The sequence below is a fragment of the Vidua macroura genome, chromosome 3 (genome assembly GCF_024509145.1).
Source record: "Vidua macroura isolate BioBank_ID:100142 chromosome 3, ASM2450914v1, whole genome shotgun sequence".
Lineage (NCBI taxonomy): Eukaryota > Metazoa > Chordata > Aves > Passeriformes > Viduidae > Vidua > Vidua macroura.
Window position 1 is genome coordinate 80407904 of NC_071573.1, and position 72089 is coordinate 80479992.

The 72089-nt window shown below is 42.1% G+C and overlaps 1 protein-coding gene across 1 annotated transcript; it reads left to right on the forward strand.

Annotated features, from left to right (window-relative positions):
• Positions 1-14873: 14873 nt before the first annotated feature.
• Positions 14874-35883, forward strand: TBX18 (T-box transcription factor 18). The gene is made up of 8 exons (XM_053973841.1): positions 14874-15150; positions 15890-16073; positions 17621-17722; positions 20694-20865; positions 27251-27418; positions 28606-28670; positions 32290-32384; positions 34892-35883. The coding sequence occupies exons 1-8, from the start codon at positions 14874-14876 to the stop codon at positions 35614-35616; spliced, it is 1788 nt and encodes a 595-aa protein (XP_053829816.1). The 3' UTR covers positions 35617-35883.
• Positions 35884-72089: the final 36206 nt, after the last annotated feature.

Here is a 72089-nt window from a genome sequence, read left to right on the forward strand (position 1 = left end):
CTGGCTGTTGAAGGAGGGCTGCACCCCCTCCGAGGCTGCAGGGATGCTCTGCCTTCTCCAGAGCTGGCATTCACCCAGCTCCCTGCACGTGCCTCAGCATCCTCTGCCTCATCCAAGGTTTTATTTCCCTTCTCAGCAGTGTTTAGGGAAGCAATATCAACTTTGTGCAACATCCAGTCTCTTTCCTGATGATGAAGAAATTTTCCTCCTCATATCTAGCCACTCATTCCAGGCTTCCAGTCAGTTGTACACTGGTATTGCCAGAGGAAAAAGTTAACAAATCAGGTAACAGAAAGACAGAGACACTGCCAGATACCTGGCATGTGGGATGACTTTGATCCTTCCTTTGAGCCTGAGTTCCTTTCACTTCCTCATCTCCAAAGGCTGTGGTGTGCATGGTGGTGCAAGGCTGCGTGCAGGTGGGTGAGAGCTGCACAGCCAGTTCCAATCCTAATCCCAATCCTGACATGAATAGTTGTCATGGGTCTTTGGGCATTAGATGTTGAAGGATTCTCCTGGCCTTTGCTTCTTCTGACGACCTGCATGCCTTGCACCAGTGCACTTCTCCATCTATCAACAAGAGATGCTGCTTCCTGCCCCTTTCCACCTGCCCCAGATCTGTCCCCTGCCTGCCCCTGCTGCCCAGCTCTATCTCATTTTGCATTTCCAGCCCCTAGGGGCTGCCTCTCTAGCTGCATTGTTGTTCCTTCCTCTCACATTCCCCTCACACATGCACAAATACACCGCTGGTACATCTGCTTCTGCAGGGATTTCCACTGCTCTCTGCCCATCCTCCTGCTCCCAGTTTTCCCGTTCACAGCATGGCAGCAGGGACTGGCCAGGAAGAAAGCCCGGGGATGTGCATCCACCTGAGCTGCTCCCTTCTCCTGAAGGTGTAGGGGCAAGGCACAAGGGGCCAGGCAAGGAGGGCTTCCTCCCAAAGGCAAAGCTGAAATTTATTAGAGAGCTGGAGTTCTGTCTTTAGATCTTTCCTGGCTCTGCTCCCGAGAAAATCATGTCAGTGAGAAGAGCTGGCAGCACTGCTGCCGGCTCCCCCGGCTCCTCAGCTCTGGAACACGGGCTCAGCACTCGGCCCTCCAGCTTCTGAATCGCGGCTGAGCCGCACGTGGAGCTGGCTGGCGCTCCCAGCCTTTCCTCTGCCTCTCCATGCGCCGCTTCTATGAATCACAGGTGTTGTGCATTTCCCTCCACGGACTGAAAGGAGTTTTCAAGAGCTCCAAAATCACTCCAAGTTAATGGGAGCTGGGAGCCCAAAGCGCCCCTGAGGAGCTGCACTTCCCCAGCACTGCTCAAGCCCTGGTGTGTGCTGGAACTGGCATTCCTAAGTCACAGGATGCTCTTAAAATGTGTTTCGCTCTCTCACACAAGTAGGAGCCAAGAGCTTGAGAGTTCTGGTCTTGCTTCTGCAATTAAACTGTTCTAAGTTTTTTTAGGCAAGTCACAATCCTACTGAGCCTCTTTCACCATCTGTAAACAGGAGATAACAATACTTAACATCCTTCCAAAGTAAATGTTAATGAGACTTCAGCAGCTTACATCTGCATTGGGTCTTGGAGATACAAGGCACTGGGAGAGCATTATGTGCTGTTGTCACTAATTGTGAATATCCTTCACTTTCGTTTGTTGTCAATTATTATTAAAAGTGAGAATTTGTGATCCAGTGTAATATTACTCAGAAAAGATTTAGTATCTTTCGCAGCCTGTAAATAACTTGGTTGCATTTGTCTGATGCAGAGATGGTAATAGGAAACAGATTTTAAAAGTGGTGCAAAAAGGAAAGTGTGGTTGTTCTGACAATATAGTTTTCTTAAATTTAAACCTGATAAATCAACTTTGGACTTATATTTTCTGTGAGGAGAATATTTTTAAGTGAGGCAACATAAATGAATTCCTTAACTGAAACATAAACATTAGCGCTATGTTCCTACCCTTCTGTTGAATTCTAATGAATAAACAGACACATGTTGGGGCATTAAACAACATTTGGCAAAGCAGTATAGAGAATTTGTTCACAAATTGCAGAAGGAATCTGAGGTGGGTCTTCCTTTTACCAACTTTTTAACCTCAAGAAGTGAAAAGTGATGCACTCATTGCAAGTCCAGACACATCAGTGTCGTGAAGGGCACTGGGACATTTCAGCTGTTTACCAATACTCTTTGTCTTTGTTACTATGAAATACCTATCTGAAGCCATCTAAAATTTTGCAAATTAAAGTTAATTAAGTGAAGATATTAGATCAACTAAGGCACTCACAGGGAAAATTACCCAGGCACAGGAGAGCTCTGCTCAGCTTCCTTCATCTTTTTCCTTTTCTTTATTCCCTCCGGAACCACAGGACACTAGATACATACACTCAAACTTTATATCTCCAGCATGAATGTCTGGTTTTCTTCTCCCATCCTGTTCATTCCTATGGATTCACATTACCATGGGCTTCCCTGAAGTGAGGGCTATCCCTAAAAATCAACCTTACTGTAAAGGGTGGAATAGCTTTTGCCTGTTGTGTCGCGAAGAAGTTAGTTTAGGAAATGCAGAATTTTTCCCAGGGATATGGGATTGCTTGTTAGGGTTTTCCTCTTAGAGACTTCCATCCCCAACTGACTGAGTCTACACTCCCTAACACCAAAGAGTTCCAGCCCTTCTGGGCCATGGTGCCCCAGCTGAAGGCTCACTGATGATGCTATACTTCTCCTTTGCACAGGAGCAAGTACGCACACAAGTACGGGTCACTGACGCGAAGCAGCCGATTCGTCTGCGGAAAATGAAGCCTGGGCTCTTTCTTTCATGGCTGAGGGGTTTTTTATGCTCTCAAGCCTCATAAAGCCACCGTGTAGCTCCAGGTGTATGCATGGTTTTGTGTGTTTTTAATTTGGCTTCTTAAATGCTTTAGATTAAAATCCATAATATTTTTCTAATATAATAGAAAGTTTGGAAGAGTCAGCTCTAATTAGTTTTATTATTGTTGGTAGCAGCTCTTGGCATATTTGGATCTTTAATGGAATCTTGACTTCTGTGGAGCTGGAGCAGATAGGAATTTCTTACAAGAACAGAAAGGAGTGAAAATTCTTGTCTTTTCCATATTTCTAAGCAGCCAGTTATTTTGGAATCTATTGCAGATGTATCCCATTAACTGTCAAGTTACTTAGTAAACCCACCAAATTACTGCACACTCACTCAATAAAAATGCTAGATGTATAAACTAGCAAGGAAGTTCTCAAAGTTTTGTTTAAACCTCAACAGGGAAAAAATTTTGTTTTGGTTTGGTGTTTTTTGTTTTGTTGTATTTTGGGGTGTTTTTTTGTTTTGGTTAGGATTTTTTTTTATTTTTTTTTTAAGCAAGGAGTACAGCCGGGGAAAATGAATGTTAGAAAACTAGCAGCACAAAATGAGGGCTTACATTTCCAAACCTCGACATACCACATGTGCCTATAAAATACAGGAAATGGGTACAAATGTGAAGCTGCACACAGGATTAGAGGCACATGAACACATTTAAAGCAGGTGGAAATAATGTCAGCTGCAGCTGTAATGTTAGGTTTGTACCAGGGGGCAAAGAGTGGATGTGGCTGTACTGCTATTAAAGTACTCTTGATACAATTTTCTGAGAAGAAAGCATAAACACAAAAAATTTCTGGCATCCTTAAACAAATGTACAGATGTTAGTTGCATCTCTTCCCATTGCTTTTAAAACAGGAAAGCCTCTAGGCCTTCAGTTCAACGGCAAAGAAATTCAGAGAGCTACTTTTTCAACAAAAGAAGCCTTGGGGAACAACACAAAAGTGATGTTTTTTTTGGTCAACTGGCATTACAATATCATGCAAGGCCAACACATGACATCAAGCTATTGGGAAATCTCGTGGTCTCGTACTAAGTTATCCTTGAATAGGTGTGTTATGCATTAAGACAAAGATGAGATATACAGAGAACAAGTAATAAGATGGCCTCTACTGCCCCCACAGATTCATCCCTACAAGATCATCATAGGCAGGGGTAATCCTCTGTAAAACTTCTGTTTTCCCTCACATTTACCAATTAGACACTTTGGGGTATTCTGTATCAGAAAGAGCCTGCCAGAATCAGTGTAAGGTCTACAGAGGAAACAAGCTTTTCATCTCTTTTCAGATAATCCTACCATCAGTGAGGGTGAAATTAATTTGTCATTAGCTATGCCCAGTGCTACAATCTCCTCCCTCAAGATCCTGGGGGCAGCTTGAGCTACGAACCCACCAGCCAGGTGCAAGGGCTACGAGATGGCACAGAGGCACAGCACAGGATGGCCCGAGCCCTGTCTGCGTCCTCTGGGATATGAGTTGTTCTGTGTGCACAGTTGGTAAAGTTTACTGCATCCTGTGCCTCTCCTGCCAAACTCTTGCTCACAGTGAGGATCCAAATCAAAGGCTCTTCTACTGCTGCAGCCCTGCCTCCTCATAGCAGCTTAGATTACACATTTTCCATGGACTAGAGGAGCACCCATATCCTACGGCTTAAAAGCAAAACCTGAAGAATTGCCCGGTCCAAAGAAATTTGTGTTTCCAAAAAAGACAAAATGCGAATGATTTCAGAGTCTGGAATCCCTTCAATCAGTGCCTTCCAAAAACAACCGTAGCCCTGCATCCAAAAGAGAGAGAAAACAAGCAAACCTTTCCCACTTCTGAAGATTCGGCATACTTGCTTCAGTGCCCGTTAAATGAGATAGTAAGTTTTCCTCCTCTTTGCCAGGTTAAACTACAGATATTCCTTTCCATTCTCTTCTACTGTGCTCTTCCAGAGCACAAATAAAGCACCATCTGGCCCTTCATTAACTCTATTTGATTTCTTTTGATCTCATGTAAACGATGAGAAAAAGATCTAAGACTCCCTTCTCCTCCTTAGACATGTGCATAACTCACATCAGTGTCAATGAGAGTTAAACATGCCTACAGAGAGGAAGAAATAGAAACCACTGTGTGTTTCACTGTAGCATCTTTGCATTTGCAAAATGGAAACAAAATGGTCCAAAACCTAATTCCCAGATCACATTCCTCCAAGTTTCAAAGTGAACCTCAGAGAGGATATAGCAATACCAGGATACTGTGACAGGACACAATGGAGTTGTTGATGTTCTTATTCATACAGAAAATCCTCTCGATTGTCATGAATTCAAGTGTCTGCAGCCCAAAGGAAGAGAAAAAGAATAAAATTTAAAATGCATTTTGAAGTTTTCCACAATATACTTAATCTTCTGTTTATATACAAGACAAAATTTGCCGTAAATTAAAGCCCAAGGTCACAGTGCTTTCCAAAGCTCCTCTTTTATTTGCCATCCACAACCCCCCTCCCTAAACAGCACCATCACTCTCCAGATGAATGGAGCACGTTCAGCATTATCTTTTCTCACTGCTGGTCAATGTGTATGGACAAAAGACGCTCTCTCTGTTTTCCATTGGGCAAAGAAGCCGTGGCTCTGGAGAGCTTGCATTCGCCAGTTAGTCCCTCACGCTTTCCAAGGCACCGGGGGAAGTTTGCGCCGATTGTAGCATCTCGGGCTGTAAAGGCCAGGGGTACCTACAGCCCCGGGAGAACCCCAGTCACCCACGTAGTTGTGGTCAGGCAGGGGGGAGGGATGTGGCGTAGCCCCTCACATCCCCTGGAGAGGGGTGCTTGTAGTGGGATGCTGAGCCGTTCACTCTGTCCTGCACCACACCCTGCCACCGAGGCTCCCGCTGTGCTCTCCTGCCGGTGGGTTTCTCAGCCTCCGCCCCACACCTCAGCATTCCCTTCAGCCCCTTCAGTGAAACTTTGCATGAAACAGGTAGTGGATTTCAGGGTACATGAGTGTGGTAAGAACACCTAAGCACGTCCAAGAGCCCATCGTTCTAAACACATGGCCTCTTGCAGCCAGCGGAAGCCCTCTCTGTGCGTGCGTGCGTATTCGTATCTACACACTGACACATCTCAGGCCTGTCTCTGCGGTCCCGTACTCCCAGGCTGAGCACCGGTGGCACGGTCGCGCTGCTGCAGGACATGACGGGTGCTTTGCTGCCGCACCTGGACGGGAGGAAACGGCGAGCGCGGGGCTGGCGAGAGCGGAGCAGCCGCGCGGGGTTCCGCGGGCGCGCAGGCGGGCACGGGCCGTGCCCAAGGGGCTTCGAGCCGTTCGGCTCGTCCCGTTCTCCGCGGATGCGGAGCGCGGCGGGGAGCGCGGCGGCCCCGGGAGCCGGGCCCTCACAGCCGGTCCGTTTCGTTCCCCTGGCGTTTAATGCGGGCTCTGATCTAGTGGAATAATCAATAATCATCCTTTAGCCTTTGAACACCAGGGGGCTGAGAGGACTTTTCAAGACAAATTCCTCTGGCGATGATGTATATTTCACACTTACTGTGCACTTTCCACTGAGAAAAGAGAAAGAAGGAGAAATGAAGGAAAAAAAAAAAGAGGAAAAAGAAGAAAAAAGAATAGAATGAAAGAAGAAAACGCTAAAGGAAATAATTAAATAATTTCATTTATCTACAGACATGAATGACTGAAAGAATCTGGACTGGAAGGCATGTCTACATTTAATATAGAATAGTGCAATCGATATACATGTATGTGTGTATATGTGTTTGGACATACATATAAATTTATATTACTATGTATGTGTGACTGGATATACACACAGGCATTTGTTTATTGCTAAAAAGGCGCCAAGGGACTTTACCCACGCAAACTTTAAAGGATAGCGATTTTAAAGCCCCGCTTTTCTTGAGTCCTCCGCTAGCGCCTCGTTCTCTCCCCGCTCTCCGGGTAATTACGAGCAGAGTGCTCGCACAGTCTTAATAACTGTCTCTTTCAGCTCATCATCGGAAAAAACAATATATTTAAAAGATATATCTTGTATGCAACACTAGATAGGTAACTCGGGGGAAATGATCTCCTGGGTGTTACTCTGAAAACATTTTGGTCTGGCTGATTGCGAAGGAATTTAATTTTGACGAGCCAAATCCCTTCGTTCAGGTGGCAGGGTGAATCGGGCCATGCTCAGGGGCTCGGCTGCTGCAGCGGGCGACGGGGGCGGCGTGGGGAGCCGGCTTGCGTGGGCTGCACGGCAGAGAAGCCTGTTTGATGCCTTCTTCAAAAATCGCTGCCCAGATGTAGCTCAGTTTTCCTACATCGATGCCTTTCTAACGCTACAGCCTACCCGCCTGCATCTTTCTCCGACAGCTCCCCGATAACGCGCTCGCCCGCTGCGTCTTTGGTGTCCCGGCCGGGCGCCGGGGCGCGACGGCCCCGTTCCCAAGCAGACTGCCCCCAAAAAAGCGAGCACATAGAACCGAGGGAGCGCGGCTGCGGGCCGTGGTGATGTTCCAGTACGGACACGAGGCTGCGGGGATCCGCGGCGGGTCCCGGAGGGTCCCGGAGTGCGTGGTGCCCCCCATCCCATCACCGTCCCAGACGTGGGCCGCCGCCAGCCCGCGGCTCGCCTGGGCTTCGGGGATGTTTGCAGGGGAGGAAAAAAAAAGCATAAAGCGAGTGCTGCCCCCAGAATGAGCGTGTTTGCCCCCCCTCGGCAGCGAGAGACGCGCAGGGCTGATCCGAAAATCCGGGCGTGAGGCTGCGGGGCGAAGCCTTCGGGCTCCCAGCGCCGCGTCCCACTGCTCGGGTAAAGAACAGTCGGCGAAGGTGCGCTTCAGTCAGCGAGACAGTGCAATTCCCTTCGCATATAAACACAGGAACGGCTTTTCATGAAATTCAGACAACTTTGTAAAACACCATCTACTCACACGTTCACACCGAGAAGAGCAGTAAAAGGATATGAGTGCAGGGTCTGGATTTTATATTTTCCTGTCCTCTGGGGTCTGGTTTTTAGACGGAGAGTATTGTGTCTTTTTATATTTTAAGGATTTTTTTTTTTTTCTGTGTGGAGAAAGATTAACCTTTCGAGCTGAGAAATACAGGTGCTTCCAGGAATTTCTCTCTCCCTGCCCGCCCCCCGACTCACACATCTAGGAGAGAAGGGCCAAACTGGGTTCTGCGGCACAGGGAAAGAGAGATTAAAACGTTGAAAGTTAAAACAAAGGGCTCTCGTGTTTTCCACCGAGCAGCAGTGGGCTAGTCATGGCAGGGGAAAAGTCGAGTCCTAAGCAAGTGAGGGAAGAAGGAAGAAAGCCAGTTCAAGACGGAGAGACAGGGACTTTCGTTCAGAAATTGGTCTACGCTTGGAGCAGGAAAAATTGACTCTTCCCTTCACATCTGTCCGATTATTTCGGTTTATTTATATCTAATGGAGCAAATATCTCCCCCCTCGCCTCCCTGGAAACAGGAAAAACACTAGGAGCTCTCTCCTGCGGGATAAGCTTTTCTGTCGCCGAGAACAAGCGCAGCCCGCGGGACCCGCAGGGTGGGGGCTGCTCCTCGCACCTCCTGCCCCTCCGCTGCCCCTCGCCCGTGTCCGACAGAGCCTTAGAGCAGCTCGCAGGTCAGGCTCGCCTTTCGGGGGAGCCCTGCGAGGCGTGGAGAAGGAGGCCCGATCCTGCAGTCACATCCGCATAGCGCTCGGACGGAGCAGAGACCGTAAGGTCAGCTTCCGAAGCAGCCTGCCCGGCCGTTTCGTGGCCGTAAAGTCCTTAGGTAACCTTCCATTAAAAACACAGGGGGAAACACAAGACAAGAAAAAAAAAAAAAAAAAAAAGCCTTCTCTGATACGGTTCAGTAATAAAGCAATCGAAAAAGTTAAATCTCTCATGTTCGGGCGCTGCAAGAAGGGAGCTCGCAATTAGCTGCAAAATCCCCTGTGAGTTAATGACCTAAATTGTGAGGTATAAATTCACGAACTGTCTTGCTTTCTTCCTTTTGTTTCTTCTTCTTCTTCTTCTTAATTTTTTTTTTAAATTCCCTGGACATCCGTGGACATGTCTTTATTTATTTGTTATAATACACGAAAGCTACAACTGGGACACTCCACACCATTGAAAGAACAGAAAATACTCGCTTGGGTACCCTTGGCTTTGTAAATAACTGCTTTGCCAATAGATGGCATAGTGTCCTTTCCATTGTGAGGAAGCTCTGCTTCCCCGTTTATTTACCTGTCTTGTTTGTTTTGCATGCAGCATTTTTTTTTAACGTGTAAATGTCGCTTTGCATTTCCTCCCCCAGAGTACAGAAAACATAGATATCTTTAAAAAGGTATATTGCAAAAATTAAAATTACAGATGTAATACATACTGTGAAACCTATAAAAATGCGTTTACAATGGTTACTTAAAAAAGAAATTTATAACTTTCATATGTACCTTACTCGTGCAATATGCAACTGCCATATGTTTCCTAGTTCCATAATTCAGTTTTTCCTGGACAGCTGGAGCAGGTAGTACTTCTTAAAGTACATTTCATGTAATATGAGAACTAGCCCTGACTAAAGACCGAGGGTTGCCATAAAAAGACACAAACCTTGCTTTAAAAATGTTGTTTAACTACACATCATTTCTTACAATGGTATGATATAAATGTTCTCGTAGACCCACGTTATGATAAAAGGGGATATACTGTATCTTTTTACTGCTGAAATCCCAGCTTCGCAAACCTAAATATTTCCAATTAGTGACTCTACGCCAAACTACAGTGATTTAAAGCTACCTGATTTAATTTTATTCCATGCACGTTTTCATTTTTTTTCCCTGAGACAATAATGAAAATATGAGTTAAATTTATAAGAAAGCAATAAAAAAGTAAAGCCAGAGGTTTCTTCTACCCTCATTTAGCGTTTACAAATGCTTATTTTGTGACTGAAGTACTGAAAAGGCTATTTTTAAAAATCGTTTGTCTGAAACGAACAATAAATATAAGTGGGAGCGGCATATTAAAGGCTGGAGATTTCCTTAAAAACTATTCATACCAGGCTGTGTAATTAGGAATTGAGATAGTAATATAAGCGCTATAAAACGCGGTCACCAGAATGTTTATAATTTTAACACGGATGCCTTAAAACTGTGCTTTGAATGCTCCAATGTACTTCCTCAGCATTTTCATCCGTCCGGAAAGCCGGTCGGTTGGCTGAGCGTTTATTTCCGTACGCTGATCTTATTTATACACCGCAGCAGGGGAGCGACTATTTTTTTCCCCCCTAAGTTTTAAAACGAGACCTGAGGCTGTGGGGGTAGCGCCCGGTGAGGATGACCGGGCCGAGGGGCTCGGCGGGCGCACGGGGACGGGCCGGTGCCCGCCGCTTGGGGGATGACCCGCGCCGACCGGCGGACCGCGCTCCCCGTCGGCGGCTACGGCGGGCTGGCCCGGAGCCGTTCGCCTCCTTCGGTGCGCGGCCGTCCCGCGGTGCTGAAGCGGGAACAAAACTTGCCACGGCGTATCGATGAGCCCTCCCCTAACCCCACTCGCGGCGGTTGTTTGAGGGCCGCCGTGGCCACGCTCCTGGCAGGTTGGGCTTGGCTTCGGCTCGACCGGCGACAACCGCAACGAGGCTCCCCGCGGTTCAGGCTAAAGCTGGGTCACTCCAGGCGACAAAGGGCTCTGTGCGCGCTGAAAGCGCGGGGGGCTTCCCCTCTCTTCCCTAGCCCTGTTCCCTTTTCTCGGCTCCTGAGCTAGGAGCACGGAACGGGATGCTGCATGCTCTGTGGTCCTGGAGGCTGGGTACAGAGAGGCCTCGTCATCCGCTTGTTTTGGGACCCGTCAGTCGAGTTACGTAGTTTGAACCCGGGGAGCCTCAAGCGTGGGGAAACCGACCCGGCTCCCTCTAGTTCCGGCTCGGCCGCAAAGCTAAAGCCCGGGCGGGCGCACGAGGCGGTGTGTTCGGGACAGACCCCGGCACCAATATCAGGGGGTTGCCCACGGCTGCCGGGGCACCGCGAGCCTGGGCCCGGTGTGGGATCAGCCGGGATCGCCTGCGCCCCGCGCTGGGAGCCGCGCTCGTTTTGCGCCCGAAGAAGGTGACACACACAAGTGGGAGCAGGGGCCGGGATGTTCTCATCGGAAACCAATAAAGAGCTCCCCGCCGCCGCTCAAGACGACCACTCCTGCCGGCTCCCTAGTGCCACCTCTTCCTTCGGGCTGCAGCCCACCTGGCAGCGGCGAAAGCAGCCCGGCCGGAGAATCTCCGGTAGAGCGGGACGTAAGCGCTCCAGGGGACTTTCCTGCCTCTTTTAAATTTAAGCCATGCTTAACCTTCTCTCAACCCTTTTGAGGGTCATCAGTATCGCTGGGACAGTCGTTCTAGTCTTGCTGTTCACCCTGTTATAGAAGAGCTGGAAGTGCTAATTGGCCCTCGACACACGCTCAGCCGCAAGCAAGGGCAAGGGAGAGGGACGAGGGCGAAGGTGCACTTGGGATGTACAGAAAAAGGGTTTACAGACTATCTAACCTGCTCCTATAATTTTTTCTGGGGTTGATAATGTTTGACTGACTAGGCGCCGTCAGCTTCTTGCTGTCAGTTTTACACGCCACGTCTCCTTAGTGAAGACGATTAGGCTCACTTTGGGGGGCGGAGGGAAGAAGAGGCTAATGATATAAATATGTTTTCCTTAGTGACCGCTTCTATGGATCCCTGCTGGGTAGTTACAGAAAATCATGTCTTTGAAGGGAAAAGGACCCTATGGATATTTTACTCTCTGGTGGCGTCCGGCTTCAATGTTCGAAAAGATTTGCAAAAATCACACTGTGAATGGCAGAACATGGCCATAACCTTCCTGTAAGTGCCCCTCAAGATTTTGGAAGGGAGGATAGGAAAATACCTTTCTAGTGGAAAACAATATATTTTTTCCCCTGAAGTCTAAATATGTTACTCTCCTACATCAAATAAGCACTGCCTCACCAATTGCCTAAAAACCCAGACTGCATTTTAAAGTTCGGAAATAAAAGTAAACCCAGAAAGGTGTTTTGGATATATATATATTATTCCATTAGCAGATCACTATATATAGAGATTTTTCTCTCTTTCATCATCCCATAAAAAAATTAATCGGACAGACATATGGATAACAGGTTGTTCGATAAATTTAAATCCAAATAGTTATTTCAAAAAGTCAAGAAATGAAAACAACATGCCACATAGCAACCTACAGAAATCTAGGGTGGAGTAAAAAAAATCAACAGCAAGGGGCATTCCTCTAAAAATAAAAACAATCCGGGCGATCTGTCCATCCGCCGTAGAGCGGGCAGGCTGCGCGCACCCCGCTGTGCGGCGCGGAGAGATGCGGAGCGGTGCGGAGCAAGGGGTCAGGGTCTCCTCGGCGGGAACGCGCGGCGACTGGCTCTAGAGGGAAGGAAAAAAATAAAAAACGGGCAGGATCAATAACCCCGTGCCCAGAGGCTTCTGCGGGACCTCCGCGGCATCACCGCCGCTTCGTCCCCGTCCCTGCCTGCGCGCTGCAGCCGCCCTCCGCCGGCGCTGCGCCGCGGAGAGCCCGGCAGAGGAGCGGAGCAACTCGCCTCTACGCCGGCAGGTCCCGGCGGCCGCTCGGGACCGGCCCCGCACTCCGCGTCCGCGCCGAGCTTCTCCAGTAGCTCAGCCTCGCCCTGAAGCCCCCGCGCCCCGCGTCGCTCGCACCCGGGCCCCGCCGCCGCGGAGCTCGCCCTCCTCCTCCCGCACTCCTCCGCGCTCCTCCCGGGCCGCGGCGGCGGGGGTCGGTACCTGCTCCCGCGGGCCTCGCCGGAGCCGTCGCACCGGTGGCAGTGGTGTGTGTGGCCCGGCGGCCGCGGGCGGCGGGAGCGGCGAGAGGGGTGGCGGAAGGTACCGTCGGAGATGGGCGGGCGGGAGAGGAGGCTGCGGGAGCGCCCTCGAACAGATAGCATCCATTTCCTTCCTTCCTCTCCTCTATCGATCTCATCTCCACCGCGACGGCGTTTAAACTCCTGCAAGATCCTCTATCTTAGCACGTTTCGATCACTCCCGCACATCTGATTTCCTTCAGATTCAATCAAGGCTGGAAAGGCAGAGCAGACAGACTTTAGACCACGGAACAGCTAATATGTCCCAGATTTAATGTAAAGATAAACTAACTCCACAGTACTGTTCGTCGGTGACAGGCACTAAGCATTTTCTCCTATCAATTCAGAGCGGCAGCAACTGCAGGGCAATTTTTTCGTAGTGACGAATTTTTCTCAGACAAGTTGCCATCTCTTCCAATGTGGAAAGAGTTAGTGTTCCTACGGCGGTTTCGTTTCTGTTTTATTTTTTTTTTTTCTTTAATTAATTATCTTTCTGTCACATACCTAATTTTTCACGTCTGGAAAGTACTTTTACAATTTTAACGCTGATAACCTTATTCGAAGGGATAATTTATCTCTAGGGTATATTTATTAATCAGCCCATTCCTCACAGTCTCTGACGAAACAGCTATTGAAATTAGCGATAAATTTGCATTTTACGGGTAGGTAACATGCGATAGTGGAAACGGTTACGTCTCCTAAATGGCAGCTATTTCCGTTTCAGATTACGATCAGAAATCTCAGCTGTGCCACTCGACGGCCCGAACAGGACCTCCAAGACTGTGACACAGGCAAACCACGTCACTTCTCTCCGTTGCCCAAAACAGTATGAGATCCTAGTCCCCTAAACAGTGAAATTTGCCCCATTGATTTTTTTTACAGTTGGAGGGCTTCTATTCTATTTCTTTCAAGGGAGCACAACACTCCATTTTAATCTGAGGATTAAAAAAAAAAAAAAAAAAAAAAAAAAGGAAAAATGTCCCAGCGAGAGAAGGAAAAAAAAAAAAAAAAACACAACAAAAATATCACTTGCTTTTTCATTTCCCTGGATATGCAAAGAAAAGAATATCTGGTTCCAAAACTTTAGCAATTTTACTCACTGGAAAGATACGAAAGAGGATTTTCCCTGTGACTATTTTATGCACCTGAATATGATTATTACTAAAGTTGCTGCGGCTGGATGCATCGATGTTCATACAAGGTTCGGTTTAGTTCTCGTTTTATTGCAGCCTCAGCGCTAATGGGTTGGGTTTAGCCGAGGTTGCGGATGCTACGCTGGAACCTCACTGCAGCCAGAGCTTGAATACAACGCGATGAATCTCCAAACGCAACAGTAACAGCAATAATTCCTAATTCCTTACAGCAAAACAGGGCACAACGTCATTTTTTAACGTCCGAACGGTTTTCCCGGCCAAAACGCTGCGCTCCAGGGCAGCCCCCCCCTTCCCTCTGCGTTTTGGGGGGAGGTACGGCTGGGGGCGGGGGTGTCCCTTTAGCGTTCATTGCGGGTGCATCTGCCGCGGGCCGGGGCTCGGGGCTGTTGGGGCCTGGGCGGAGGCGGGCGCGGGGACGGCGGGGCGCTCCCCCCGGCCGCGGCGGCGGGGCCCCCTGGAAGGGCGGCGGGGCCGGGGCGGCGGGGCCGGGGCGGCGCTGATTGGGCTGCGGGCGGCCGAGCCGCACCGCCCCCGCCCCGCGGCTCCGCCCGGCCCCCGCCGCCGCAGTGACACTAATGAGCGAGTTCTTCCCACAGGTCTCCTGCCTGGAAGTGCTGACAGATCAAGGCAACAAATTTCAATTACAAGCCCTAATTTGTGTCCGCAGAGCGTTTGTTACCCATGTCAGCCCTGCCTGGCCCATCAGACGGGGCAGAACGTGGAGGAGGAGGAGGAGGAGGAGGAGGAGGAGGAGGGGGAGAGAAGGAACGCATCTGCAGAAAGGAATAGAATTTTTTTTTCACTTTAAAAAAACTCAAAACAATCCCCCCCCCCCAAAAAAAAAAAAAAAAAAAAAAAACCAACTTGGCTGATAACTCGGATTTAAAAAGAAAGGCGAGGAAAAGCCCCAGCCCCTTGCCTGCGCGGTCGGGAGGACGGGAGGGCGGCCGGCGCGGCGGGCCGGGCGCGGGTGCCGGTGCCGGCGGCCGCGGGGCGCCTGGATGCGCGGGCTGTAGGGTGGCGGGCATGGCCGACAAGCGGCGGTCCTCGCCAGGCACCACCATGAGCCTCAAGGCTCACGCCTTCTCCGTGGAGGCTCTCATCGGGGCCGAGAAGCAGCAGCAGCAGCAGCAGCAGCCGCCGCCGCCGCCGCGGCTGCCCAAGCGGAGGAAGCTGGGCGGCGAGGACGAAGCGGCGGAGGACGAAGGCGGCAGCGGCTGCTGCGCCAAGAGCTCTCCCGCCGCCGCCGCCGGCAGGACCTGCGGCGACATGGACCTGGGCTGCGCCGCCCGCGCCCCCGCCGGTGAGTGCCGCCCCGCGCCCCGCCGCTGCCCCCGGCCCCGCTCCTCGGCTGGGCTCGGCATCTCCTTTCCCCGCCGCGACCGGCGCTTTGATTCCCCGTTATCCCTTCTGCCTTCCACGCTGCGTGGGCACCCACCACCCTTCCCGCTGGCCTGGCGGTGAGGACCCGCGGCGCCCCTCGGACGCCGGCACGGGGCAGGGCGGCTGCCGGCGGGGCTGTCGGTGCTGCAGCGCGGTGGGGCGGCGGCGGGGGGCTGTCCCGAGCCCTGTTTCGGAGGAAAGGCAAAAGCGCTTATATGACACATATGCGTATGTGTGCTGCTGAAAGTGCATGTGCAACTATGTATATAATTATGCGTGCATATTATACATATACACGCACACAACACCTACATATAGGTGTGTGTGCAATTTGCTGTGTGTGGAGGGGAGCGCAGTTTCACGCTGCGGGGCAGAACGTCGTGGCCAAACGAAATGCGCCGCCGTCCTCGCACCCCGGACGGGCTGCCGCCCGCCTCGGCCCGGGCGCAGCACGGCGATGGGGGCAGCTGGTCCCTGGCAGCCCGGCCGTGCTGCCGCGGTCGGGTTGCCCCGTCCCGGGAGCCAAGGCTGCGGGCCGGGCCGGGCCGGCGCAGGCCGTCGCTGCCGCCGGGCTGGCTGGTCGGCCGGGGCTGAGGTAGCCCTCGATCGCGAAGTCCGCGCTGCCCCGGCCGCTATCGCTCCCTCCGCTCTCTCCGCAGGCGGCTGCGAGGAGGGCTTCCTGGCGGGCTCCCCGCCCGCCTCCCCCGGCGGCTCCCCCAAGGGCTCGCGGCCCGGCTCGCCGCTGCCCACGCCGCAGGCGCCGCGGGTGGACCTGCAGGGCGCCGAGCTCTGGAAGCGCTTCCACGAGATCGGCACGGAGATGATCATCACCAAGGCGGGAAGGTAACGGGCACGGCGGGGCCGCCACCCGCGCGCTCCCGGGGCGGGCGGGCACATCAAAGCGGGCCAAAACCGGGGGAACCCTCCAGATTTACGAGGCAGGTAGATGGCGATAATGTTAGATGGGCACGGGAGCATGTGGCGTTTCGGGTTTCCTGTTCATTAGGGCGAGGTCTGGGAGCCCCGTGCCCTTCTGGGGGGAAGCTTTTCCCCTTTTCAGGGGGATACACATGGTAAAAAGCTGGGAAGTATAAAACTATTTGAACTTATTAGAAATTACAAAAACATATTTTATTGAATCCATATGCTACCGTCTGCATTTTCAGAGAGGCTTTATTAATGATTGAAACGCAGTCTTAAACAGCACAAAGCTGCATTTGTCTTAAAGGAGTCCAGTCGGGGAATTTCTGTTTTATCTTACAGGTGCACTGAAATAACAGCAAAAACTAGTTAGCCACAGTCAAGTTTTTACCTTCCTGTTTATTCAGAAATGGCAGAGATAGGATTTTTCTTCCCAGTAACTACTTTTAACAGATTGGTTTTTAATATATATATATTTTTTTTGCACAGCAGCAAATACTAAGTAAACTGGAATAACTTTCAGGTTTATAAAATACAGAAGAGTATTTTATTAGCTTGCAGTCAGGACTTGTCTTTTTTTTTTTTTTTTTTCTTGGTTTTTTTTTTTTTTTTTTTTTTTTGTGCTTCGTAAGTGAAGTTTTCTGACAAAAAGCATGCCAAGCTAAGAGCTAAGGGCAGTTTTATGTTCAAACCACCTATTGGTTAATTAATCCGTTTCTCCACAGAAGGATCTAGATTTTGAACGTTTGGTTTTTCGTCGTTTTTGTTTTATTTTTCTTTCAGAAATTTGCTCATAGATTCGTTTCTGCTTTCAATAAAGAAGTTTTACTGTACCTTTCAGAGACAGAGTAGCTCTCGCACTTCACCTTTAGTAAGTTGCAGACAGGAAGTCCCGTGTCAATAAAGACCATATTGTTGGGTTAGAGCATGGCACATTGGCTTTTATAACTGCATCCTTGCGGTGTTACAATTGTATCACCGTAGATTTAGCTTTCTCATTCGCTGCTACAGCAATGATACACCATTTTTCTGCTGTCACTTGAAACTTTAGTGGCAATTTGCCTTTCTGTAAGCCTTGGGCTTCCTGGGTGGAGGTGATGTTTGCACATCTCCAGGAATACATTTCTTCCTAATATCTCAAATGGGTTTTAAATGTGTGTACTGCTAAAGTAAAGTCTCAAACCAAATGATTTACTGTCTAACAATAAAGTTGAAATGATGTGGTAATAGCTGTACTCCCAAAGCGTATCCCCAAACATACAAAGCATTGTTCGAGTAAATGCACTTTAGAAATCTGTTTTGACATATTGAATGGGCTATTTCATGGCTATGTAACTATAATCGTCCAAAAGGACTCTGTAGGCTAAAAGGAAGAACTAGAAAAATCCCACGAAGCGGTTACTTTTCCTAAACAACCATTCCCGAGTCTGTTTCGTATTAAAAATGACCTCTCTCTTTCCAATGTTCAGGCGGATGTTTCCTGCAATGAGAGTGAAGATCTCAGGTTTAGACCCACATCAGCAGTATTACATTGCTATGGATATTGTGCCAGTGGATAACAAAAGATACAGGTATGGTGACTTTAAGGCAAAAAACATATGATGTAAGCTATAAGGTGCTTGGCTGTTGGAAGAAAATATTAACACAACATAAATTAGCAGAAGATCGTATTTAACTCTCCTTGAAGGTTCTTATTTTCATCCCAGTGTATTTTAAAAGACCATATTGTACCAAGTATGCAAAGGCAACTAAAACTTGTGTTGAAGCTCTTTATGATACATTTGCCTCACACTGTGTTTGTACTGTGGGCAGATGCTTAGGTTTGGCTTTCAGAGTGCAGCTCTAGTGCGGTCAGGAAATGTTATTACATTTTATTCCTCCTCCTGTCAGTGGGAATTATTTCCTATTTACAAATAAATATGAAAATGTACATTTTTTGGTGCCAAATGGTATTAACATTAATTAATAACATTAATAGCATGGATATCTGATTTAAATACTTACAAGCTATCTTATAAGTAAGTCATGCTTCAAATTGCTTATAGAATTTAATTTAGAAACTGTTTATCACTGAGATATTTGGTTGCTTAAACTAAAAGAATGGAATGTTTCTAATAACTGTTATTTAAAGAATTAATGGCATTGTTGTTTGGAGAACGATGTGAGGAACAAAAGAGGTTGTTCTTTGAATATTTAGGAGTAGAAATTTTGTGCTGAAGCTCTCACTGTTTTGAGAGTAGCTGTATTTTGAGGGAGCTGGTTGGGCTCAGAAGAAGCCACTTGTCCTGTAGAAATGATTGCAAGACTGAGAGACTGAGCCCGCAGCAGTTCCTGTTGTGAGTTGAAGCCGTTTCCAAGGTCGTGCTTTACAGATGCAATCCCATGCTCCAGAGTAGCCAGGGGGGAAGCCTGGCCAGAGTAGTTCAGAGGAGACAGGATCAAGTCTTTACCAATTGCGGGTTTGATTGTTTTAACCTGTACTTAGCATAATGTAGGGCAAACCGCTGCAGAATTAATTCTAGAGCTAGGAATATTTCAGCCCATGATTAAAAGGTTGGTTCTGCAGGAATGCTGCCTTGTTTCCTAAGCAAATGCTGCCCTGTGTTTTTCCTGTACTTACCTCATTGACTGCTATTTTGCCATTTTCTTGTGTGGTGTATAAGACCTTTTTTAGGACCATTTTAGATTTTGAGTTTTTCAACGAGAGGCACCAGATACCAGGGCTGACAATGCCCAGCATATACGGTCAGGGGAGTCTTTTCTGTTTCTACCATAGTGGAAAAAATGCTCCTTTTTCCTGGTACCCATGCAGTGCAGTTGGAATGGAAGCTTTTTTTTTTTTTTTTTTTTTTTTTTTTTTTTTTTTTTTTTTTGTGTTGTTGTGTGTATTTATTTAACAATCTAAACATCTAATTCCTAGAAGGTCTGAACAATTCATAGAAAAAGCAAGGTAATAATTCCAAATTAATTAAAATGTTAATACTAAAAATTAAAAGCGGCTATACTGAGTATGAATTGTTTAAACCTCATTTCATTTAAAATAATTACAGTCATACTGACCTGCACTGTCTTCACAGTGTGGTACATGGTGCCCAGATAACTGAAGTAACTTAACAAGTGTTTGATGAAAAGCAGTATTTTCTTAGTTGGCAAACAAGATTTTTTTTGTATTCATGTATTAGTAACTATACCTTTAGGCTTTCCATTAAATCTTAAATGTTTTACATGTTTCACCTGGTGTCTCTTCTCATTCTATTCTGTACATCTTTTTGTTGATGTCTGTTATTTCAACTCTGGCTGTTTGTGCAGCTTCACACACTGTCTTGCAGATCTTTATATTTCATAGAAATGAGAGTAGTCACAGGCAGCCTAGTCTTTAGCTGACAGAGCAGATAGCAAAACTAATGCAAACGAAGAAAATTACATCTAGGTCTGGATTTCTAGCAAAATTTGACCTTACAAATATATGGAAACTTAAGCTGTAGCAGTTTATTACTAAATTTGTGTTTATGTGTATTTATAACTTTATTTACTTTTCTAGGGAAAGCATTTATTTAGTAAAAACCAAGAAATATAAAATAAATAAAAAATGTTCCAACACTGATCTGAGGTGGAGAATTTGTCTCCAGGAGAGAATTTCACCAGCATTCTAAATCTTAGCTATGCAGCTTGATCTGAATTGTATGGAGCAATTCCTGCATTGGATCATTTTGTTTTCTGTTTTGTGTTGCTTGTCTTTTTCTAATAAGGAACTGAATTGTGCAAAGATATGATTTGATAAAGTCTTTCTTGTTTTCATTTAAAAATACAGCTGAATTACTGGATTTTTACTGTACTTGAAAAAAAACCCTTTCAATTAATATTTTTAAATTGCTTTGTGAAATGCCTGCCTTCAAAATAGGCTTTTAACCAAAGCAGGCACAATTTTTGTTATAAAATCATCTTGTCAGCATTGGCCTATCAAATGAAATACAGACTCCATGTTTTCATTTTTTAACTTTTTTGCAATACTATTCAAGCCTATTAATGTGGTCTACTGAAATATCAAGAGCATAGTTTCACACACTTTCATTGTTTTTCTCAATCATAATGTTCTTTCCCTTCAATAGCTTTATTTATAGAGTCTTATATTAGATTCAAGATGATAAATCTTCCAAATATGGAATTACTACTCAATTTGATAAAAGAAGGACCAGATTCTTCCCTATTTGCTGATGCCTTTTCAGAGCAGAGCGGTAGCAGTCAATGAAGTGATACCACCTTAAAGCTCATTTTGAAACCTGGTGTTGAGACTGTGACTGATTTGAGGAAGAGTAAAGTTGGGTCAGAGCATGGATTTTAACCTTATTTTTGCAGGTGCCAGGATGATGTTTTGAAACAAACAAAAAGGAATTATTTTTATTTATGCAAAATTGTGTCCTTTCATGTTTTGTTAATTGATGGGTTTTTGCTGTATGCATGGACCCTAATTTATTAATGCTGAATGAGTCTAATAAGTTGTTCTGGTGCTTGTGGTTAAAGGTATTTGTTTTCTTTTTACAGATATGTTTATCATAGTTCCAAGTGGATGGTGGCTGGTAATGCTGACTCCCCCGTGCCACCTCGTGTTTATATTCATCCTGATTCACCCGCCTCGGGGGAGACGTGGATGAGACAAGTGATCAGCTTTGACAAACTGAAGCTTACCAATAACGAGCTGGATGATCAAGGGCATGTGAGTACTTGCTCTTTCTTTGGTGGCATCATGTGTAGGCGCATTGCTCAACGCTGAGAGGCTCTGACGTACAGCTTCGGGGTGCCAGAAATAGGCTTGACTTTTCAGAGTTGTTTTGGAACTTTGCTGTCCACATCTAAAAGCTTCTTGCTTTCTGCTCCGATAATTAACTGCTTATTAGAGCCTGCTGTTTTACTCCCCCCTCAAATAGAGAGCTCCTTCTGCAAAGGAAATCTTTACAAGGCTAAATTGCCTAATAGAAGAGGGGCAGAATTGCCCTCAGTATTTCCCACCGAGCGTGTTGCTCGCAACTTCTCCTACAATCGAAAAGGACCCTTAAATTCACAAGTGGCTAGGAGAAACATTAATAGTGTGTAATAACTTCATGTGAATAAAAATACACTTAAGTATTTTCTTAACCTAAACGTTTGTGTGAAATCCCGTGAGGTGTTAATAATTGCAGTCAAAAACGAACAACATGGGAGCTGGGTTTGCTCCGATGATGATTTATTGCATACCTTATGAAGCAAGACCCTTTCACAGCTGAGGCTCATTACTTCTGGAAAAGCTGGCGAAGACGTATGCAGTATGAGTGTTCTGTTTGCAAGTTCTAAATTGTTTAGTTATGACATTATCTAATGTGACAAAATGTGTTATGTTAATATTTCCTTTTCTCTTCAAAACTGTTGAAACATGACAGATGTAAGCCAGTATCATTCCAGCAATCCCTAAAATAGTTTTACTTGACACCTTAAGAAATAATTAAAAAATGAGGATTGTTTTTAGTCAGGGTGAAGTCTTTGATTTTACAAACCCCTGTAATAAATGACAAATGTTGGCATCCTTTCAGAAGGAGCATCAAGTTCCAAGTGGTAGAGTTTTAAGATGTCAGAGGAAAGTTTTGAGAAAGGATGTGGATTCCATTGTCCTTAGTTTAACCCAATTTATTAACCAGGATACTTTCTTCTTCAAGGAAAGGAGTGAAAGAAAATATACTTGGCACAGAGCACAAAGATACCACACTCATCTTTCAGTATGGTTGTAACTCTGTGGCATTGAGCCAGGTATTTTGCTAATAGGTAGTCTGAGATTTTTCCTCCTTCTTTGTGTTTGCAAATGCAATGAACAGAGGCAGGAATACAGGAGCGTGGCTGACCTAACAAATGTGATAACAAGGATAAAAATACTTCCATTTTTGCAATAATTTTCCTTATTTTATTTTGTTCTTCCTTAAAAGAAATGTGGGGGTATTCACGCCTCTTAAGTTAGCAGTGCTTTTCTTAGGATAGTACAAAAGAGGTTTTATATTGCTTCTTTCCAGAATTACAGTTATGGAGTCTTATTTGGCAGTGTCCATTTGAGTTAAGGCTAGCACATGAAGTTCCCTTAGTTCCCCCCCGTGTTCATGTATTTGTGATTCCTCTCAAGTGGGACTTGTTTTCCATGAATCCTGAGTCTATTGTAAGGGCTCTGGAAGTGAAGCAGATGCAAATGGATGAAATGTTGCTTTTCCAGCAGTGAGTTGGTTTTTGTACTCGGTGGGTGCAGAGGGAAGATCTGTGGGTATTGTCCACCGTGCACTTGCAGTTGCAAATTGCCCTCTGATAAAATCTCAGCTATGCAGAGAATTGTGTTATTCTATTTTTCCATCCCAGATTTTAGCTTTGTGTTTATTCTGAACTGAAACCTGTATAGTGTAACACAGCACATCATTATTTGTAATATGGGGGGATATAAATTTTCTGGTCTTTAGTTAAGTATTTTAGCTTGGAAATGAGTGAAGCAAAGCTCAAGTACAGTGATTTGAGACACATTGAACTGATTCAGAGCTATGGCAGTGCCCCTCCTCCCCAAAATGGAAATTTAAGTATTAAAATAAAAGGACAAAAGAAGGATGACTGTAAAATAATTTCATATTTCTCAAATCTGGAAAATTGCAAACATGTCATTCATAATTACCAGAAAAGGCAAAAGCAGAAAGCAGAAAAGTATCTCTTCCAATGGGTACATTTTTTCTTTTAAAGCTATGGTAGTGTGGAATGCTGTATTGAAAAAGCTATGTAGCCTCTGAATGCCTCTAGCAATAATGGAAACCGAATAATCATATTTTGTGATGAATATAAAAAAAAACAATTGTTTCTCATAAGCAGGAAGAAACCATTTTTCTCAGGAGGGTACCAGGGGACGGATGGCAAATTAGAAGAGCTAGGAGTCAAGGGTGTAGAAATCCTCCAATATTTGTTCTTATATCAGAAGTTCTGACTCTCCCACCCCTGTATGGACATGGGGTATATTTAGGTTATTAGAAAGTAGGTTATTTTCCTCTTGTGTGTAGGCAGAGTGGTTCAGAGAAACCTCAGTGGGGTTTCCACTAAGCAGCACTGACCTTTAGCTGTTGTTCTTTGGGAATGCTTTCCCTGCTTTCTGCTTCTGGCAATTTAATCCCTGTTGAAATCGTTCCTTCATGCTTCCTGTGCTGTTCGAAGGTGTAAGCTTTTGCAGAGTTTTTGTGTTAAAATCCTGTGGGTAGGTTTTGATCTTCTTGAAGGCTTTGAGGTAAGGAGCTTGCATGATGTCAGTCTAGAGCTCTTGTACCTATTCTAGAGTATTAACTCTCAGAATCTCTGAGAGAAGTGGTCCATGTTCATGGGAATAGAGACAGTATTTGCAAGTAGGCACGAAGGTAGAATTCCTCCACAGGATGTATGTTGTGACAGTAGCTGGTGGCAGCCAGTTTATTCCCCTTGCATCGTGTTGCCCTGGGATTAACATTCTGTGAAAGGAGAGCGGCCATCTCTAAGAGACTCACTGCTCGAGCACTTTCCAGATTCCGTGCTGCCTGCTGCTATTTTCATCTGCATTTCAAGCTGGACTTTGTGACCGTGCAATTTTATAATGCTGCTCAGCTCAGAGATTTTTGAAGTATATATCTGCACATAGGACACTCTCTGATACGTGGGTTCCACTTGCAGTCTGTGGAGATGAAGCAAAATTTGTACAAACATGTTTTTCCTTGTGTGTTTCTGATCTCAAAAGGAGATCTCAAAAAGAGTGAATTCCCTGCTTTGGAAATACTGTGCTCCTATAGAGTCATTAAAGATACACACTGTGGCTTCTGTGTGTTTCATCTAAGTTGTGATGCTAAGGAAAAGTAAACCTGGATTTTGCAATTGTCACTGAAAAGTTCATGGTCTGGATGTTCTTTGTTAATGCCTCTCATCCCTCTCTCATCTGTGGGGTGAGTGCTGCATTGTAAAAGCAGTCTCTCCCTCTGGCTGGTTAGAGCTGGCTAATTTTTCTATTTCAATGCAGTTTTTAAACTGAATTTCAGTGGAGGGGAAAAGTCAACATTTTTTATGCTATTTTCCATGCTTTTCAACTGAGTATTTTTTGATGCAGAGGAACATCTTTTAACTTTTAGTGAAAATGAGGCTGTTAGTGTGTTAATTGTTCCTTGGTGGTTGGGGTGGGTTTTTTTCCCCATTTGAAAGTGGGGCGAGGCTGGAAGCAGAGGCGGATTGTAACTCTGCCCAGACTTGGCTCCAAGTAGCGAGCTCTGCTTACAGTCAATGGGCATTTATATGTTCTTGTCACAAAGAAAAGCTGTGAAACATCAGTATTTGCACTTGTAGTTTTCATCTTAGTACAGAGGGAATCCGTGCTCCTCAGCCCCACACATTTCCCTAACTGCAGAGAGCCCGAGTGTTTGTGCTTTGGAGGGAGGATAAAGGAGGATTTTTGGCAAAAACAGCAGCAAAGACTGTGTTGGTAGTGGGGAGGTGACTGTGTAGCCAAGTTGCTGGAGGATTGGCGTCTCCCCTGTGAAGGAGTATCTGGCTCTCATTTGCTCTGGATGAGATGGTTGTGCCGTGGTGGTGCTCATGCTCAGGGCCAGCTCTGAGGCCTTATTGTGGCAGCAGCTCTCAAAAGCCATTGCAAAGGTAATCCCAGCTTTGTATGGCTGCAGGCATTCTGGTGGCCTTTGCTCTGCCTCCTACCTGTGGGCTCCCTGCTGTGGTGTCTTCCGTCTGATCATGATTTCTTGACAACTGCTGTGGCCAAAGTTTAATTTTACTTTTTGTGAGAGAGGTTTATTCCCGCATGAAATGTTTTCATCTTGTTCTGTGAGGACTTTGGAGAGAGAGGCAGGCTCTTCGGCTGTGAGTTGAATGCAATGCCAGTTCATATTTGGGAACACAGTGGGATTTCTGTTTGGGGTTTTTTGGTGTTGGATTTTAAAGGCATGAAGGGAAAGTTGCTGTTACTGCAGATAAACTGTTAGATCCCATTGGTGCTTTTAAATGTGCAAGCGCTGTGAAATGAAAAGCTGGAATCTCCTTTTCCTTAGCTTTTTCTTCACAGTAGCTTTAGGTGATGCTTTGAATACTAGAGCTAGATTGTTTTTGGAGTGGATGTTACATCTCCCTCTCCTTTTATGTTCTGTCTTCCTATGTTGCACTTTAATTCACAAGGGCTTTGCAGTTATGCATTATTTAGAGTTCGGAGTCCTTCAGATCATGAACAAAGACCCCATTGTTAGAAGACATGATACAAAATCCAGAAAAAAAAAATATTGCTATGGATTTGCTAATTGCCAAAAAAACAATGTGTCAGCACAGGAAATTTCAGTACAGGACAGAGGCCAGACAGGTTGTTCTTAGGAGATGACATGGATCAGTTTAGCTGTAATAGCCACCCAGATAAGCAGTGGGAGGTGTTCATCTTTGTGCTGCTTTGATATCACTTGTTCTGATGTGTGAGCAGAGCTCTTTGTAGCTGCCAGGGTTATCGTTCATGTGTGGGCCCGCAGTGGTTTGCACCACAGAGCTGATGGGGTCAAGTGATCCGTGTGGGAGAGAACTTGGCATGCTCAGTGGCACCCAGACAAATGGCAAGGCACAGAACAGCAGCAGATTTGAGCTGTGCAACGTCTTTTCTTGATCATTTCTTTTTCTGTTGCACCAGTATCTCCCCTGGTACCACTGGGTGTTCACAGGAAAAAAGGGTGGGGAATGTGCTGTCCTCTCTGCATTTTCATTTTGTAGATCTTTGCTGTTGGAGAACTGAAAGGATTGTTGTAAAAGAGAAAACACTTTTGCACAATGAAATGTCTTGTTCTGCTCAAGATTTCAGAAACTCGAAAAAGAACTTCATATGAGAACATCCATAGGGCACTCCCTGAGCAAATTAATTGGAGCCTGTGATGTCATTGTCAAAACCTTACTTAAAGGCTAATAAAACCCCTGATTATCCAGAAACTTGCCATACCAAAACAGGGTCATGTAATCTGGCCAGGACCAAGTGTATTAAATTAGCCAAACTCTAGTTTATCCAAACAAATGTAATGTCCTCTATATAATTTGGGTGAATTGAACTTCCATGTGTCTGACATAGGGGCTCTGTTGAGTGCTTGAGCACACGCACATTCTGAGCCTACTCAAGGAGCAGGAAATTAAAAAGCTTCCCCAGAATGTTGATTAGTGGTTCCACAGGCCAATAGCCATAGGACTATTTGTTTATCAAGTTACTAATTTCTTAGGGCTTCCAACAATAATAGCAGAACTTCAATTTTTTTTTTTTCTTGAAATCTTTTATTTTAATACTGGTTAGCTGAAGTGGAGTAAAATAGAGGAAAAATTCTGTACTTTAAATCTTCTTTAAAATTGGGCTGCAGTACCAAGAGGTATTTGTGTGTGTAATTTTATGCAGAATGAATTCATCCACTTCTCTTTTATGATTTATTTTTGATTGAGTTTTTATATGCTCAGAGGGTTTTTTAATTGAAATTCATTGTCTGTTTTATAGATCGATTGTTATTAACGCTTCAGAGTTTTGGATTTTGTTATAATTTTACTTTTAACTTTATGCTTCTTCAGAGTGTGAGAGTCTCAGCTTGTGTTCCAATCAAGATTTTTTTCCAGCCTTTGGGATATAAGGAAAAAAATTGCTCCAACAGCTCATTCTGAAGGTTCCAAAAACAAAAGGCAAATTTCTGCTGCTGTTAATCCTGCTAGGTCGAATCTAGACTTCAGTGGAAAAAAGTGACAAAACTTTCATAATTCCAGTGGGACCTGGACTTCACTCCTGACTTCTCTTTTTGTTTTTTTCCTTTTTCTGCCTTTTTTTGAGCCAGTTTCAATTGAGCCAGTCTCTGAATTTGGAGCTCCTGAGTCGTATTTTTTAAATGCTTAGGGTTGGCAATAACATAGATGCATAGGGATTAGACTACTGTAACAAGAACCTTCAGAGGTTAAAGAAAACATTTGATTTCCAGTAAGTGGCATGGTAAACACATACCATAATCTGTTCCAAAAAGCTATTAGTCCTGAAACAGCAGGGTGTCCTTTCTAACAAATGTTATCTTTTTCCTTGCATGACTGCATAGATTATCCTTCACTCTATGCATAAATATCAGCCTCGTGTCCACGTCATCCGAAAAGACTGCGGTGATGATCTGTCCCCTGTCAAGCCCATCCCTTCGGGAGAAGGGGTGAAAGCCTTCTCCTTCCCTGAGACAGTCTTCACTACTGTCACAGCATACCAAAATCAACAGGTAATTTGGGCTTTCTGGTTAGCACTTTACAGGCTTTTCAGAGCAGTCTAGAGATGTAAGAGGAGAAAAACAGATACTGTCATGATGTCCCTTATTGAAATAGAATTATCTAAACCCGTATTTTACTAAAAGTGACTTTCACTGTTAGTATTGCTGTAGTGCCTGGAGGCTATAGCTGAGCCTTCAGAGATGCTGCATGTAAAAAATCTTTCTTATTATGGAGATCACACAGTCCAATTAGCATGCTTAATGGTGTCTTGATTATGAACACAGCATTGAAGAGCAAGGCAAAGAGCAGTCTAATTTTTAAAGGTGTTTCTGTACCTTTAAATGTAGATACGTGTCAGGAGAGACTTTTTAAAGAACTTTTGTTCTTGACTCCAGTGCTTTTAATACTCCCAGGACCTTAACAGAGAAGCTGAGTTCTGAAGAAAGTTGCAGTTGTTTTTATTAACTGCATTCAGCCTATATTATTAAGGACAATTTATCTGGGTCCACACGGATTAAAAGTCAAAAGTGAACTGCAGGTTATATCACTCGGCTTTTTCTACCTTTTGTTTAAATTTTAGCATATATAATGACACCATAATTACTGTTGTGACATTTTATTAATTCCATATAAATGATTGCAACTGTATTTTCTGAAATTACATGTGCATTGATAACTTTACAAAGAGAGGAGCAGGAGAGCCATGTAAATACTGAAATATAAGTATTTGGCAATTTTCCCAATTTTGTTTTATTTATTAAAATGAATTATGGTTATTTCAGGTGTGGTGTGTTTTGCTGGGTTTTTGGTTGGTTGGTTGGTTTGGTTTGGTTTTTTTTTCATGGAGGATAATAACTTCGGGATAATCTCTTTTTTCACATTTCCTTCTTTACCAGTACAGAAATAAAATTTAATTTAAATGTTATTGCAGTTAGACAGTGTACTCTCTTAAATGAAGAATGACATTTGCCTTAAGTTTTTTCGCAGTACTTCCTACTGCCATTTGGCAGCTTTAAATACCTATTAGCTTCTCCAGGCATGTGCAAAAATAATGATCAGAAGATTGGTCCTTATTTTGCTATTTCAGGACAAGCATCTTAAACCATACAAATATGAAGATGTTTCCTCTGTCAGCTTTTTTTTTCTGTCAGTGGAGTTGTTTTCTGAGCTACTTATCTGAGTTTTATAATATTCACAGATAACTCGTCTGAAGATTGATAGGAATCCTTTCGCCAAAGGCTTTAGAGATTCGGGCCGTAACAGGTAGGTGTTGGGAAGGAGCTGGGCTTGTTCCTGCTGACAGGATCAGTTTGTAAAGGCTGTTAAAGGCAAACACTTGTGCTTACAGACAAACTAATCTGAGAACTCAGACTCCTTGAGGGACCACTCAGACTTCCCAGTAATGTTCTCTGTTGTGAATTGCCATTGCTACGCCTCTGACCATCTAGGTCAAGAGCAGACTGGCACTCGGCTTGACTCGTGTACTCAAGTTTCCTTTCAGTAGAAGCAGTGACACACCGTGAAGGCTGCAGATGGACTTAATGTATACTCAGGTCCATGATTTCAGGCTGTGCTTGAAATCTCCTCTTTCTCCTGGCTGGAGACAAGTTGCAGATGCCATTGTCAAACTACAAGCTCAGGTTCTCTTGCATGTAAGTGACACATAGTGTGGGTTAATGGCTTGTTTCCTCTTTGAGGGGAGAAACTGGTTTGTGCAGTAACCTTATGTTTAGTACACTTGCCTAGGAGGTGGGAGACCTGTGTTCAAGTGTCTGTTTAGTCTAAGGAGTTTTAAATCCTTAGGTGAATACCTTTTCTAGCAGGCCAGAAGACCTTGAAATGAGACTGTTTTCCACCTCTTCTGTGGCAGATGGACTGATAATTGCTTATTCTCTCTTGATTCGTGAATCTTTGAAAGTAGCAGTGGGAAATCTGTGTAGTGCAAGGTGGAGACTTAGGTCTGGTCTGGGCTGCCAGTGCCAATGAGGTATTTTTTCCGATGACTGTTTAATGCAAGCTACTTAAGCCTGTTTTGAATTGTATGTTAAACCATTTCAGCTTAAAAAAAAGAGCAGTATTTCATTGTCGTGTATAGTATACATCAGTTCCAGCTACCACATTGTGTTTGGTGTCTGCAGCTGCTATATTTATGACCAGGACTTGCAGAGAAGGGAGCAGACTGTGCTGGTAGGAATGATCAGAGAGTTTCTTTTTGATAGTTGTTTTATTGAGCTTCTCTGTTAGCAGAAGCTACAGCATTAAAGCCTGTTTTACATAAAACCTGAGTTACATAAAACCTGAAACTGGATGGCAAATGAGAGTAGTTTTTGGAAAATGAATACTTATAGAAGGGATGATGTAGTTGTAAAGATTTGCAGGCATTCACTGTAAGTATCTTTTCAGTATGTCTGAGATTTTGTCTTCTGTCAAGAAATAAGTATCCATGTTCTGTGGCCAGTGACATAAATAGAGCTTTGCCCTCTTTTGTAGCCTTCTGGTTAGAAAGTAAGTGAACAGTAGCTTCCAGGTAAATGCAGTGACTGAAGAAGCAAAACATGCTGTGTGTACTTTAGGAAGAAAAGGGTTGCCATACGTGCCCTGTTTGAAAGCTCTCTGTCTCTCATAGGCAGTGTCTCTGCTGTGCTTGCTGTTTGCAGAACTATAAAATAAGTACTGTGGAACCTCCTAAGAAACCCTAATCCTCTGAAACATGCAGATTTAGGTGGACTTAGAATTTCTTCCATAATGTTACATGAAACAAGGGAAGATACCCTTTTAGACAGAAAGGAAATAATTGTTCAGAAACAATTGAACATGTTTTAATGTGGGGGGACAACTCTGGAATTAACTGAGGATGATGTAAGTGTACTGCATCTGCAGCTACACAAATACAGTTATGGGACTAGGTTTTTTTTTTTTTTTTTTTTTTTTTTTTTTTTTTTTTTGTTTGGCTGCTAGGAATAGTCTGGTTCAGGCATTAGGGAAAAAAACAGTATATTTTGATTGAAAGTTATTTTTTACGGAAATGGATTAAGAAGGCAAGTCCTGAAGGAAGAGCCAGCATCTCTAAAATGGAGAATCTCTAAAATGGAAAATCTCAAAATTGGAGCAGCCTTTAGATGAGGTCCAAGTGCTTTTACTCTGCAAACACACTCATTACAGAACTGACTCTGCAAACGCTTGTTTGTTGCAAATTGACCTTGTTTTACTGAAGTCAGTGTTGTTGTTTCCTTTTATAGTCTGCATTACTGGATAAGTATGTTTGGGAATTCAACTCAGAATTTTAATTATCAAGAAAATTTCTATTGATATACTCAGTGGATTAGTATTTTGCTCTGTTACTAAACACTGAAATTAAATGTTAAGGTTCCTCATTGTTCTAGCTGGTGTGTTTATCATTGAGGCATTTTAGTCTGCAACAAGTTTAAAAAAATACTGTGGTAAAATTATATCCAGCTTTTCAATATTGTTTTAATGCAGATATCTCACACTGCACTGCTGCATGCAGTAATTCTGTTGAACTAAAAATATCCCCTTCTAGGTCATTCCCATTCAGTCCCACAGGCCATGTTACAGAAATCAGTAGCTTCACCTTTTAAAAACATTTCCTGTGCATTTGCAAAGTGCAAGAGAATTTAGGTGCTGAGAACAGTTTCATTCTTCAGTTGGGCCTTAAGTTTGACCCTATAAAAACTTCTACTCAGGAAAGGACCAGAATCTTTCCCTTTAAATACTTTGGGAAAAACATAACTGTTCTATTAAATAAACTTGGGCATTTGATAGCGCAAATTAGGGTGGTGATAAAATGTGGAAATTGTTCAAAAGCATCTTGTATAAATTATCACCTTGGCTACACTCCTCCAGGAGGTGGCTTTTATCTCTACTTTAACTAGAAATGAAAATTCACCCTTACTGCAGAAAATGAAGGCTATCTTTTTAGTCCAGGTTCAGCTAATAAACGCTTTGTAAGTGTTTCCTGACAGACATTTGTGTTCCTGCTGGAAGGAGTAGGATCAGAACATGTCAGTAGCTTCAGACTGGGGTATTTGCATCATTTAAGTTTACAAAGCACTGCTGCTCAAAGGCAAGCACTTGCATTTGGTGTGTGCCCAATGCTGACACTCAACAGGCCTCTGGGGCCCAGCAGCCAAAAATAACACCAAAATTATACCTCTAAGTTTATATACCTCTGAGGTGTATTATTTATAAATAATTGTCAGAAAACGAATGGGCCTTTATCTTCAGGAATCAGATTCTTCTAAATAGTGTCTGCCACCATTGTCTACACAGTTACGTCTGTTTTCTCAGGACACTGTTACAAGAAAATGAGTAAAGACTTTTAGTTTCTAAAGGCATTTTGTTTAGCAAAACAGCATTGTTTTATACATGATTTTAGTAGCAAAATAGCTGTACATCCTTGCCTTGCTCATATTCTAAGTGTGATTTTCCAGCTCATCAGTAATAGAAGTTGTCAGTGGATCACCTTTGTTCTAGGAAGAAATAGCAGATCATCCCTCTGGCAGTTAAAGTTTTAACTGCCACAGGGATGATCTCTTTAAGAAATATCATACTAGCAAAACATTTAAAATCATTTTAGCCAAATCTTCCCACTCAAACAGCCCTCCCAAAAGGCCCAAAATATTGAAATAGAGAGCCAGGCTTGTGGAATTGGAAAACACTTTGTGTGCTGTTAGCCCAGTGGTTGCAGGTCCCTGTGGTCTCATGGATAGGCTGTAAGGCTCTTTTCTAAAAAGCAAAATCAACTTGAAAATAATCCTGAAATGTTTGCTAATTTTTATATGTTTCTGAGTTAGAGTATCCAGAGACGTGCAGTAAAATACAGCTTGCTTTCATGACACCATAATTCTTTTGTTCTAAATAGAATGGGACTGGAAGCTCTGGTAGAGTCTTACGCCTTCTGGAGACCTTCACTGAGGACACTTACATTTGAAGACATACCTGGGATACCCAAACAAGGTAAAGAGTGTCTTTGTGTTCTTTCAAAACAAAAATGAAAGTTGAAGCTTTGCTCCTCACACCTTATGAAAGTCTAGGTAAGTGTGTCACTCACAAGACAAAAACAACCAACTAATCACAGTGCAGCCATCCCCCCTCATCAGAGTTATTCTGAGTTAGAAAACTAATGCTAACTCAACCACCATGGCAATAAAAATGTTAGATTGTAATGAAAAATCAGATCACACGTGGAGGAGAATGCCAGTTATTTAAGGATTGAATAACCTATTCCTTAGTGTTATGCTCTGGCTAGATACAGAAGGTAGAGATCACTTACAGATGGCTTCTATTGTACACATCCAAACTGCAGTGTAGGAATTACTTGTGTTTTTAAGAGAAAAAAAAATGAGAGAAGAAATGTTCTCTTAAGTAATGAGTAAATAGGAGGAAGCTTAATTTGTTTTCTTCTTAGAACACCACCTTGATTCTTAAAGACCTGAAAATTGTTCAGTAAATGGGGCAACAAACTTCATCTGCATCCTAGAGTTTAAAGAAATGGATCTCCTCTCAGTTTTGCTTTTTCCTGTTCTTTACTTTTTTTTAGAAACCTCTTTGTTTCTACTTTCTCCATTGTGCAGGTTTTGTCATGAATGAGAAAAATATATAAATGGCCCATTTAGACCTGTACTCTTTTCTGAGTTCTTTTATTTCTAGAATATACACCAATGCACATAGAAAACTTCTCAGCCTTTTCCAGCTAAATCAGACATATTGCTCCTAATTCTTTGCATTTTCTGCTGCCAAATTTACAAACATCCAGTCTGATTTCTTGATAATGTATTGATTGCAAAGTTGTTAAACATCTTCAGAGCAAAAATCCAGAACACAGAGAAATTCAGAGGAGTCACTTTTGTCAGCGTTTTGGTTCACTCCTTTGAGAAATCTTGAGTATCAGTCCTTGATATTGGCAGCTAAAAGGAGGTTTTGTGCCAAGTCATAGATGCATTGGATCCCAGTGTTGGGAGAATTTTGGGCGTAGCATGGGAATGAGGGATGATCTCATCAAAAAGGCCTTTAATGAGAAGATAGAATGAGACCTGAAATACCTTATCAGACTGTGTAAGACTGAATGGCAACATTTAGGAGACAGACCAGCTTTATTGGCTGTTTGTGTGTAGGAGCATTGTTTGGGAGCAGGGGAACGGCTGCCGTGAACTTCCCACTTCCCTTTCTGCTATTGCCTGAGGGTGAGAAGATTGTTGAAGTTACTCTTGATATTCTGGAGATAGAAACTGGGATCCTTGCAAAGTCTTTAGTCATCTATGCCTTGGACATAGAGACTTTGCAAATGACCCCTTAGAAATTTGTCCTGTTTGTTGATACTGAAAGTGCCCATCTTCAGGTAGTGGAGGTATTGATGGAGATTAAAAAAAACCTGTGTCTTATACCAGACACTTACACTGTAATGTGGCAGTGTCTAGTGATGCCTTGTGCTTGTGGTGTCCTGTTAACAGAGAAGCAGCAGCAGGCAGTGTTCTTTAATAATGTATTTTTCTTTTTACTAGCTCACCTATTACGATGATCTGTTAACTTATTGACAGAACTTCTCTCTTTGCAGCATGAAGCTGTTTGATTGGTAATGTGATTCATAAACAGGAGGTCTTTCTTGTTAAGTGTCTTCTGCCTGCGAGACTGTAAAAGGCCCCAGTTAATTTTTCCACACTTAGTTTTCAGGAAGATGCAATCTTTTAAGGAAAGGAAGTCTTTCTTGCCACTGGGAAACTTTCAGACCTGAAAAAAGGCTTCACCTGTAGCAAGTAGTATGCTTTCAGGAGCATTCAGCAGTGGTATTTGTAATATAAAGAGTTCTGATATCAGCAAATGAACAATTTGCAAACAGTTTGCTGCAAACCTACCCATTCAAGAAATGAAGCAGCTATGTGCAGTGTTCAACCCACACATTTCCTGAAGTTGTTCTGATTTTTTGGTTGTTCTCAGAATTTTTTGGTTTGAAGTCAGTTTTTTTGTTCTGAAGTTGGGAACTTTCCTGAAGCTGTTATCTGTGAGAGCCTCTGAGCTAAGGAGCTGGTTCCTCAGGTGGTGCTCTGACAGTGACAGTGAGGCACAGAGTACTTGAAACACATTCTGGACTGTAGCAAGAACGTAGACAAGCCAAAAATCATACTTTTGAAGAAGGCTTCCTGTTATGTGGTACTCACTTGGCTACATCTTGACTGCCATGCAATTTCCTTCCACGTCATATAAGAAGCAGTTAACCTTTTGGGCTCTAAATACTGAGTGATGGTTGTACAAACATAGCTTCAATTCTCTTTCTTGGTCAAGTTATTTGTTTAGAAACATGCATGTGGTTTGCTCACACATTCTCCTGCACATGTATGTAAAAGTTTTTAATTAATTTGAGTTGGATTTCATCTCAAGGGTTATTGTAAAAGACAAAGGTCTTGATCTTTCACCTAGGCAGTGGACCTTTCCCAATGTGCTTCTTACACTGTAATATTCTCTTCCAGGAAATGCAGGTTCCTCTACTTTACTCCAGGGATCTGGCAGTGGAGTGCCATCTACCCACCCTCACCTTTTACCGGGCTCCCCTTGCTCATCTCCAGCCTTCCACCTCAGCCCCAACACCAGCCAGCTCTGCACCCTTGCTCCAGCTGACTACACAGCCTGTGCCCGCTCAGGCCTGACCCTGAACAGATACAGCACTTCCCTGGCTGAAACCTACAACCGGCTCACCAACCAGAGCAGCGAGACCTTCGCTCCCCCAAGGACTCCCTCCTATGTCGGTGTGTCGAGTAGCACGACTGTGAATATGTCCATGAGTGGCAATGATGGGGATGCATTCAGCTGCCCGCAGACTGGCTTATCCATGCAGATTTCAGGGATGTCTCCACAGCTCCAGTACATCATGCCTTCCCCATCCAGCAATGCCTTCACCACTAATCAAACCCACCAAGGCTCCTACAACACGTTTAGACTGCACAGTCCCTGTGCACTCTATGGATATAACTTTTCCACATCCCCTAAACTGGCTGCCAGTCCTGAGAAAATCGTTTCTTCCCAAGGAAGTTTCTTGGGGTCCTCGCCAAGTGGAACCATGACGGATCGGCAGATGTTGCCCCCCGTGGAAGGAGTGCACTTACTTAGCAGTGGGGGGCAGCAGAATTTCTTTGACTCTAGGACCCTAGGAAGCTTGACACTCTCGTCTTCTCAAGTGTCTGCACATATGGTTTGATGAAGCCTTTAAGTAAAAGTACAGTATGTTTGGTGTCTACAATGTATTTCTTTTGGAATATGAAAGGACACTCGATGTAGCTTGTAAAGTGTGTGTATATATAATATGAGAGGAAGTTTCACTGAAATTTTGACTTGCTTGTGGCCAGATTATTTTCCTATTTTGAGTTACACAGAGTTTGCTGCGGTGCAGACTGCTTTAGTTTTCTGGTATAATACACTTAGTTGTATAACACGTTGGGACATATGCAACAAATTAAGTAAGACTTCCTCCCCTTTCCCCCTCCTCTGTTCTAACCCCTGTAAAGAATGAAGTGACACTTGGAGTATTAAACAACACAAAAAAGCCCACTTATATTTCCTACAGTACTCTAGTGAGTTTCTTTAAAACATTCATACAATAAGCTGATGCACCAAAAGGTTTTACAAGTTTCTTCTGTTATAAGGGATACAAAGGATATTTGGACTTCTTAGTGTTAGGCATCAAGCATCCAGCCTAAAATAGAAGTTTAGCTAATGGATTATTTACAAAGTAAACAGAAAGATTAGTTTGCCTTCTCATGATATGCTGTTTTTAGCTTATCAACGGCACAGCATTCTCACTAAGATTCGTTTTTTTCAGCATTAGTCTAGATTTATGATTATATATTTGAAGACAAATAATGCGTATTCAAATTGTGGTGATAGGAATAATTCAAACCAACAGCACTAGAAGCAGCATTCCTTTGTATGAAATGAACATCGGGGTGCTTAATTTTTGACAAAGGTAGGGCTTGATGCATTTTTCCTCCATAAATATTGCCTATAAGACATTTACTGGACAGTAGGATATTCTAATGTATCTTTGTTTTTGTATTTTTACTTTTTTAAAGGAAAATTCAGTTTGATATAGGAAAAAAAAAAGTAAGCAGGATGAGAAATTCCATTATTGGTTTTACCTGTTTTGTGTGTGTGACATGTTTTGGGTTTTTTTCTTCTGTGTTTGCTTGGTTGGTTTTATTTTTTTGTTTGTTTGTGTTTTTTTTTTTTTTTTTTTTTTTTTTTTTTGTTGTTGTTGTTGTTGTTGTTGTTTTTGGTTTTTTAAGAAGGGGAAAGGGTTCTGCAGCCTCAGTATTTCACAAATACATCACCTGTATCAATTAGGCAGATGACCCAGTTTGCCCAAAAGTGTTTCTAGAAGCAGAATGCTGTCATAGCTGCCTTCCTGTTGCTCTGGTTTTGTCCTGGAATAGGAGAGGTTTCCTCCATTCTCACCTCTGGTTTCTAAATGGCACTTGTAAGAATGTAGATCACTGTCTGCTCCTGACCAGACTTCTCCAGAGTGACAAGGACAACAGGGAGGCATTTACCAGGGTGAAATTTCTGCCCTCATCTGCACCTGCACCTGCACAGCCCAGGTGTGTATCAGTCCTGCAAAAGCTGCCTCTCAGCTCCTGTCTGTCAGAGCTGAACCACAGGGGTTGTGAAACAAATTTTAGTGCTTGAGAGAACAGTTCATCTTCAATAGTTTGCTAATCCTCACTTATATTGTGTAGGTGATGTAAAGGCATTCGAAGATGGGTACAGATGTGCTTGAAAATGCTTCCTCAGTCAGCATTGAAAGAGATTAAGCTCTTTCAGGTTTATGTTTGTTGGATTTTTTTTTTTTTTTTGGTGAAGGTGAATTTTCATGTGTCTCAAGTGTTCCTGTATCTTTTCAGGCAAATAGTGGGCTTACCCACTCTCACTTCAAAAAAGACTCATTTCAACTAATACTTCTTCAGTGGGATGGAGATAATACATGCAGAAACAGCCCTCTTGCTACCTCTTCTTATCTGGGAATAGAACAGCAATCTTTAAACCTGTGCCTGAAGAATGCTTTATTTTTATTGGTTATGTACTCATTTCTGTTAAAGATAAGTATAAAGTTCTCTTTCAAATTTAGAAAGAGAAGGCAATGCAAATGAGGTGATGCGGGCTTCCTTCTTAAACTTTCTAAGTGACCTTTCTGAGTAAACCTAAGTTCACTCAGTCTCTATCAGATTTTTTCTTCTGAAAAATGTGATAATAGCACTTCTTTTCCTCTGAAAAAAGGGTGACAGTACACTGAAGATAAAGATCATCTTTACATTTGCTGTGCTGTGGACAGTATGTTACAGATGAATGGCTGGGTAGTGCTCATATGTGAAGAGAACAAAGTAAATTTGTGTACTTCAGCTCTGTTGCTGGTCTTGGCAGTGCAGTGTCCTTTGAGGCAAATTTCCTAGAAAAGGCCTGCAATGCTAAAAACGCTATTCAAACTCATGCTATTGGTTTGTGAAATGGGTCTAAGGTGTGTAGATGGGAAGATTTTCAGCTATGCAAATTATCACAGCTCTATTGGTTTAAATTAAGAGGTAACTCGCTTATAATTATTCCTGCTCTAGGCAAAACTTAGAAATTTTGCAGTTGGAAAAATACTTAAGTAGAAAGATGGTACAATTAATTTGTACTTGAAAGAGCATAAGTAGCCATATCAACATATCAGCTGTGACTAGGTAGAAATATGGAAGAGCTAAATCATGCATGTTCCTGTAGGGAGAATGAAAAAAAAAAGGGTTGTGCATGGATGTTCATGGTGGTGCTCCTGTCAAGACTATGTACTTTATTATCTGGGAATTTTTTAGAACTGGTCTCTTTTTTTTCTTCAAATTATTCTTGTCATATAATCACACACTATTGTTTTCTTTGTTCCTTAAAATTTGAACAATATTGTAAATACCGGTTTGTCATTGTGAAAAGACTAGCTTTTTATTAATACAGTAAATGCTATATATGCATTATATCTATAATTATATATCTGTATTTTACAAAAATGCCACAGAAAATATATTAAAATGTGTATTCAAACACTTTTTACTACATTTGGAAAACTGAGAGGCTTGGGCCTATTTTTTTCACTACAGCTTCAGCAAGACCAAAGGCAGTGACTCGAAGGTAAGCTGTGAATTTCAGAGACTTAATACAACAAGTCCACAATTCTTTAACCACCTGCCGTTGAACCCCTCTTGTTATTTCTATGCAAATAATTGTCCCAAGAAATGCTGTGTATAAGGAGATACTGGGCTGAAAGCAGAGCTGTGAGGTTTTTATGTGGGGAAAACGGACTGAGCTGCTTGCCAGGGTCTTTAGCCAGCGATGGAAACTTTGGTACTTCTCACAGCCCATATAAACTCAGCTGCCAAGACCAGTTCAGCTGTCCTGTATCAACTGGATCTGAGAAGTTAGCACTTCCATGTGACCAGTTACTTGAGCAGGGGCTTGGTGCTCTGCACATTTTCTCTCCCTGTATTTCCTTGGTAATTTGCCCTTTGGTTCTGCTAGTTCTAAATGCAAAAAGCCATTGATTTTGAAGGCAGAATTTACAACCAATAATCGTGTGGGTATACTGTTACTCAGCAATGAGCAGCATTTCTCCCTCCAGGAATACTGTGAGGCATAGTGGCCTTATTTCCTATTGTACTGCAGTAAATGATTCCATGTGACGTAGGGCACAGGGCCTGAAAATCTGATTACTTCAGAGACTAGGGTTTCATAGTCACTTAACACCAGCATTGTTGCAAATGACCAGAATTAGGACAAGAGAAGTAGGCATGAAATGCTTGATCATAAATATCAGGCCTCCAGGGAGGATGAAAGCTTCTGTTTTTAATAAGAGAACAGGCCTTTTTTTTATTATGATTTTATTTTATTTTTTTCTATAGCATCATCAGACTCTAAGAGGGCTCATTTCTGCTTCAGCAGAGAGACAACTGGAGCAGCTTGAAAGTCATGGACATTTTTTCATTAATGCTAGTAAGCCTGTACCTTAAGCAGTTCAACAGAAAAAAAATGTAAATCGTCCTCAGAAGTAGCTCACAAGTTATATGGGTATATTTTTCTTGTACAGATAATATATCTAATTAACCTGTATAGAAGTATGCTTTAAAAGGTTGCAATTCATCATAATGAGTTAGTGCTTTTTCGGGGTTTACTCTGCACTTCAGATGACAAAAACTGTTAATTTGTCAGTTGAGCTCTTCATTAATGTGATCCTCAAGATTCAATATTTTGCCTTGTATCTAACACAAAGTTGTAGATATGTCAATTTGGTATATGCAAAACTACAGGAAAATTAATTTTTGCCTTCTATTCCATCATATTCCTCAATTACATGGTTGATTCAAAACACTGACTTGACAAGGTGACACACACTTCTAAGAGGTGATGACTTTCATCATTAGGAAATAACATTTCTAGAGAATTCAAGTTGCTTTAAATGCTTTTTGTCAGCGCTGTTGTGTTCAAACTCTGAAAAGATGTTTGTTACCCCAAAAAAGTCTTTTGCAGTCACCACTTACTCTTGAAATCCTATGTATTCACCACTTACTCTTGAAAAGCAGTGTTGAATTGGCCATAAAACCATCTCAGTTAGCTGGTGCCCAAACAGAGCAATTACAACAAAATGAGAATCTGAATTTTCTGGCTCAATTTTAGAATTTGAAGTCCATAAAGTAAATGTTTCTAAGAAGCATCAGTAAATCTGCTCAAATACTGTGGGCATATAGAAACACTCAGCTGAATTTCATTTGTGTGTCACTTTCACGGGTGTATTTGGGATATATTAATATCTCACATCTTCCACTACTGCAGAATGAACATGAAACTTCCACGAGATGGATAAATTTCCAATTTTTTTCTTTGAGGCCTTTCTAAATGTTGGAGGTAGCACCCAGGTTTCAAGACAAGCACCTGGGTTCCAGTTTTGCAGCAGGGAGTGGCAGGAGACTTGGAGATCACACATTTGGAGCCTGCAGTGCCACCTCACGCTTCTGGAATGTCACAGGTGCTGTGGTGACACCCACAATGTACAGTTCTATCCAAGCATATCTCAGTGCACCTCTCACAGGAGGCTGTAGCCTAAACTGAGAACTGACATCAAAGACTAGGCAGAAAGGGCAAAGTGTGGTGTGAAAATCCTTACTCTACCTGAAAGCTGGCCCATGGCAGTGAATGTTAAACATAACCCAGCACAGACTTGGCCTTTGTCAATGCTGCTGCCACTTGGACTAATCCACACCCTTATGCTCATTTGCACACCACTGGTTTTATTTAGATGCTATAATAGAGAGCCAAGAATAAATTTAGACCACATTGAGGGAAACCTGGACCCACTGTGGCCAGTGGTAATGCTGCCACTGACTTGAGCTTTATGGATACCACATTTCCAGTCCCTAAGACATCCCCCTTTCTGTTCTAGAGTGCTTTACCCACACAGCAGCTGAAGTCATAATGGTCTTGGTCATTTTTCTGTCCATTTGTGATGTCTTTCAGATGGATAACTGGCTTTTTGCATTTCACACTCTTGTATTTTGTTTTTACATTTGTGATTCTGCAGTTGTTGAGGCATAGACTGAAAGACAAGACAAAGTTGCAGCTCGTTGCTCCATCCCCAGAAGCCCTGCCGATGGATGGTGTATCCTTTCCGCTGCAGATAATTGACTATATATTTCCCCACAATGTTTTTATTGTATTTTGCAGAGAAAAGTAATAAAAGTAGAGGTTGTATCACAATCAAAGCAGTGTTTCCATTCCTCAGGCAATGTTTTTCAGTAACCCAAAGGAAAACGCCTCCCCACCCTTTCCTGGTTGCTATACTCGGTATATGGTTCTCAGTAAGAAGAAAACCAGATGCCATGTTTAAATGTAAGATGGCAGAAACCAGAAAAGCAGAAAAATGGATCCCAATTCAGGGAAGTGTTCCCAGATAGTCTTTGTATTCTTTGAAGTGCAACATGGACACTAATGCTTCCAGAGACATCTGCAAAGGCCCTTTGATGTGTCCCCTAGACATTTGGTGTTGGTGTGTGATGAAGGCCTTGCTGATGCAGCGAGCACTATGGATTACCTGCAACATGCTCAGGCAGGATGTTGTCAGTGTCACACAAGGACGTGCAAGCAAATGCCATTTATGTGGTTCTAGCAATCCTGTGCAGAAGTGTAGCCTCACGAGTGCTAAGCAGACCCCGAAGCTGTGTTAAGAGACCGGGTCTTGGGGAGAACTCATTGCAGGCCAAGCCCATGCAATCCAGTTATCCTTGTGGTGGTAACTAAAAAGCATTTTACAGTGAGTATAAAAGCAATTATCTAAGCAGGCATTTATTTCACTTTGCTGTAACTGGGTATATTAATTTCCTGAACATTTGGTGTGGGTGAGAAGCGGTCTAAATATCTATGGGCTATAGCACTGAAGGTTCCAGTCCCACACTAATTTTTTTGTGGAAAGAGAGGAGCCTTGGAAAACAAAATTTAAATTAAGGCAAATGAAGACTGGTCTATGTGTAAGGACCCTTTAGACATCAATGAATGTCTAAAAATGCTTTGTCTGGTGTCACATCCTTGCATTCAGTAGAGGACAGAACAGTTAGATTAAGGAGTGATCTGTGAAGTGTTGGGTAGAATGAAAGCTTTTGGTAAGCTGAACTACTTAATCTAAGTTTGAATGCCATCCATTTTAAGTCTTAACATTCTTGCATTCTTGTTTGGTTTGGTTTTGGGGTTTTTTTGTTGTTTTTTTTTTTTTTTTGGTTTTTTTAAAGATGCTATTAGCAAAGATGAGATGATGCTGAAAAATTTCCAGCCAGATGTGTCTCCAAACTTTCCCAGAGATGACAGATATTTAGATATAATTTGAATTAAACCCATTATATGGATAAGTTTGTTTTATAGCTGGCTGCAGCTGTGAAGTTTGGATTCAGATCTGTAAGTCCCTCAACTTTGAAGACTGTAGTCAAATCTGTGGTTTTGGATTTGAATCTCCAGTTGCTTGTTGCGTCAGACTGTCATTCACATCTGTCCCACCAGCAGCTCAGTGCGAGACGGTGATACCAGTTTCAGCCTCAGCAGAGCCTTCTCAGGCCCCTTTCTCAAGCACACTGTTACATATGGGCAGCGACAGCAGCATTTTGTAGGTCTGTAGGTTAACAACTCTCTACATGCCACCTAATGGCCATCGATGACCCACCACGGAGCTCTGGCTGGTGGGTCACAGGTTGTTGGCTCCCACCCTGCAAAGTATGCTTTGCATGCTTCCTTCATATTATGTTTCTGCGTAAGTGAGAGCTGTAGCTTCCCACAGGGATATTACGTGACCAAGTGTGGAAGGAGAGAGGGTTGGTGTAATTGCAAATGGGATAAAAGCTGCTCCTTGAGGTACTCTCTGAGGGCTTATCTATGCAGGGTGGTTGCTGAGAAATAAACTAGGAGTGAATTTACAACACCTCAGCTCCACAGGTGGGCACTCTTAACATGCAGTTAGAAGAAGGTGCTCCACATGTAAAATAAGAGAGAAAATATTCCACACAAGGGATGTTCCTGTGAGGATACAGTGCTTTGAAGCTGAGGTCATGCAGTTTCCGTCTTGTTTGCTCTACGGGCAGACCTTAAGGCTTCAGCCACACTATAAAAAATAACAACCCACAAAAGTCTGTCTGGGAGGGTGTCACTGGTTGTCACCATGGCATAGACAGCCTCACCAACTGCAGTGACAGAGCCACCCATGGTAAATGCTGGACAACTCTTCTGACCTGTTAATAGTTGGCAGACTATTTGATGACAGTTGCAAGAATCTGATGCACAGCAGTATCCTTTACAGCAGTTTAATCTTTGTCATCAAATCCCCCAGCAGCCATGATTAATAGCAGCACTTGAGCTTGTTTTGAAAGTTGTATATTTGGCAGCTATGAACTTTGATCTATGGTTTCGCTTTAAAGAATCATTATGACACAAACTTTTCCTGTAATCCTTCCATCTAATTAAACCACACACAAATACTGTGTGGGGAAATATGATGCTATTGATATAAGCTGTGTGTTTATTACATTATTTTAGGCACTTTATTAAAGTGGATAGTTGTTCCCAGCAAGATAGGAGATAAGCTCCCCAAAAACAATCACATCACCCAGAAAGAATATATAAGAGAATTTCCCAAGGCCAAATTCGATTAGAAGCTTTCTTTGTTGATTAATACTGTGCCCTTGAACCCATTGAGGGCTCAGATGTTTTAACCTGAGCTAAAATTACTAGCATTTAATGAATTCAACCTACTAATGTGTACTTTTCCACAAAACGTTTGCCTTTGTTCCCGATAGTCAAAGGACTTCAGTACCTGACGTGATAGTGTCTGTCTTCCTGAAGTAGTTCTTCCAGTATTTGGGTAGAATTTAATTGGGAAGTTTCCAAAAATCCAAGAAAAATTGTTTTCATGTAAATATTGTAAACAACAGAACATTCATCTTTTTGTAGATGAATCAACCATAAAGCAGCCATTTCTTGCTGGTCTCTACCCCACTGCATACGTTGTAGAGAAGTTCCCATGAGGCAGATAATGCTCATGTTTTCAAGATGAGAATATGAATTGTGATAATTTTTTATTTTTAGGGCCGAAGCATGGGGCTACATAGTCTGGACTGAGCTGACTTGCTTGTGCATTTCATCTTCATGACCCCAGCATTTGTGCAGAAGTGGATTATTTTCTCTAGAGCCGCTACAGAGTCTCTGAGCAGCAGTTTTAATGGAGCTGCCTGGAATCTCCAGAGTTTCTCCTAATTGGTCTACATGGATCTCCTAATCTGGGTGCCACCAGACTGAGAGATAACAGAGGTATAATTCACCACCTTGAAGCTTCTACTGCTGCCAGGACCAAGAGTGTTTATATTTGCCAATCACCATCTTTTCCATATTTTTGGGGCAGACTTTCTGCCAGCTGGCTTTTGGCTAAAACATTACTTCTGTCAGTACTGGTTAAGCCCAGTGACCATGGTTTTTGAGTCAGCTGGAGACCAGACAAAGTACCAAGTATAATAATTTTCCCAAATTGCCTCACAAATTTGCAGAGACTTCATATAAATGTAGAACAGCTGAAGCAACATGAGTGATCCCTTAGAGAATTCACAGCTGAGCACCCTCAAGCAGAGGAATAGCTGCCCATCACCACTCTCTGGACAGGATCAGAAAAGAGTGAAAGGGAACTGCTCTAATGCAATTCCTTTCCTGTGCCAGGTTTTCTAGTCTTGGTATTAATACTCTGTGATGATCTGTGTCCAAGACTACCACAAAACTGAGCAGAATTAGCTGGGACATTTGTCATGTGTCCGTTGTCATGAGGGAGGCTGGATCAGTGGCCAGAAATGGCCTTGACCTAACTTGCTCCTGAATAGCTGGACATGAGCTACTTGAGCTGTCATCCTCTCTTTAGTGGCTCTTCTCCGAAAAGCAAAACTTGCTTAGGTAACCTGGAATCCCTCAGACATCTGCACAGCCAAGGCTTGAGTGACAGTCACAGCCTGGGCAGAGTGGAGGTGTCACATTATTCTCGACCAGCCACACAATCTGGTGTATGGGTATGGGGTCAAAATGTATTTCGTATCCAACTAGAATAAAGTTTTGTACAAAGAGCTTATAAAACCTCATGAGGACTTTTTACTAGTTCAAGAGCTGCCTCTTGCTCTTATTGAACTCAATGGGAATTTTGCTACTGACTTCAAAGGAAGTTGAAAGGAGCCATGAGGGGTTGATTTGCACTCCTACATGTGTGCTTCTGCACACCAAATTTGCAGCTGGAAGGACTGTGTTTTAGTTGTTTTTGTTACTGTACTTGCTGGGGTTTTGGTACTTGGGCGTTTGCATAAGCACAAGATCTGCTACATGCAGGTTGTCTACCCACATGCAAAATGTATGTAATGCAAAAAGGATTCATTAAGCTACCTCATCTGAGTGGCTTCTTTCCCCAGAGGGGCAAAAATCTCTCCTAAGCACATAATGACTGGTGAAGAAGGTTCCTCACTTACACTGTAGGATGCATAAAACCGAATCAAATATAAATTACTTCTTTTGCAGGTCTTTTCTAAAACTGCAAAATGGAAAATTTCAGCTTCTATCCTATAAGCAGACACAGAGCCTTAAGACCAGATCCAAGAATCCAAACACATCAAAATGGTTTGGAACTTACTTTAACCACTTCTGAGGGCATTCTTTTCCATTCCTGCTCTGCACCAATTTGCAGAGGATGAGACTTACCAACTACATCCAAATACATGCCATTAGGCAAGAGGACCCCTTGCACAGGAGCGTGAGTTAAGGCTTTGATTGTTAGGAAGAAAGTTGTTTAGAATGGGAGCACAGTTGAAAACTAGTGATTCACTATGAATAAGGGAGTGACTTTACAAATATCTGTCAGTTCTGTACAAACCCTGTGAACACTGGAGGCTCCTGGGGACCAAGGCAAAATCAGATAGAAGTAATTTCTGTGTCAGTAATAACATACTCTGTTTGCTTTACAGTTGACTGAGACCTGGCTGCTGATAACTTTCTTTTAGGGATGATTCCATAAGCCATAGATCTTCCTGCTAGGAAACACTCCTGCATTGTGTGCTTCAATAATTACCATCCCATTCTTGATAGTTACACATTCTCCATGAGTCTAAACAGCATTATTCTTGCATAGATTTTTTTATGTACCTCATATATTAGCAGGCATTATCATAACCTTCTTCAGTGATCCTGTAGCCAAGCAATATGCATTTAACTCTTTCAACATTCCCTTGTGAAAATATTCCAGGGAGACCAGAAGAAAATATGAAGCAGAATCAGAATCTCTGAGCAAGTGTGTAACAGAAAGCAGAGTGGTTGGGCCCTCATCCTCTCAAAAGAAAACTGCTTTGCTGGGTCTCCCATCCTGCATTACTCTTTTCTGAATTACTCAGACCATGGGCATGGAGTAGAAGATTGCAGAAGCTTCATAGAGGATGACTGCTGCTAAACCAGAGAGAATTGAGTGACCAGTATGATGCATGCAGGAAGATACTGACTCTGGAGATAGAGAGTAGTAAGTACAGAAGATTGGTGAAAGCTTACACAACCGTGTGGTAAAGAGTTTGGGTAGTCCCATAAAGCACCAGCACCTGGCTGCTGATAAGAAACAAGTTCAGTTTTCTGAGCTAACTGTTGTTTCTTTCCTCTTCATGAAAAATATGTACTTAAGATCTCACTCTCTGAAGCTAACCCAGTCAACTTTTCAGAACAAGTTTAATATCTTTCCTTGTATTTGAGGTCAAAGGGCTTTGCTGCAGCTGCAGCTCAGTCAAATAATCTGGACCTGTTGCAGGAGTTACTAGTCAGGGCTCTGATTTGTGTCAGGTGTAGGTTTAAACCAGATGTGACAGGGATACTTTCTGGTGTTGAAAGCTAGAAAAGGTGTCCCACACTTCCTGGGAGCTTAGCCTTGGGCAATAGATACTTAAAATATATTTAAAAGGCAGACAATAAAAAAGTGATGTTGGAAACGGAGTTATAACTCATGTAATAAACAGAAACATCCTATACCATGGTTGTGGTAGTGCCTAGTGTTGATTTTTTTATGCTTTATATAAGGCTTGCTTTATGTCCAGGATTAGCTTTTCAACATCTAAGAGTGATAAGGGCTTTTGAAGGACTGTAGGTAGCTCACTGTAAGATAAAGCCACAGAGCAGCTAATAGCTTTCTTTCTGTTATAGCAAATATAGGTGTCAAAGCTGAAAGAAAGTGTCCTGGAGACAGGTGCTGACACAGAAGCCTGATTTGGAGGTTCAAGTCTTTTAAAAGGTAGAGTTTAGACTAAGAAGACTTCATGGTTGGGAGGGAATGAGAAGACTGAAGGGACATTTGCCCATATAAATCATCAATACATGCAAACTGGAGTTCATGATATCACAGCTTGGCTAGGCTCGCCTTTCAGCTCTGGCAGCCCTCAGTGTGAGCAGGCAAGGACACTGCACAGATACTCATCATCCATTTTGACCTGACAGATGTTTCAACCAGAGTGTTTGACACCATTTTGTCACCAGGCTTTATGTCTGTAAGTTCTGATGGGATCTCATGGATCCTCACTTTGTATTGATAACAGTGTTTCAGTATATAGCCAGTGACTAACAATGCTTGGATGGACAGTTTCATTGTGGTAATTAAGAAGAATTTTCTCACATTGATATGTTAGACTTTCTAAAAAGCTGTTCACGCCACTTGCTGTCCACTAAGGGTCTAATACTGCATCCTGTTTCCCTGAATGTTAACAAAAAGGAGGAAATGTGTGAAATACCTAGATGTTGCTGCCTGTGTCTTAGAAACTCAGGATACACCCTGCATATGTAAAAGCACAGCACAGCTCTCTTCAATAAGCAAAACGACAACACATGTATTTAAATATCAGTCTGCTTCTTTTCCCACACCTCTGTAAAATCAAAGTTTGAAACCCTGTAGGAGCTCTTTAAAAATATCCTGGCTTCCTTGCTGCAGACCATATGTTTTTTCAAAAACCAGGACTGCAAACTCAAATAATTGCATGACTTGCATTCTATCACTGTAGACTGTGCTCCACTGGCTTCAACTGGCACGGTTTGGTAGCTGTTACAGATGCCACAATTCATTGCTTTGAAGTCTGCACATTAAAAAAATGGGGGGGAGGGAAAAGAAAAAAAAGCTTTCAAAAGATTGCCTGCCTTTCTGTTATGAATAAGTCGATGTTTTGCAACATCTGTCATAGTCCCTGCCACTTCAGCTTCCTTCCTCTGCTCAGGCTTATGGGCTTTATGTTAATACTGGAGCAGCTGTGAATTCACACTCCAAGTGAGGTGCAGCAGAGTGGTAAGGGCAGGTAACTGCTTTCCCTGAGGATCAGGGCTGTAGGTGCTGCCTTGCTCCTGCTGACACGAGGTGGGGGCAGAGACAGAGTGTGTATTACAGCGGCACTTCTCTGGAAGCACATTGTCATTGCAATAGTCTGCAATAGCCTGTCCTTGTGAAAGAGCCTCAGATCATCCCTGAGGAGCCTATAGGTACCCCAACAACTTCCCAGCACTGCTCAGGCATTTACCCCTTCTTTACTGCCCTGCACAAGGTGTTATGGACAGCTGTGGCTTGGATCACTGGCTAACTTGCTTCTTTTCTTGTTGTTTGGAGGCTGAGGGCAGGGAATCCACGCTCTGCTCAGTCCATCATCACTACTAGCTCAAGTGTTACTGTTGGAGGAAATAAGCCTTCCCTGTGCTGTTTCTTTGGTTATTGATTTTCATAGTCCTGGATGCAATCTGCATAACCTTATTCAGCTGCTAAATGACAGGACTCTGAGGCAAAAACATGTCCCAGGTGGACTTGCTAGCAGTTTGTTTTAATTAGTTTTTGGAAAATACAACAAGAAAAAGCAGTGCTATTAGTGGTAAGATTAAGCTTTGACTATTGGAGTGCTTGAGCTCTAAGAAAAACTGGCAACTTCAGCTGGAGAATTTGCAATGTGATAGCATTTTGCAGGCAGTACAATTTCCCCATTAGAAAGTGACTCCAACCCGTTGCTGGCGTGCACTAGCAGGGTTCCTCACATAGTGCTCATGCCCGGGGAGGTGCCCTGGCTGTCGACAGGGTCCTGTCTGTGTTGAACTTTGGCTCTTCCATTCACACTCCAAATGGAATAATTCCTCCCAGGCTCTTTTGGGGCTTGAACCTGGGGGCTGGAATTCATGGCCTCGGAGGGCGCTTCCCCTGATTCAGTGGTGTGTTCGATCACAAGCATCTGTAATCCCTGTAGTCCATTTCACCCTGCTCGCCTTCTGCATGGAGGATGGGAAGAGAAATGGTCTGACTCCATAAAAGCATGAAACACTGCCTGTGACCCTGCTTAAAAGCCAGAGGACGGTGTCCTTGAAGCTATTAAGAGGAACTGTGCGACAGCTCTTTACACAATTATTTTGAATATCAGCTTCAACTTCCTTTTTCATTTCCATTATATTTTTTGTTTCTCTTTGCTAATAGTATTCTGAACTCTATTTGCTAATAGTATTCTGAACATGGTGCTCATCTGTTTTAGCTGAGGTGGTGCTACTGAGGTGGGTTCTTCCATCCCCCATTCTGTTGGTCTGTTTTACAGAACATGGGAAAAGGGTCAGGGCAAGCATAATTAAAATGCCAGCACATGAGCAGATTTTGTCCACATGTTCTTAAGATCTTGTTGTTCTCGGGTTGGCTGTTTCTATACACCAGGTGTTAAGACCAAGCTATGTTATAAGGGTTTCCTATTAAAAAAAAGTATATTTGATGTGGTATATTATTAGCTGCCAGCACTGCTGTCTTATTCCAAAAGGTAAAATAGCAAGTTTTTGCATAACACTGCACTTTGCAATCTTTTGAAATGTGAAGCATCTAAGTTCTGGGAAAGTGAATGCATTTCAGCAGATACTGCTTTGTCTCTCCCTGTCAGCTATGATTTGGGAGGGTTTCTAAATCTTTGCCACTTGAAATCACATCGAGCTGAAACTTGCCCAAAAAACTGTCAGTCTTTTTGCTTTTTTTTTCTCTAACATACTGTTCATTACTTCCATATACCTTCCCCCACAAAGAAAAAGTGGCAAAAAAGGAAACAAAGGATGTTTAAAAAAACCAGATTTCTAACTGGTGGTGATTTACAATCTTTGCAAACAATTAGATAGACTTCAGTGAATACAGAGATTTTTTTTTTGATGATTATCATTTCTAAAGAAAAATATTTTGAAGCCTTGAGATACTGATGTTTGAAAAAATAATTAGAACCATGCTGTGTTTTTTTGTAAGGATATGATTGTCTATCATGATGCTTGCAAAAGTTCAGATTTAGAATACAGAAACATTTATCTGTGTTTAACTAAGAATCCAAAAAGAGGCAAGTGTGAAAGGAGAAGTTGTTAGAGTGGAAGGGAACATTTTTCTCAAGTAAAATTTGTGAGCAGAAACCACCTTTGCTCTTGCTGCTCTTGCCCCTTTTAGTTAACAGGATGCCTAAGCTGCAGATCAAAGTGAGATACAAAAGTGATTCTCTGAACAAGCAAGGTTAAGGAACAGCTCACAACTGTTGTTATCTTTCCTGCATCATTTAGGATACCTCCAGGGGCAGAATTTGGGCTGTGGGGAGGGGCAAGGCTGGAATAAGAATAAAACAATGTTGAAGTAGAGTGAAATGTGAATAGATCATGCGTGCATGAATATGCCATGCTGGGGTCATGTCATTTTGTACCATGGAAGCTTTACCAGCAGCTGAGGAAACACAAAGTGAGCAGCCACCATTTGTAAATTTGGGGGTCTGTGCATGTACACAGGTTTTATACGTGCTTTTCATATGTGGCTACAACACATGGGTGGTTGTCTAGTTACTACTTTATAGCTCACAGCAGAAAGTTGAAACTTCTAGGTTTCCATTCCTCCTTTCCCCCAAAGAAGATATATAAAGCAGGTCGGATAAATTACTTTCTACAAGCACTGCTAACTCTCCCAGAATTATAAAAGGCAGTTACAGAAACCCAGCTCAGATGTAACAAGATGTCTGTAATCAGGTGGGATGAACTTTATCTAAAATCTCTGTGCTAATGATTCTGACTTCCTCTGGATCTCCTTGCATATACACAGGCATAATATATAACACACAGCAGCCCAGCCCTTGCACACAGCAACTGCTTGTCGTCTGTCTAAGATTTGTTCATTCCAGTCCTGTGGTTTCTTTGGAAAAGGAAGTGCTTTTCTATCAATGCTTTGCAAGGTGCTATCCATTAGGCAGAATGACATTTATACCTGTGCCTGAAGCAACACCCTCTAAACTTTGCTGGGCTGAACATGAGCTACTTGTATTTCTCCTCCTGAAGTGGCACTTGGGGACATTTTGCACTTGGTGCTGGACATGCACAACTGTCTCTTCAGAAACCTAAAACCTTAGTGTTTGAACATCAGGTGTGGCCTAATACTTCCAGCACTGTAAAAGAGCACTGGCAACACAACTTAGCTGCCTCTGTTCTTAAACCAGGCTTTGACTAGAGTTGCTACACTGTGCCTTTTTACAGAACCCTGAGAGCAGATATCAGTAATTTCACAAAGTTAAAATCTCTTTGCTTTGTCAAAGACCTCAAAGAGGCTTGCTATAACTAAGAATTATGTGTGGGCCGATTGTTCCTCTCTTTCCTGCCTTTTTTAGCATAAAAATGAACTATACTGATACAAAATTGTGCAGTTATGTAAATAATAGAGTGGATAGCTGTTACTTTACTCAGTGTAACTCAATAGCAGTAAACTAGCCCTGTATATTTATTTATCTATGCTAAAATAAATACATTGCTGCAGTTGTGACTGCTACAGTTAAGACTGAAGTGAAACTTCCAGTTACAGCTCCCACTTATATATCTAATTATAATGTTCTTAATCTTAATCTTAATCTTGTACCAGCTTTGCTTGGCTGAAACATTGTACTCACACTCATTTGAGAAAAGCATTCATGGTTTTATCAGTCATGAGTAATGTTGTCATTTCTATTTCATACCAATAGCCACACCATCTTGCCTTCATATTCTATATATATAAAGTTTACATATATAACTTGTTATTTTATATGAGTATTTATGGGCATGTACACATACATACACAGACACATAAACTGATAAAGAAAAATATTTTAAAATTAAGCTTTCAAGGAATTATGAAGTTAGAAAAGAGTGAAAGATTCACAATGAAACTTAAAACTTTACAGGCTATAAGATTTCATTACTAACACAAAACTCAGTCCAATACTTTGCTCAGGCTGGAGTCAACTTATTTTTAGCAGGAGGGATAGTCTTATAGTTAAAATGCAGGGGACAATAAGGTTTAAATTTCCACACAAAAACTTCACATGGCTGAGTAGCCCCTAAAAGAAAAAAAAAGAAAAAGGGAATGAGGTCTATATATTGGCAAAAATGAAATCTTGCTCAATTCAGTGCAACAACTTTGGGTTTGCCTTGATCTGTGTATATGGGAAGGATCTATATATTTATTTCTTTATGTGTTTTCATCCACTGCATAACACCACTACTTTATTCTTCTACTGAAATTGCAGGGCAGAGATTGGTGTGCAATAACTGACCCATGCACTAACCAGAAGCATCTCTTTAGATAGTTTGGTGTGGTTTCCTTCTGTGCCCTCCCTCCTTTCCCATGTGAGTGTATTCATGCCAGTGAGAAGGTTTCCAGAGAAGGAGGGGTGCTAATGCACACATAGCTGCTCCAGGCTCCTGAATAGTTATCTTGGAAACAGTTCTACACTTTCAGGAGTCATCTTCTCAGGCAGGAGGCAGCAATGATTCCTATTTTAGTCAGTCACAGACCCCAAGGTGTCAATGAAGAGAAAAAAGATCTTGCAGTAGTAGTCACAGTGCATGGTCAGCATGAGCAAGTTTCATATCATTGTTCATTTACATTTGCTGAAGGGATCAGTGCTGAATTAAAAATTAATTTCTAAACTTTATTTATAATTGGGATGTGCATTCTAAATATCTAGAAACATAAAGTGTGTATTAACAATGTTGGTCTTAGAAAGAAGAAAAACAGAAAGAGGAAAAGTGGCTGGATTTTCCCCTGTTAATTTCTTAACACTCTCCACTAAAGAATTTATTGTTATATTAAAAAAAGATATCTTGAGCTAATAAAACAACATAAAAGTTGATGAGTTTGCTGGTAGATTTATATGTGAGAATTCTAAGCTGAGAGGGGAGAATGAGTCAGTATTTCTGTCATGCAATAAAGTTTCAGCACAGTCATCATCAGGAATTAGGTTCTTGCATCTCTGAAGCTATGACACAAGCTGTGACATTTTCCTCAAGGGATTTTGGAAAAATATATGCACACACTGAAGTTTTACACCTGCCATTGGTTCCCTCCCTTGCACATTGGGGAAAACAATATTTGTGAGTAGAGACATTTTACAGCCCTTTTATGGAAAGACCACTGTGCCCAGTATTGTGCTAATATTTTCTTAATCTAAGCAGATGTTTAAACAAAATTGTAAGACTGCAGCATCCGTGGCTGCTGGGACTTGCCCTGTTCCAAGGCAGAATCATGGAAAATTGCCATAAGGAATTATTCCTCCATGAAAATGAGCCATAGGCTTGGAGGTGACAGACTACCCCTGAGGAGAAACAAGGAACCCCTGAGGAAGTTCTTTTCTTTGGCACTTGGCTTTATACAAGCTAGAAGACCCCCTGGGTCTTCTGCAATTTTTCCAATGGGTGGGAAACACAGTTAACATTTAGGAAAAGCAATTTTTGACTGCCAAAACTGCAGAGCCTGACAGTTTTTCATCCAAGCAGAACTGATGAAAATCCAAATATTGGTGGATTTTGCTTCAGATGCAAATATTTTGTGTAGCTTTAATCCCAAATTGAAGTCCCAATAGAATTTTGATTAAAACTCCTGATATCCATACCTCAGTGTTTCCCTCATTTCAAATAATATCAAGCTGAATGCTTTTTAATGACCTTCTGAGTGTATATACATGTCAAAAATATTTTAGCCTAGTAAATGCTCTTAATGTAGTATGTGTATTTTCAAAGCAGATTTCAGTGAGGATTTTTATTCAGGGTATGTTTTAGGTCCAAAATAACGAGCAGAAAAGATGATTATTTGCCAGGAGATATCATTCAAACAACCAAACCACACACTTCTTGGCCTTGGGTCAATTGTGCTATCAATTGCCTTATACAAAATCAAACTGTGGAGCAAAAAATGTCACAGCTTAAAACAACAGTCCATCTTGTAATGCTGTTTGGATTAGCAGAAAGGATATTGCTGAGGCTAAATAAGCATCACTGTCTTCTGTCAGCTAAGTGGACATGGCAGACATGGCAGAGCTGATTGCTGCAAGGAGAATTATGTGTAGAGTGATCTCAATTTTTAAAAAAATGTCTAAGGTTTTGTTCCACATATTCAGTGCTTGCAGTTACAAGCTTCCATATTAGTTCTTTGAAGCACACAGATCAGGGAAGGTGAAACTGTATTCTCCTTCTTGAAAATCCAGAAAGCTTTCAGCAAGGCTTCCTCACCAATGCCTGCTACAAAAACTAAGCTGCCATGGGATGAGAACCAAAACTCTGACATGTCTCTATCTGATTAAAAGACAGGAAAGAAAAGGTTAGGAATGAAAGGTGGAGAGAAGTCAAGAGTGAAATCCTGCAGGATCTGTGTACTGGCCTGTGCTGTTCAACATGTTCATAAGTGATATGGAAAAAGGAGTGAATAATGAGGTGACAAGGCACACTGATGATAGTAAGTTATTTAGGGTGGTAAGGACAAGGGCCTCTTCATGGTTGAAGAAGGACCTGACAAGATAAAGTAACTGAGTAAACAGAAGATATTTGACGTTGGTAAATGTAAAATAATGCATTAAAGAAAAAGCAATGCTAGTTTTACCTGTTCAGTGCTCAGTGGTGGGTTTCCAGGTCTGTTTCAATAGCCTTGCACAAATAAGATCTTCTAATACACACTTCCATGGAGACACCATCTCAATTTGCAGAAACCGTGAAAAAATAAATAATTGTTAGGCTCTGGCTGCAAACAGAGGGCAAAAATTACTTATGATTATGCTGCCAAGGAGCTTGTGGTGGTGCTGTCTGGAGCAGTGCATACAGTTCTGGCCTCTGTGCATCCACAAGGGTGTAACAGAGCTGGGAAAAGGCTGGCCAAGAAGAGCTGGCAAAGAAAGCTGTCAAAGCAGGGCACAGCTTCTGTAAAGGAGTGACTGAGGAGAGCATGAGACACCTGACAAGAGATACAGGACTGCTCTCTAAAACCATGCTTCTGCTATAGAAGACAAATAGGAAATAGATATCCACTGTCTCTTACAACACAAAAGCAGCCAAAACAGAAGAATGAGACCTTCTATGGAACTAATGGCTGTGAAAGAAAAGAAGGGTCTATTTCTTCCAGAAGTCAGTGGTAAGCTGTGGAACACCTTGTAACTGAATAATTTGGATGCTAACTGGTGGTTGAGTTGAAAACAGTAGACAAAACAGCAGTCCCAGACTGGAATACTCCCTAAGCTGCAGCTACTGTGAGACTGAGGTTGCATTTTGAGGAAATATTATTGCAGACCTGCACAGTTCTTGCTGCCTCCCCTAGACATCTGCTACAGACACTCTTGGAGACAGGATACTCATCTGGATGGACCTCTGATATGGACTAGCCAAACTACATTTAGATTCCTGTATTTATGACTCAAGATTTGTGTTAGCTTGTCTACACTTTGGTGGAAAAATGAATCTTTAATTAGGAAAAGTAAAAATGATCCCTGCCTCCCCAAGCTAAAAAAAACCTCAAGTGTTTCTGGTCAATTCTTGCATAACTTCAGCTGAATAATGATTACAATCATAAAATAGTTTGATGGTCACAAATGTTTCCTTGGCCATTTGAATTTTACGTGGAAAACCAGGAGTGACTGGTGTGAATCCTTCCTTCCATGCTCAACAAACTCACCTTCATATTTCTCTTCTGCATCAAATCACCACAGTGTTTCCAATGCTGCTGTTGGGAAAGCCACAGGAATATTTCCATGAGCTACTGTGAAAAATTCTGTTTCTTTTCATTTGCTGTTTTTTTTACTGTTTTTTTTACTAATATCATCTTATATGTTAAACTTTTGACATATACTGTTCAGTCACATCATAGAAGGCTACATTAGGGCATTAGTTGGGCAATATTCCTTATCCAATCTTTCTACAAGCCTCTCCCCTGCATGAAAGAACTTGACCTGGCAATCACAGAGCACATTAGAATGAGTCATTATGTCAGTCTCGGAGGGTGTACAACAAACAGGAATAGCAGCACTGCCATCCATCCCAACAAAAATAAGAAATTCAGAGTCGTTGAAATGACAGACATGAATACTGTTCTTGCAGAGGAGATAACAATGCTACCAAGCAGAAAGAAGAGTAGCAAGAGCAACTGTTGCTAAACACAAGGGGATCTTTGACAGGCTGTGATGATAAGGAGTCCTCAGCTGGCAGGCAGACAGAACCATCCCTGCAGAACTTCTTCAAGTCAGGGGATGCTTGTTGGCCAAAGTGCCTGCAAAGGAAGAGTGTGATGCAAAACAGGAGTGAAAGACAGAACTCATGTGGCAGAAATCAGCATCAGGGATGGAAGTTTTAAAAAGTAGCACAGCCTTGTGCCACTGTGATGCCTGTACTTGAACTTTTCCTGGTCAAAGTCGCGTTGCAGCAGAATCTCTGTCCAATATTTCTGAATGTGCTGTCAATCATGGAAAAACTCAAAAGTGCTTAGGAAACTCTTACTGACCACTTATTAATTTTACTTTAATCAGTGTGAGACATTTGTATTTTTTTTTTCAGCTGCAAATGTCTTTTGTTGTAGAGAAAAATAATCCAATACTATTTTCTTCAGGTTGTTGCTGGGAGAAAAAAAAAGTTATTTTGCTTTTTCCTTCTGTCTTAAGTAAAGAAAGTAATTTGAAGATTTCAGTATTTTTCATTATAAGAAAGAAAGAGACAGAGAGAAGGAAAAGAAAGACTTTACCACCAGTAATTACTTCCTCCTTAGTTCTAACAATAATTATTTAAGATCCAGAAAACGTGCCAACTCAGACTTCCCTACAATTTTGTCTCTCTAGCTTGTCAGAAAGAATTTACAGGGCCCATAATTACAACTTATAGGGAATAAAACTCTGGTAAGAGATATAAATATACAATATCCTTCAATGATTCAAAAACACCAATCTGGAAGACAGAAACCTAATTGGCAATTGAAATAACTGAGGTGATAAAGGTTTTCTTCCAGGAAATTTTAATTGAAGGTTGGGTATTTATATAGAACACAATGCCAGCTTTTGACTTGCAAGCAAGAATTCAGTCAGGAAAGTCCTGTATTATTAGGGCCTCAAGAGCAAAGTGTCCCCTTTATAGGTAAAGAAAGGTAGGCCCCCCTAAAGTGAATCACACCTGTGACTGAGGATTGGCAGCCAGTCTGGCAGAATCAGCTATTACATAGGTTTTCTGGGGAGGGATCACTTTGAGCCCATTCTCAGGGGTCTCAGGCTGTGTGAGCAGCAATCTGAAGCCCATGTGTTCAAAAGCCCTTGGTGGCAGCTTGAGTATTCTCGTTGCAAATAAAGAATTCCAGGTTGGTGGAAATTCTTTTCCATTTTCGAGAACAGCTCACCCTGACAGTGCCTGATCTCCTCTTGTTCAGACACCACAAAGCAGCCTTCTCTGCACACCCAGACATCAGCTTAATCAAACTGAAATGATGAACTTCCTGAAGTCATAGGAAGTGGAAGCTCTGATCCTCCTTCATGAAGAAGGCAGGGTCTCCCTAAGACAATTATGGTGATGAGATGGGATTTGTAAAAAGTCTGAGCTTGTTCTCCTTGAGGGCTTCTTCTTATTCCACCAGCGACATGTTCTTAGGTGCTTTCTTGCACTCCAACTGTTGATGCTTTTAGTCAGTTCCTAATCTAGCAGAGAAATGACAGTGTCTCGTATGAAAGGATGCATTTGGCAAGATACCAATGTGGGTTTGATTTATTTTATATTATTTTTAATTTTTCCCTAAAAGCTTCTGGTTTACAGTTTCCAAGAACCTACTTTTGCGTCTGGAATTACTCTGTTTTGCCAGATAACAACATCACAGAATAATATGCAATAGATTTACCATTATAATAATTTCAAATTTTGCATTGCAAGACCAAATGGGGACAATAGTGATTTATATATGGTTCTAAATACCTGATTAGAATAAACCCCTGCAATTGCTTTTAGACACCTCATCTCCTTGCCTCTTTGTAAAGAAATCTTAAAGATAAGGAAATTGGAAATATTTGGGGAAATTCTTGTCTCGAAAGGCAAAGCAGTGGAAGCAAATTTATCTGAGGGTACTGGGAAATGCCACAGAGCTTTTCTGATGTGAGGTCCTTGGATTTCTAGACACTAACTCTTTTTACTTCAGCATTTATCAGTAGCTGAATTCTCCATAACTCTTTGGAGTTCACTCTTCCACTTACCATCCAAAACATAATAATAAAAAAGAAGCTGTTCAGGAGAAGATTACGACACAGACTTCCTGCCACCACAGCTATGTGCTAGCTTCTCCTGCCATCACAGCTATGTGCTAGCTTCAGCAGGGCTGCTGGCTGTTGCACTCAAAGCACGCTGACATTTGCTGGTGCCTCTGTGAGCAACTGGCATGATCTGTGATGTGCTCTTTGGGCAGGTGAACGGCAGGAAAATGCAGGCAGTGCACTTAGCTGGTAGGCGCCTGCCCTCGCAATCCAAATCCCTGGCTGATATAAGAGAGACAGTGTATTGCCATTTCTGCCCTCTTGGCTGCTGCTGCCACCACCTTCCTAGTTATTTATTTTTAGCTGGGTCTGAGAGGAAAGTGGCAGAGCAAGTTACACAGCAGATTCAGATAGAGTTTGCTACCAGACTCTTTCTTGGGGTTTGTTATGCTCAATATCACTTGTGGATTGCTATCTTGCAGCATAAGAAAGGAAGGAAGGAAACGAAAAGAAGACAGAGGATATTAGAAGCACCATCACCAGGTTTTGATTCTCTGCAGTGTTACACTAATGGATAAGCAAAATGCATTTAAATTTCATTCACCTTCAATGTATGTGGCTGGAGAATGTAGTCATTTGTTTACAAGGCTATTTTGTGTGTAACTGACATTCTTGGACAGAACTTTTCATGTGTGGAAATCAAAAACCAGAACCAAAGAAAGAGAGAAAAAACAAAAAATGTATTAACATGTGCCCTGCCCAGCTTTTTTGCTTGTGCTTTCTTTAGTACTCATCAAGGAAAGGGCTGACTTTGAGTCATGGTCCTGCAAACCTGCAAAATGCTGTTGAATTCACTGCATCTGCATCAAAATTTGGGATTCTACAGGTCATGAGACGACTGAAGCTTACAAACATTGGCTCAGCTTCAGTCTCAGAGAGTGAAATACAGAGTGCCTGGTATGCCTGGTCCTATTGGGAATGAGCCTCTAAGGACAAACTGAAAGTACACAACAGCAGAACTCTTGCTGGGGAGGGAGTCACTATTTCCCCCTTAATGTTGTGGTGAAAGCCCTGAAATGGCTGAAGTCTCTGGGAGTAGGAAGCTTGCTATTGACATCTATTGATGAAGAAGAGAAAAGCAGCTCAGACTGGCCTGAGAGCACCATGTATCAGAGGATGGATAGGGCTGGGAGCCCTTTGTGAGCATCAGCTGGGGAAAAAAGGCAAAAAATTAACCCACCCTAAACGTCTTTTTTATTTTAACCTCATTTTCTAAAAGAGCTTCTGGGTAGAATCTGTTTTACTTCATAATAATTAAACTCAAAGGTCAGATCATAAAAATCTGCAATTTACAGTTAGCTATGTGAGTAGAGTGATTTGTCCTGTAAGCCATTCAGTTTTTATCCTCTTTAGGTCATCAGCTGTTCTCCTAAAAAGTTTTATGATGTGGTAGCACTACTTTGCCTTTTTTCTACCAGAAATTAAAATTATTTAATAACCATTTTTGTGATTCCCCAGCACTTACAGTGTTATCATTTAATGGCTACACATATACATAAATCCCAACTTTCATTGTATATGCACATGCATGACCAGGGGATCATTTTCACATATAATTATTTGCTATAGTTCCCTCATTACTAAGTGTGGGTTTAGTCCATTTGCCAAATTTTCAGCTTTTGAAGAAGAAATATAGAAAGGAATTGCCATCAGGTTTCCATTTCAAGTGTTTCAGTTTGCCTTATGTCATAAAACCCTTTGATACACATAAATAAGTTTTCACATGCATGCAAAGAATTGTTTTCAAAGTACAGCAAGGTCCCTCAGACAAGGAAAACTGCCTGAACATGCTTCCAAACACGGTCCCAACAGTCCCAATGTGTTTGTCTGCGGCTCTTCACAAAGTTAGAGTTCGTTCTTCTGAAAGTAAGCCCTAGCTTTTTTTGAAAAGAACAAACAGATCCCAACAACAACAGCAAAACCAAGCTTGAATGTATTAAACAGCTATTTAAACCCTCAAACAATATGGGCTTTCTTGTGCATCAGCAGGGAGCTAAGCTTTCCCCAACAACACTCTGTGATGGATGGCCGTGCATTTGTGTCAGCTCAGATGGCAGGTCCAGCACCTTTAAGGAGGGTCATGCGTTTTTCCCGTTTGTACTTGGCTTGGAAAAGTTGGGAGGAAGAAAGCAAGCTTCTCAGGTCATATGAAAGAAGGCTTAGTGCACTGCCCTGTACCTCAGGATCTGCCTAATTAAAGGACAAAACCCTGTCACCTGAACTCAGGAAGAGCTCAGATAAAAGATAAGAAGTGCAAGGGGGGATATGTGCAATTAGCAAATCCACAGAGCAGCCAGAAGCCCAGATTGTTCCCTGACACCTAGTGACAACAATCCCAGTCGTTTGGGATTTTTTTTTCTGTATCTCATGAAGCTTCACCAGTTCCAGTGCTAAATGAAAAGGAGCAAGTACCAACAGCTCAACAGAAGCCTTCTCTTGAAACTATTACAGCAGATTTTGGGAAGACTCTTAAATCTGCACAAATCCCAGCATGAAAACAATGTCCCACTCATCATATTCATCCCAGGTTTTTTCCACATGTCAGCCTTCCACCTCACATAGAGCCATGTGATTGCTTTAGTCAGCAAAGCAAACTGCATGGACAAATTAGGATTGAACCACATCACCTCTTCTGTACTGGCAAAGTAGGGATATTCAAATGCAAAAATAGTTTTGTTTTGTATGAGTCAAAATAAAAATTTGATAAGCACAAGCATCAAGTTATGTTTTGCTTTGCTGTTAAACCTTCAGACCTCCTTGAAATAGTGAGGAACTGTCAACTCTGAGAGGTAGACGTATTTCTTGATAGGTACTCTGAAGAGGTGCCTCACTGTGACATGGACAGAAGTTAACAAACTCTTTACCTCCTCCTGATCCCCTCTGTGAACACCAGCAGTTTTATGTATGGACAGAAATGTGTATTTCTGTCTACATGGTGTTATAACTGGACATTGAAATAGGACAAAAACACTTGGGCCGCCTATGCTCTTGGATGCAACACTGAAATTCTAATGTCCTGTGTTTAATCCATTAGCAAAAGAAGATAACTGCCTTTTTATTAAAACTTGGCACTCTGTTTCATATTAATATAAACACTGAAAAGAGGAGCATAAATTCTTAGTGAGAAATACTCCAAATATACTTTTGATTAAAATGATGCCTCTTCAGAGAAGTAGACTGTATTTATATATATTGGATGGAACACTTATATTTTTTGGCAGGCCCACATATAGAATTTGCATGTTAATATGCCAGTATGGATACACTCTTTTTAAGTAGCACACATCAGAACTCATATTGTTTTCCTTTGGGTCCCTACCACAACATCAGTGACTGTAGGGGGTAGATGAGGCTTTTAAGAGAACCTAGGAATACAACACTGTTCAGCTTCACAACTTCTAAAATTTATTAACCACCAGTGTGTGTAAAATTTCATAACATTTGAAACATTTAACACCCATCCCCATGAGGATGGAAACCTAGGAAAGGGTAAGAAAAAAAAAGACCCAGGCATGTCTATCAGCTGAATCTACAAATCATAAATTCACAATGCATTTCATTGTCATTCATGCTACCAGCCAAGCAAAAAAAAAAAACCAACCTACATGGAGACTGACAGACTTCATCCCATGGCATGTTTATGAGGCATCACTTTTTTAGTTCTATTAATCCTTTAATCCTTCTCCTTAAAAACCTGAAATTTTATACTTGGTGTTCATCTGCTGTTTCTGAAGACAAGAAGACTCCAGAAATTTGAAAGCACTGGTTATAGTATATTATACCTTTCTCTACTGCATGGCCCTGTTTTAATTTCCTGTTTTATTTTCTCAGATTTTCAGTAATAATAATCATAATAATGGTAAGAACAAAAACACTTCTAGCTACCCACAGATTATTTCCATGTAGTCTTGGCAACTTTTTAATTGTTCTCTTTAAAAAAGTAACACTTAAAACTCTCAAATATTCCCCATTTGCTTCAGACTGGAAATGATTAGCCTTAAAAACAGTTGAGCAAGATTTACTTTGCAGAATATGGTTTTCCTATCAAGAGAGGTCTGAAGAAAAGTAAGTTAGGTAGATATATTCAGAAATAAGTTATGAAGTTGGCAAGAGTCAGCACTGGGCACTTACAGGCACAGAGCACCTTTCACTGCAGGACAGGAGCAGTGTTTGACAGACATAGTCTGGAGGGTATAGTTTGTTAGAGAAAAGCAGTAAAACTTCCTGGAAGTTGGTGAGGAGAAGGAAAGGAATTCCTGAATATATTTGAGGGATAAATAGAATGGATTTTTTTTTTTTTTTTTTTTTTTTTTTTTTTTTTTTTTTTTTTTTTTTTTTTTTGCAATATGTGCTTGCACTTTGCAATAACTTCAGTCAATCCTGAAAAGCTTTTGTCCCATTTGATTGGATGGGGGTCTGAGCAACTTGATCTAGTTGAAGAAGTTCCTGCTCATTGGAGGGGTGTTGGACCAGATGACCTTTAAATGTCCCTTCAGACTCAAATCCATCTATGATTCCATGATTCTTTGATTCTATTTAAGAACTAGATGAGATAAAGTATTTAGATGCTTATGGATTAGGTGTCAGATTTTAGAGAGGAATTCAGTCTCCATAGTCATGTACAGAAATTTCCAGCATTGTGCAGTGGGAGAGAGAGGTTGCAATGCTCAGTGGTTACAAGCCCCTCCCTTCAGTGAGTAGGCACCTGGCTGGGGGCTGCAAGGAGTCACTGATGACCACCTGCACACCTGGCATCCACCCACATGGACAGTTCCCTACACCCAGCACCTGCCAAAACAGGCAGCATCTGCCAGCCCTGCCTATCTTTTGGTATGTTCCAGTATTACAGCCCTTGGCCATGAGGCAGAGATTTGAATGGGAGGTATCAGTGCCCTGCTCAGTGTTGATGAGCTCAAATTTCCATTTCCCAGGAAAGCATCTTAATCACAAATAGGGAGGTGCTGTATAAATGTGAACAGCTTCTGAATGACAGGAATGGAGATTTTGGACCTTAATCTGCTTGACTCTGGTTGCAATTTATAAATCTTTGAAGGAGAGGGGAGAGAAGAACCCTGAGTCCCCTACCCAGCAAGGGCCTATGCACATTGCTGGCCATATGGAGATGCTGCTTGAGTATCTGGGGCTAGACTGGGGCAAGAAGGACAGACAGTGCAGCTCTTCAGGGACCTCCCACAAAATTACTTCTGTCCCTGTGAGATGTCAGGATGAATTGCTGCTTGCAGTAGATTGTGCAGCTGTTCAAACTCTGATTGTGCTGCCCTCTGGGTGCTTGGAGCTTGGCTCTCTCTCACACTGAACATGCCTCTGAACAAGAAATTCCCAGATAATAGTGGTTAGATAACATGCCAAAGTAGCTGATACTATTTTTTAAAAGGTTTTATCCCTCTCCCCCCCCCCCCCCCCCCCCCTTAATCTAGGGGTTGACATCTTAGATATTGAGCTGCCTGGGGCACGGCCCATGTGGTCCTATTTTTAGAACACACCCAGCACATTATAGGCCTGATGCAAGCTAAGTATGTTATTTTAAGTCAGTATTGGAAAAAGGTTGTTAAGGGCAATGCACTTCTGAGGTTGCCAACAGGCTGTGGGGTACACAGTGGATCTGCTTCCTCCTGTCCAAATGCCTCCTTCTCATTTCAGTTGTTGGGAAAGTGGCCACTCCACTGAAGATACTTGCTGCAGGATTTCATGCCTGTGACTCCTTATCAGAGTGTTTATCTTCTCCCATCTCCTTAAGATTGGAAGAAAGAGGGATCACTGGCTTCTTCCTAGTAATTCTTCCTTCTTCTGAACATCCTGGCAATGGCAGATTAATTTTCTGTGTGCTCTTTATGTAGTTCCAGACTCTGGTTAATACACGACCATGTATGTATATAGCACATTCTATTCTGCTTGGTTTTGTTTGCAGGTGTCTTACCTACTTTTGCCATGCAGACCAGGGATCCATTGCATCTTACAGGTTATTGTGTGAAATTTTTTTGTAAAAAATTGTATAAAAGCCAGTGAAACACCCTCAAATTAGTTCTCATTTCTCTGTAGTTGATTGCTGTTGTGGCTCATCAAGAATGAGATACTTCTCACATAAAGAACTAGGAACTGACCATAAAGCTGCATAGGGATGTTTTATGAAGTGTTGATCTGGTATCTCAAACTCACCCTAGTTTAAAAAAAATAAAAAAAAAAAACACCCCAAAACCAAAAGAAAAACAACAACAACAACAAAGAATGTTTTTTAAACCATTTACATCCAAGAAATACAGGGTAATCCATGGAATTATCCAGTCATTTGTTACACCATTTCCACGGATCTGTTGAATATGATGGCAGTATGTATGAGCGTCTCAAAGAATGGTGTATGAGCCTAATTTATTTCTGTAGTTGGAGCTTAATAAATTTATTTCTCTGAAACCATTTAAATAAATAAAAAAAAAAAAAATAGATGATATCCCAAGGCAAAGTCAGCGCTGCACTGTGTATACTGGAATAGATCACAGAGTAAATAGAGTAAAAAATGAAAATAAAATTCCAGCTGAAATTCTTGTCCAGGAATAGTCTACCCAGATCTAAAGGTTACAAAATGCCAAAACCAAAGAAGTCTTTTCAACACTAATCTTATTTTCAAATTATTAATGTATTTCCAATAATAACATTGGTTTAAAAATAATAATAATATTTACCATCTACTAAGTGCCAGGAATCAAACTCTTTGGGATATTCATTTTTAGTTCCTAAGTGACACATGGCAAGATAATATTACTTTCCTGGATTTTTTGTGCTTGGGCTGGGGTCTCAAACGGGTCTGCATTCTCCAAATCTTTGAGACCGGTCTCAGGAATGTGCCAAAAGCTTGTAACTCACTGTTGTTTCTATTAGATGCTGCTACTAAATGACACTGTTTAAATTGGTCATTAGCACATAATAGAAGCAAAGTAGGAGAAAAAGGCAGGCTAGATGTGAGGTCAGGAATAAGCATGCACTGTGGACAACATCTGTCATGTGGCTTTTTTCCATTTTAAACATAACTATATAGTTTCTTTGTAAAGAAATAAACTATATAGTTTCTTTGCAAAATGTGTCTCACTTTGCTGCCCAAAATCACTGTGAAACAACATGTGATTTTCAGAGATTGTGCTTTTGGGGACATGTGTGGCACTGCCAGGCACCAGGAGTATGGGCTCTTGCAAAACCACAGGTGACCTCCATGTGTATGGACATGACCTTGCAAGAAATCCCTGAAATCTGCCATGCTTGTGCATACTTTTCTGGGCAGTAAAAACAGGGAATAAATGTATAACCCTTGTCAAAGATGAGAAATCTTAGAGAGGAAATCGTGTTGGAGTGAAAACTTGAAAAAAAATCATTCCTGTGGATTTTGCAACATAACTTTTCGTTACTTTGTGACTGGTTCCAAAGCTAGCAAAGCAGCTATTCCTGGCTGCAGTCAAAGAAGCCAAATTTCACCAGAAAATTATTTGGCTTATGCTGTTTTCAAGAATGGCAGTTAAGTGGAGAAGAAATTCACACACATCCTTGTGAAACAATATCCAGTGTGAAAATCCTAAGTAAATTAGAGAAAGTTTACTGAACATGCTGATTCTTTCTACACTAAGCACTATTACTTGTGGGATTTTTGGTTTTAAATATCATGGTCATACTTGTGCTTTCAGAGTAAATGGTGAAACCTGTTGTCAACATGAGAAAATAAATGAGTAATCAGACATCTTCAGAGAAAGTATTATTAATTTTAACAGTCTGATTTTTGTAGTAGTGTTGATTTTCTGTCCTTTAGTTCTGATGTTCCAATTTAAAGCTTTAAAGTGCTGCTGAATGGAACCCTAGTTTGGTATATTTTTATGATTTTATCTTTGCATAAAAATCTGAAATGACCATGTTTGTCTGGGTAATGGTACTTCCAGAAGGTATAGAAATAAGCTCCTCTTTGCCACCCAGGCAGCCAGTTGCTGTGCTGACCTGCCAGTCAAACTGAATGGGCTGTCCTGAAAGCTGAAGAAATTCATTAGTTTGGACACTTGTGCAGTGTCAAGTGATCTCAGTTCCTGAGGCTGGAGATGATGTGAGGAGTGATTAGCACGGTGCTTGTCCAAGACACAGCAAGGGTTATTGCCATCCTTATGGTCAGCAACTGCACAAATATTAAATGGGCTGAGTTTGTGGAAGTTGGTTTCCACAAATTATTTGAAGTGTGGGACTACCTCCTAGCTCTATTTATTATTGCAGTTCTTGGTGTAACACTGACGAAAAACTCTGTTTACATTAAGCTGTTCCCATTATTGGGACAGCATTATAGCCATTTTTCCCCAGTGCTGCCTTAGCCGCAAAGTGCTGGCAAATGTGACGGTATGACAACCTTGTTTAAAAATATTCAGCTTAAGATGAGGAGCTGTATTTGTTCTGTAAACTACTTGGTGTTTTAAAAACACAAACTTGCATGTCTATCACCTTCTGGGCCTAAACACTCCTGCCATAGGATCTAAGGCAAATAAATATTTGTCCGTTTTGTGTTAGGAGTTTGGTGACGGGGGGAGCATAGAGGAGCAGCAGAGGGCAGCGCCAACGGCCCCACCCAGCCGTGGGCTTTTCAACGTGGTCATGCAGTTCAGGAGCGCCTCAGATGAAAGCCCCTGTCTTGGATCCCCTTTGTGAGGGACTGTGGATAGGCCTGGCTAAGTCCCTGCTTTCATTCTGAGCAGTACTGTCGGCAGACAAAGATGTACAAAGAAACCCATTTAGACAGGCTTTATTACCCTGGCTGCCTGGAGTACCCTCCTCCCCGTGATGGCAATAGGCTTGAAAAAAAGGGAGGTTCAGAGAGATTTTACTGGTTTTTTGTCATGTCAATAAGTTACAACTCTGTTTTTAATAGGCAGCCTCTGGGTAGCAGTGCTGGGCAGATATGTGAGTAAGCCTTTCCAGGGAGGCAGCAGATGGATGGCTGCACGTTACGTAAGGCACCGCGGCAAAGCCCTGCACAGGCCCACGTGCGACGCGTTGAGCAAAGTCTCGAATAAGCCCGTGAAGAGCGCGGACCTGCAGCCTCGGGGCTGGCTGTAAATTCTGCCAGATTGTTGCCGTGCCCTGCGCCGAGCCGCGCCGCTGCACACAGCACGGGTGCAGAGGCACCCCGGCCGCCTGTGCAGGCCACGCTGGGGAGACAGATGTTTCTGTTTGTCCACATGGAGGTGGCCACATGGGCCTTGCTGGGGACACAGCCACATCTGGCCCCTCTGGGGATGTGGCTGAATGTGAGCCTCTCTGAGGAGACGGCCGTGTTTATGCCTCTTACTGGGACCAGCAGGTTCATGAAGAAGAAGAGGAGAAGCCATGTATGGCTGAGAAACCACTTGGTGAGGGAATGGCCCCCAGAGCAGCTAGGGGAAAGGAGGATGGCGCTTCATGAACAGGAATTTTTTTTAGGGGCGCTCCTTGTCTGCTTAGAAAGGGACATGCAGTTCTCTAGGAAAGGACAAACAGAGTGTTGCTCTGGGCATTTTCTGAACCTTGATCACCTGGAAAGCCTGTTGTAGCAGACTATGTAGTGACAACCATCTCTCTGCTGGGGACTACCAGCTCCCTGACCAGCAAGAGTGGTGTGAGGGCTTCAGGAAGGATGGGAGCCTAGGTGTGAGCATTGTAGATAGAGCAGGGTTAAATATTTCTTGGTTAAAATAATAAATCAGATCTCAGAAGGAAAAAAAAATAATTTGGAGCACATTAATTTTCCAAACATACCTGATATTAAAACCTAGGTCTTACAGAGTCATAAAATCACATAGAATTATAGAACAGTGTAAATTGGAAGAGACCTCTAAAGGTCACCTAATCCAATCCCTTTGGAATGATCAGGGACATCTTCAATTAGATCAGGTTGCTGAGAGCCCTATCCAGCCTGTCCCTGAATATTTCTGTGGATGAGGACTCTATCTGTTCCAGTGTTTTACCACCTGCTAGGTCAGAGTCTTTAGGTACCAAAAAAGTTTGTGAAGGAGACCAGAGGGAAGCTGGCAGGAGGAGACTTTTCAGAGAAGCCCTGGGAGTCCTATTACTGCCATTTAATGACTACTCCTTGAACAATGAGCAGTAACAAGTGTGGGCTCAGAAATGACTACACTCTTGATTTGATGGCAACCCTGCCTACTGAACAGGAAACTCTGAGAGGGAAGGCATCTTGTGCTTTTCTCTGAACTCAAAACAAGTGTTATAACTTGCCTTGGATGTACACAGAGTACTTGGTTACCATGCTGAGGGTGGTGATAGAGGAACATGACCAAACAAACAAATTCAGCTGAAGTACAGTGCAGAGGCTTGGCTAACAAGTGCTGTTGGATCACGACTACAGCATCATACTACAGAGAGTTCTGCATGTGCTGTTTTAATGGGGATGCAAACCAATGACTCACCCAGTGCTTTGTGCTGTAAGCTGCTAGATCACGAACATGGCACAGCTCAGTTTCCAGCTAAGAAACACTTCATTCAGCAGTTAAGTGGGTTGTTATCTGGCAGTCATTATATATGTGATTTACAAGGAACATACAGATCTCCATTACCAGTGTGAAAGACCACCAATATAAAATACAGCAAATGGGATTTTTATCTTTCAGCACACAGCAAGAGTAGATGCATGAGCACACTTTTCAGGCTGTATGTAATCAATCTAATGTAAGACATTATCTCCAAAACAGGCTAAACTTAGGACTGCTTTACATGACTTCTTACCTTTAAATATATTTGACAATCTGCTCCCCTGGTATCTTGCAGGTTTTCTGTGGCCAGTACAAGATGTTCATCATGAACATAAAATGGTTACTTATGCAATGGGAAGCTGTTATGTCAGAGGAATCTGCTGACAGGCTAAGAAGCAAACACTTAACAAAAATCAGAGTCCATTTCTATTTTGTGTTTTAAATCAGCTTCAGTGATCTCTCAAGATTAGAAAAATGTGCACCGACTAGAAAAGCACGCAAGAAGTGAATGAATACTTCTAAACAAAGATGAGGAAACTGTAAAAAAGGGAAGTTAAAAACAAACAGTATATAGCAGTGACTGTATATCTTTCATATTTTGCAGAGTTATTTTGTAACAAGGAAGAATCTGAGAGCAGAAAAAGAAAACTGAATGTCTTAAACTTTGCATCTGGAGTAGATATGAGTATTCTTAAAGCAAACAATTTTTTAGGGCTGGTTGTCAGAAAGTACAAAGCTTCTTAACTGTAATCAGGAAACCATAATCAGTATAAAATTTGGACTAACAGTACTCTCCCTCAGTTTCAGAGCATATGAACAATCAAGAGACCCACAGACCTGCTGGGCACCCTGACTGGGAAGTGAGAAGTCAAGACATAATGACACTTGGATCATTTAATTAGCTTAGGTGGGCTCCAATCCGGCAAGCACTTAGGATGTAATGATTAAGGCTGTGTAAACAAATGGGAAATTGTATTCTTGCTAATATCTAGTATTTTTTTCTCAAAGGGAAAAAAAAAAAAACAAACTATATTGATTAAAATACTTCGTTTAAACCAAAGAAAATCTCAGGTGCATGCAAGGAAATGATAGGAAACATTGCATACAGTCAGAAAAATTATTATGTCTTTATTTTCTACAAAAATCAAACTAGGAAAAATATTTTCGCAGACAGAGCTGTTAAACATTCCCCACTCAAACCTGGAAATAGATTTGGGATGACCAAAACCATGTGTTCTGGGGTTCCCTGAAGATTTTTTTCCCCAGTTCTTGTGCCTAACTTTGCATATACAGGCAGTTTACTTGAAGGCAGCAGGGCTATTCCAACCTAAAAAAATGCCAAGTATTTGCAGCCTTTATGTGTGTGTTTCAATCCATCTGGAGAATTTAGAGTCCATCTTGTTTTGAGTAATCACATGGATATTAAGAGAAGGATTTTACATGAACATTGTCTTCTGGTTTTGCTGTGTTAATTGATAATAAATGTTCTCTCTCTGCCAACATAATAGTGTGGACTCAGAAGCAAATGGACTTAAATTAGGAATGAATTTTTGTTTATATGTGTATGTCTCACACAGATTTTTAAATTTGTGTAATGTCAGAGCAGGAAATTAATGTGTCCTATGATCTCAGTGTTGTGTATTTATAACTTGGGTTAAAGGTGACATCATAAACCTCCAGAAAGTCCTTGTATGCAGAAAAAACAATGAGGGGGAGAAGACTGCTGACCTCTCATTCACATCAAGAACATTCAACCATAAAATCAAAGGTTCATATCAGTAATTTTTGTAAGACAAAAATTTCCCTGTGTGGCGAATCTGTGATGAGAAATGCATTGCTCCTGTCCTGGACATAAGGGGTTTGCATGTCAAAGTCCTTTTCAGCTATGGGGATTTGGGGATTGATAATTTTATAAAAAGCCATTTCTACAAAAGCTAGTGAAGGAGAAAGGGAAGAGGAAAAAAAAGTTTCTTCCCAAATCATTCCACAGGGATAAGGAAAAGGGCAGTTTCTTTTCTGCCTTTTAAGGGGACAGGTCTTGGGACCCTGGAACTCAGGGATTTCCACTCCTTGTTTCAGTAGCAATAGGAAGAAAGTGTTTCCCTGGGAAATTCAGCAATGTTATGTATATGTGTGGGCCCCTTCCACTGCTCTCCAGGAATGACCTGCCCCACTGCATCCCCATGCACTCTTCTCATTCTCCCATTTTTCCCAAAGTTAACAAGTCTGGAAATAATTAGGAAATCCAGTCAGCTCTCTAGCACAATGTAATTCAATTTACTGCTCTGTGTGTGAAAATTTGAGCTCAAGGCAGTGTTTATCTGTTATAAAAGTACTTTCTTGCAGGGGAAAAAACATCCTTCCTGGTTGCTTGTGGCTCATGTCCAGTTGCTTAAATAATTAAAATCACAGGATTAATGATTACAAGCTACAATTTGTGCCATTGCTGTTTCAGCATACACAGTGCTTTATTTCTTGGAGCACGAAAAACAAAAATATAAAGTAGAAGCTACTTTTGCAGTGTCTTCACCATCATCCAGTCCAGATTTGAGAACAACAATGTGAGAATATCCCCACTGTGTCAGCATGAATCAGGATGACAGATTCTTGACTGGGCTTGAAGAATAATATAAATAAGGTGGGAAGTTAAGAAGCAATGCTACCTTACAATCTTTTTAGTCTCAAACTTGTAACAATATAAATGCTTGAAATCATATAAGAAGTAATGGAAGTATTTACTTTTTAAATAAATGTGCTGTGTCATGATTTTCTCATTTTCGTAGAATTTTGAATATCTGCTGTTTGTTCAGCATTAGAACAGGGAGCATAGGAATGGTAGAGCTTGCTAATACACAGGAGCATATAGGGATGTGAAGGGCTTATTTAGATGGGGTTATACATAGGAATTTTCCTGCATTTCTTGCTTAGAAAAACACATTTTTTTGGAGTAGTATATTCTACCCCACCCATCTCTGGTCATGGTTGGCCTTGTGTCAAGATTGCCCTCACTGGCTGTATCTACATGAGCAATTGAATTATAAGGGATCATT

Coding starts and splice junctions, on each gene's coding strand:
- TBX18 (XM_053973841.1), top strand. CDS start 14,874: ATGGCCGACAAGCGGCGGTCCTCGCCAGGCACCACCATGAGCCTCAAG. Junction 15,151..15,889: donor CGCCGCCCGCGCCCCCGCCG/GTGAGTGCCGCC, acceptor CTCTCTCCGCAG/GCGGCTGCGAGGAGGGCTTC. Junction 16,074..17,620: donor ATCATCACCAAGGCGGGAAG/GTAACGGGCACG, acceptor TCCAATGTTCAG/GCGGATGTTTCCTGCAATGA.